This window comes from Antechinus flavipes, chromosome 1, assembly GCF_016432865.1.
Source record: "Antechinus flavipes isolate AdamAnt ecotype Samford, QLD, Australia chromosome 1, AdamAnt_v2, whole genome shotgun sequence".
Lineage (NCBI taxonomy): Eukaryota > Metazoa > Chordata > Mammalia > Dasyuromorphia > Dasyuridae > Antechinus > Antechinus flavipes.
The window spans coordinates 345,974,086-346,046,174 of NC_067398.1; the positions used below are offsets into that span (position 1 = coordinate 345,974,086).

General features: G+C 35.9%; 1 long non-coding RNA gene across 1 annotated transcript; it reads right to left on the reverse strand.

Annotated features, from left to right (window-relative positions):
- Nucleotides 1–2,783: 2,783 nt before the first annotated feature.
- On the reverse strand, nucleotides 2,784–32,417 carry LOC127543456 (uncharacterized). Its single transcript, XR_007949237.1, has 2 exons — nucleotides 32,191–32,417; nucleotides 2,784–4,883 (listed from the first exon to the last, which is right to left on the reverse strand). It is a non-coding gene; the product is annotated as an uncharacterized LOC127543456 (long non-coding RNA).
- Between the last annotated feature and the right edge of the window lie 39,672 nt (nucleotides 32,418–72,089).

Sequence of the window (72,089 nt, forward strand, 5' to 3'; positions counted from 1 at the left end):
TGCCTGGAAACATTCCCTTCATCTAAAATCTGCTGGACAAGATGACAAGCTGAGAACAGAAAATTGTGATCCTCATGGGGATATGTTAGAGAACTTTTCTTGGAATTCCCTGAAACATTCTGTTCATCTAGAATCTATTGGAGAAGATAATGTACTGAAAGTGAAAAATGGTGATCCTGGTAGGGATATGTTGGAGAAGTTTTCTTGGAGTGTCTGAAAGTATTCCCTTCATCTACTATCAGTTGGGAAAACTGATGAGTTGATAATTGACAATGATGACCCTGGTATTGACATATTAAAGAGTTTTCTTGGAGAGTCCAGAAACATTCTCTTCATCTAGAATCTGTTGAGGAACATGATGAGCTGAGAATAAAAAATAGTGATGCCAGTGGGGAGAGATTGCAGAAGTTTTCTTGGAGCCCAGCAATGTTCCTTTTGTTTGTAATCTGCTAGAAAAGAAAATGTGCTTTGGTAAAAATGAGAAGCAGAGTAGGTAGATATTGGAAAATTATTCTCAGGATGACAAGAAACTTTCTCTTTGCCTAATGTCCGTTGGGGAAGATGATGAGCTGAGAGTAGAAAATAGTTATCCTGCTTGGAACATGCTGGAGTCTTTCTCAGAGTGTTCAGAAACATTGCATTCACCTAGAATCTGTTGGAGAAGATAAGTTGACAGTAGAACATGGTGACCCTTGTCAGGAGATATCAGTTAAATTTTCCAGGATTGCTTGGAAACATTAGCCTCATCTAGAATCTACCAGAGGTCGTCATGAGTTGAAGTAGAAAATGGTGACACAGGTGTGAAGACAATGGAGAAGTTTTCTTAGAATGCCCAGAAACTTTCCTAGTTTCTAGAATCTGTCAGGGAAGATGATAAGCTAAAAAATGGAGACCATGGAGGGAGATTAATCAAGAAATCCTCTAAGAAATGATCAGAAATATTACTCTTTTCTAGACTCCACTGGAGAAAATGATGAACTGACAGTAGAAAACAGGAACTTCAGAGTGGAGATTTTCTTAAAGAGTTACTAGAAATTTTCCATTCACTTAGAAGCTGTCAGGGAATATAATGAACACAGACAGTGGACAATGTTGTTGCCAGTGGGGAAGATAATCAAATGGTTTTCTTGGGATGCTTGGAAACATTCCTTTCACCTAAAATCTACTGGGGAAGATGATCTAACAATAGAAAATGATGTCCCAAATGCTGCATAAGTTTGCTCAAAAGCTTAAACATTACCCTCATCTAAAATCTTTTCAAGAAGAGCTGAGAGCAGAAAATGGTGTCCTCAGTGGGAAGTTATTAGTATTTTCTTGGATTGCCAGGAAATGCTTCCTTCATCTCGAATCTTTTGGGGGAAATGATGATCTGACAGTAGATAATGGTGACCTTGATGTGGTCTTGGTGGAGAAGATTTCTCTGAAATATCTGTAATTATCTCCTTCATTTATTATCTCTTGGAGAAGATGAGTTGACAGTAGAAAATGTGCTATCAGGTTGGAGAAGTTTTCTTGGAGGGCCCAGAAATATTCACTTCATCCACAAAATGTTAGAAAAGATAATGAACTGACAATAGGAAATAGTGATCCTAACAGGAACATATTGGGGAAGGTTTTTCTTTTTCTTTTTTTTTTTTTTTTTTTTTTTTTTAAAGAATGCTAGGAAAGATTGTCCTCATCTAGAATCTGCTGGAGAAAACGATGAGCTGACAGTAAAAAAAAAAAAAATGGTGACCTGGGTGGGGCCATTTTTGAAAAGTTTTTTCAGAGTATTTGTAAACATTCTCTTCAACTAGAATCTCTTGGGGGAGATGACCTTAGAGTAGAAAACTGCCCTCACTGGGGACTTGTTGAAAAAGTTTGCTCAGAGCATTTGAGCCCCTCATTTATAAAACTCATTTATGGAGGAGTAACTGAGAGTAGAAAACAATTTCAGTGGGAAGATATTGGAGAAGTTTTCTCTTGAGTGCCAGGAAACTTTCCCTTTATTTAGAATCTTTTGGGAAAGATAATGAACTGACTTAAAAAATAGTGACCCTGTTGGTGTTATATTGGAGAAGTTTTCTTGGGAGTTTCTGGAAATATGTCTTATAGAAATCTGTTGGAGATGACAAACGGAGAATAGAAAATGGTGGAACATACTGAAGAAGTTTTTTCGAAATGCTCAGAAACATTCCTTTTGTATAGAATATGCTAGGAAAAATAATGAGCTAACAGTAAAAAATGGTCTAGACAGGTTGGAGAATTCTCAATGACTAGAAACATTCCACTCTTCTAGAATCTTTGGATGAGCTGACAGCAGGAACATTCCTTTTATCTAGAATCTTTTGGGGAAGTCAAAGAGCTGAAAGTAGGAAAGAATGACCATAGTGTGGAAATATTAAAGAAGTTTTCTCAGATTCCCTGGAAATTTCCCCTTCATCTGTAATCTATTGGGGCAGATGATGAACAGCCAATAGAAAACAGTGACTCTTGTATGGACAAGTTGGAGAAGTTTTTTCAGAGTGTCCAGAAACATTCCCTTCATCTAAAATGTGTGAGACAAAATGATGACTTGACAATAGAACATGGCGACCCCACTGGGACATGGTGCAGAAGTTTTCTCAGAGTGTTCACAACCATTCCTTTCATCTAGAATCTCTTGGGGAAGATGATGTGCAAGACAGGATGATCCTGGTAGGGAAATATAAAAGTTTTTTTTGGAATGCCCATAAACTTTCCCTTCACCTAGAAAATGTTGAAAAAGATAAGCTGACAGTAGAAAATAGTGACCCTGGTGAAGCTATTTTTAAGAATTTTAATGGAGTGTTATGAACAATTATTCTCATCTGGAATCTATGAGAAAAGAACATGAACTGAAGGTAAAAAAAATGACCCACAGTGGAGAAATATTTGAGAAAATTTCTCTGAGTTCCTGAAAAACATTCCTTTCACCTAGAATCTGGGGGAGGATGACGAACTGAGAGTGGGAAATGGTGATCCCAGTGGGAAAGGCTGGAGAAGTTTTCTGAGTAGTTGGAAACATTCTTTCTTCTAAAATCTTTTGGAGAAAATTATGAGTTGACAATAGAAACCAAGGACTTAGGTGTAGACCTATTAGAGAAATTTTCTGAGAGTGCTTGGAAACACTTTTGTTTTCTAGAATTTGTTGGAAAAAATTAGCTGAGAATAGAAAATAGTGACCTCAATGGGGAGATGCTGGAGATGTTTTCTTGGTGTGGCAGGAAATGTTCGCTTTATTTAGAATCTTTTGGAGAAGATGTGATGAGTTGCTAGTAGAAAATGGTGACCTTGGTGGGGATAGGATGGAGAAGATTGCTTCAAGTCTCTAGAAACATTCCCTTCATTTATAATCTCTTTGAAAAGATTACAATAAAAACTGATGATTTAAGTGGTGCCAAGATGGAGAACTTTTATTGGGGCACCAGGAAACACTGTCCTTATTTAGAATCTCTTGGAAAAAATGATGAGCTGACAGTAGAAAACAGAGACATGTTGGAGAAGTTTTCTCAGAGTGCTTGAAAACATTCCCTTATCTTTCAGAAAAGATGAAGAACTGACAATAGAAGATGGTGACATGGTGGGGCCAAGTCAAAGTTTTTCCAAAGTGCCTGTAAACATTCAATCTAAAAACTGTTGGAAAAGGTGATGAGTTGACAGCAGAAATTGGTTATCTCAGTGGAAAGAAAATGGAAATTTTTTTGTAGTGTGCACAAATTTCCCTTTATCTGTTGGAAAAAATGAGAGCTGCCATTAGAAAATCTTGACCCTAGTAGGGAGATAAAGGAGAAGATTTCTCTTGAGTCTCTAGAAACATTCCTTTCCTTGAAAATCTTTTGGGGAAGATGATGAGCTGACAAAAAAAAAATGGTAACCCCAGTGGGGAGAGATTGGAGAAGTTTTCTTGGAGACTGTGGAAACATTTGTTTTATCCATGAGCTGAGAGTAGAAAATTATATCTCCAGAGGGAACAGATTCATTTGGAGTACCAGAAACATTACCCTCATTTAGAATTTGTTAAGGAGCTGACAGTAGAAAATTCTAACTCAGCAGAGACGTGTTGGAAAATTTTTCTCTTGAGTGCCAGAAAACGTTCCCCTTTGTCTAGTCTATTGGAGATGATGATTGGACAGTAGAAAATGGCAATTCACAATGAAGAGATATAGGAGAAGACTTCTAAGTCTTTGGAAACATTCCCTTTGTCTAGAATCTTTTGGTAAAGATGATGAGCTGACAGTAGAAAATGGTGACCCCAATGAGATGATATTGAAGAAATTTTTTTCCAACTGTTCTTTCCCTTCAACTGAATTCTGCTGAAGAAGATCATGAGCTGACAGTAGAAAACAGTGTCCCCATGTTGGATATGTTGGGGGTATGTTGGAAGAGTTTTTTCTGAATGCCTAGAAACATTCCCTTCATTAGAATCTGTTGTGAGGCCCATGAGCTGACAATAGAAACGGATGCCCCACTGGAGACAAGTTTTCACAAAGTAAATGCAAACAGTACAAAATGGTAACCCCCATAGGGATATATTGGAAAAGTTTTCTCAAAGTGCTAGGAAATATTTATATTGTTCTAGAATCTGTTGGAGATGATGAATGGACAATGGAAAATGATGACCCCATTGGGAAGATATTTCTGATTTCTGAGATCTTGAAAACATTTCCTTTGTCTAAAATCTTTTGGTGAAGATGATGAGTTAACAGTAGAAAATGGTGACCCCAATGGAGTGATAATAAAGAAATTTTCTTGGTTTGCAGGAAACATTCTCTTCATCTAGAATCTTTTGGAGATGACATGCTGATAGTAGAAAATGGACTATCTAAGTGGAGAGATATTGGAGATTTCTTGGAGTGCCCGGAAACATTCCTTTCATCTAGAATCTGTTGGAGAAGAGAGTTGACATTAGAAAATGATAATCCCAAAGGGGAGATATTTGAAAAGTTTTCTCCTACTGCCTAGAAACAACAATCCCTTTCATAGCAGTTTTAGTCTGTTGAGACAAGACATGTCAATGTGATGTTTCTGCTGCCCTAAACACTAGTGAAATACCTCTGACTCTGATTAGACCAACGCAAGGTCTTCCTTGGTTTCCTCCATTATTCCGCAAGGGGTTACCTTTTATCAACTAACTCCATGAGACCAGAGACTGAGTTTATCATTTTTCTTTATGGAGAAAGACAGGTTCTTTGAAATATTGGTTATGTGCCTTCATGCTCCAGAGCTAAAACTAATGGATTATATGAAAAAAATCTTTATGATCTGAAACAAAATGAGATAAATAGAGGCAAGAAAACAAGATAGAAAATAACTACAATGATGAAAATGGAAAGAAATGCTATATACCACAATATGAAAAGACAATGAAAGGTAGCCCTGTGGTACAACGGACAGTACACCAGTCCTAGAGTTAGGAGGAATAGAGATCAAATTTGGTCTCAAAGACTTAATAGATATAAAACCTTGGGTGAGTCACAGCTCTGCCTCTCACAGCTTTCCTCCTCCCCCAAAATAACGAAGTTAATAAAAACAAATAGCAAAACTAACAAATTGTATGATAATCTCAAGAGAGCAAAGGAATGGAGTTTTCCTTAAAATGATAAGCAGTATCTAAAACCATCAGCAAGCATTATTTGTAAGATAAGAAATTAGACATATTCCCAATAAGATCAGTGCTTGTCAAACAAGAATGCCCATTATCACCACTATTATTCAATATTGTACTAGAAATGTTGACTTTAACAATAAGAAAAAGAAATTAAAAGAATTAGAATAGGCAGCGAGGAGATAAAACTAGAACTCTTTGCAGATGATATGATGATACTTAGAGAAACCTAGAGAATTCTCCAAAAATTTACCTGAAACAATTAATAGCTTTAGCAAAGTTGCAGGATATAAAATAAACTCACACAAATCATCAGCGTTTCTATTTATTATTAACAAAGCTCAGTTGCAAGAGATAGAGAACATTTAAAATAATTTTTTAGACAAAATAAAATAAAATATTTGGATATATACCTGACAAAAACTCAGGAACTCTATAAGCACAATTACAAAACACTTCTCACACAAATAAAGTCAGATCTAAACAACTGGAAAAATATCAATTGCTCATGAGTAAACCAAGCTAATATGTTAAAAATGACAATTCTACAAAATTGGTCTACCAAACTGCCAAAAAATTATTTTATACAGCTAGAAAAAATAACAAATTTCATTGGAAGAACAAAAGCTCAAGAATATCAAGGAAATTAATGAAAAAAAATTCACGCTTTTGCACAAAACCAACACAAGATTAAAAAGAAAGCACAAAGAGAAAAAAATTTGTCAGCTTTTTTGATAAAGGCCTCATTTCTAAAATATATAAAGAATAGAGTAAAATTTATAAGAATACAAGTCATTCCCCAATTGATAAATGATCAAATGATATGAATAGACAATTTTCACATGAAATTAATTAAAACCACCTATCGTCATATAAAAAAATGCTCTGAATCACTATCAATTAGAGAAATGCAAATTAAAACAACTCTGTGGTACTATCTCAAACATCTCATATTGGCTAAGATTACAGGAAAAGATAATGATAAATGTTGAAGGGGATATGGGAAAACTGGGACACTAATATATTGGTGGTAGAGTTGTGAACTGATTCAATCATTTTGGAGAGCAATGTAGAACTATGCCCACCAAAGGGCTATCAAACTGTGCATATACTTTGATCTAGCAGTGTCATTACGGGGTCTGCATCCCAAGGAAATCCTAAAAGAGGGAAAAGGACCCACATGTGGAAAAATGTGTATAATAGCTCTTTTTTTGGTGGCAAAGAATTGGAAAATTAGTAGATACCCATCAATTAGGGAATGGTTAAACCAAGTTGTAGTGTATGAGGGTAATAGAATATTATTGTTCTATAAAAAATGATGAGCAAGCTGATTGTAGAAAGACTTGTAAAGATTTGCATGAACTAATATAGTGAGCAAAACAAGCAGAACTATGAATATATTGTACACACTAATAGCAAGATTGTGTAATGATCAACTATAAAGTGCTTGGTTCTTGTCTGCGGTTCAGTGATCCAAGGCAAACTTCGAGTGGAAAATGTCATCTGCATCCCGAGAAAGAATTATGGACATTGGCTGTAAATCAACACATGTTCAATTTTTTCTTCTGCTTTTTTTCCCTTTCCAGATTTTTCCCTTTTGTTCTTATTTTTCTCCCCCAAGATAATGCATAAAGAAATGTATTTTTTTAATCAATGTACATGTGTTACCAGAAAATAAATTAGTTTAAAAAGTCAGATGTGAGAGAGAGAGAGAGAGAGAGAGAGAGAGAGAGAGAGAGAGAGATCGATCTCCAAGGCTGTTCTTAAATTACCTTGTTTAAATTCTCTTCTGGCTTACTACTTTATATTGATCATATTATATCTTTATATTGATCAACATTTTGCACTTTGGTTGTCTGGGCTTCTAGGATACATAGGACACATAGGATATAAGTTGGATCTAGAGGCAGGAAAAGCCTGAGTTCAAATCCACTTCCTAACACTTTTACTTGTCTGATTCTGGACAAGTAAGGTTCATCTACAAAATTACAAATTTATCTGTAAAATAAGGATAGTAATATTATCTACCTTTTATGGTTACAAGGATTAAATGAGATAGCTGCAAATCTTTAAAGCATTATGTTAAAATGCTAGCTGTTTTTCTTTTCTTGGCAATCATCATGCTCAAGAATTCTACCTTTCTCATCTGATTCCTTTTCTCTTTCATCAATTTCCCTTTCTCCTCTCAAATTTTCTTCCTGAAGAACAATTTAGATATTGCTTAGTTTCACTGATCAGATCATTAATGATTCATCTTTTTCAAGGGCTATCATTACTTTTCAGAAAGAACCTTTATTTTTTTTTACCAAGAAGATTTTGTTTTTCAGTCATTTTTCATTCATATCCTGTCCCCACCATTTAGCTTCTGCACTATTATCTATATCCTATAACTATACCTCATCTATAAAATTGGGGTAATAATATGTGGAATAATGAACTCTCAAGATTGTAATGAAAATGAGATAGCATACATAAAATGTTCTGCAAAACTTGAAGTATATATATGAGCTTCCACTAAACTGTCTTTTAAATTACTACCAAATCACTTATGTGATTATTCTTCTTAGTTCTTTTAGTCAAATTTAGTTATTTGCAAAGTACTTTTGCACATATAATGTCACACAACTCTATGAATAAAAAGGACAAGTATTGTTGGTACCTTTTAGCAGATGGAGAAACAAAGCAATGAAATGGTAAATAAAAGTTAGAATTAAATTATGTATCTTCTATCTCTCAGGTCAAGTGTTCTCTGAAAATAAGTGATACATGTATATATACACATACCATAGCACTTTTGGTGGTAGCAGAAAACTGGAAACAAAATAAAAAACTGATTGAAGAAGACCTAAAGAAAATGAAGTATTGCAGATATAATGAAATATTCCTTATCTGATAATATGATAGACACATTGAATACAGAAAAACATAGAAAGACATGAATAAATTGTTGCAATGTGAAGCAAGAACAGAAAAACAGAATACACAATGACAACGACAATATAAATGAAAGAGCCACCAAAAAGTTACAAAATTACAAAAAAGCTTTGTTCCAAAAGAGATATGAGACGCTGTCTGCTCTTGATATTATAAAGATGGGAAGATTCAGAGGTTTGGAACATTGAATAAATTGTCAGATTTATTTTCTTTTCTGTTGATGTTTGCTTGCATTTTTTCCTTCTCAGGTTTTTTTCTTTCTAGATCCGATTTTTCTTGTGCAACAAGACAACTTCATAAATATGTACACGTATATTGGATTTAACATGTATTCAACTATCTACCATCTAGGGGAGGCAGTGGGAGCAAAGGAGGGAAAAATTTGGTTGGAACAAAGTGGTAAGGGTCAATGTTGAAAAATTACCCCTGCATATGTTTTGTAAATAAAGAGCTTTAATTAAAAAAAAATTAAGAGAAAAGTTTTTGGCCTTAAGAATGAAAGTGTCCTTGGCATCTCACTAACCAGTTACCAGAGTAAGATGTCTTTTGGGTTTTTTAATAAAATATTCAATGTTGTCACAGATAAAGATTTTCAGTCTCAGAAGTTGAGTTTGAATGTTTTATTTCTATATCAGATCAAGAAGTATTTCTTATCTTACTCTTATTTTTTGATGTTCATATATCAATTACAATTCATGGTCAACTTCAGAAACTGAATATGAAATCCTTCAAAATGTTTGTTGTTCACTATCAGGATTTTTAAGAGAAAACCTTTAAGTTCCCTAGATTTCCTACTCTTTTTGTCCAACCTCATTTTCTGGTCATCTTTAGTTAATTTTTTTTTATTAATGAACGCTGAATAAAAGCAGATTATTTTTTATTCAGGTTAAACCCCATTTCATCCATTTGTACCCAAGTTCAAAAAGTTGATATTTGGGCACTCAGTAGTAAAGCAGAAATATATTCCACTCCCAGGGTAAGAAATTAGTTACACAGCTTCCAAAGTCATTGGGGGGACAACCGCTTTCTACTTCTTCAGATTTTTTTAATCAGACACCCTATTCCTTCCTACACACAGGTGGTATTTTACACAACAAGCTGGGATGATCGAAGCTGAAGTTGAAATTCTTGCCATTAGTGGAAAGTCACTGACAGGGCTCATGCAATTACTAATCAGGAAACACAGAAAAGCTGTTACATTACTCTAATTCCCCACTCTCTTTCATTTTGTATCAAAGTGACTTTTAGCTATAGAAATGGAATCCTTAAGCAGGAAAAAGAGCTACATTGGTGTGAGGCTTGCACAGATGGTCCACTGAAAAAGATCCAGGGACTTTGAAAGAATTTGGAGAGGTATAATGATTTGGGATAAAGAAAGGCAATGAAATTGAACTTTGGGACCTTATGACATGAAGCATTCTTGGTTGGAAAAATCACTTCTTGGCTTGGAAACAAGAGATTTCAAATTAGAGATATCAATCTTGCTTGCTATCCTGATAAAACTATATTCTGTCCATATCATTTAGTCATTTTCAGTCAGCATGAATAGAATACACTAGCCTCCAATTCTGACAGAATAATAGAGAGAACTTTACTATTAAAATGAAAAAATAGGGTCATATCATTTTGTAGACAAATTAATGAGATGCTTTGGGTGCTCTTTTTGTAAATATTACCTGAAGAAAAATGTTAAAAATAATGATCTACCCATGTGGCTGAAAACAGGAATTCTCTAAAACTGCAAAAAAGCAAAAATGTGGAAATTGCTCAACAGGGCAGATATGTTCTCCCTGAAGGGCTGAAGGCAGTGAAATCATAGTTTTAGCTAAAGAAACTGCATTTCTTATGTAAGTTATTGAAACCCTTCATAAAATTTGTAGAATACATATTCTGTCAATCTCACTCAACTTCAAATGAATATTACCTCAAAATTCAGGATGTGGGTTGGATTCCATTTTAATGAATTTTTTGGTCATTAAAATAACAGAAAAAGTCACTGTCGCTAACTTATAGGCCTTTGTTTCAATTGTTTTAATTTTTAATTCTCAAATATGTATTATTATACACCATTTTATCCATATATATTCCAAGTGAAGTCCATCTGTGCACTCTAAATTGTTTTAAGGATTTTTTTTTCTTTGGGGTTTTAGGAAATTAAGATTTCAAATTTCTGGAACCTTTCTCCTTCTGTGAAATAAAGGACATTTTCTTGTAGCCCTTTCTACCATAGTACCTTTTCAAATGCCTATTGTTTTTGCCAAAGGTATTATTATCCTGCTAAACATTGTTGTGAACTTGTTGGTTCTTTGGAAGTTCCTTCCTTGCTCATCCTCTTAAACTTATGACAGTCTGCAGGAACTCCGTGACTCTTTTGTGTACCCATTTCTTACATTAAAATTGGTTGGGAAAGGTATTTATTGATCTTCTTTGTACAAGAATCCTTTCTTGATAACACTGAAATCCTTATCTGCTTGTTTATTGTTGACATATTTATATGCTTTCAGCTCCCAAGGGTAAGGAATTAGGAGTCTCAGAAAAGATCACATACCCATTCTATCATTCCCAGCTGCTATGTGCACCTAAATCTCCTTTCCATCATTGTGCAAAAATCAGCCACCACAACCACTACCAATTTTTTTTAAATGCTTCATATTTGAAGTTTCCAAAACTCACTCCTACTGTGCACAACAGGAAGCACATTCACTGAATTGAGTTGGAGAGAGTTCTAGAAACTTCAAATATTTAATATTTTTAAAAATTAAATCATCAATCCTATTTTATATGAAAATATCATCCTCTCATTAAACATTCATCCACCTCATTCTACTTTAGGAATCTTTTTTTTTAATTAAAGTTTTTTATTTACAAAGTATATGCATGGGTAATTTTTCCAACATTGACCCTTGCATAACCTTTTGTTCCAAATTTTCCTCTCCTTCCCCCCACCTCCTCCCCTAGCTGGCTAAATACATGCTAAATATTGTTGAAATACATGTTAAATCCAATATATGAATACATATTTATATAGTTATCTTGTTGTACAAGAAAAACCAGATCAAGAAAGAAGAAAAACTGAAAAAGAAAACAAAATGCAAGCGAATAACAAGAGAGTGAGAGAATGCTATGCACAGTTCCCACAGTTCTCTCTCTGGGTTTAGATGGCTCTCTTCAGTACAACTGGAACTGATATGAATCATCTCAATATTGAAGAGAACCACGTCCATCAGAATTGATCATCTTATTGTTGCCACTATAATAAATTTCCTGCCACAAACACTTTTGCACATGTGGGTTCCTTTCCCTCTTTAAGATCTCCCTGGGATATATAAGCCCAGTAGAAACACTGCTGGGTCTAAGTGTATGCACAGTTTGATAACTTTTTGAGCATAGTTCCAAATTGCTTTCCAGAATGGTTGGATTCATTCACAACTCCACCAACAATGTATCAGTGTCCCAGTTTTTTCACATTCCCTCCAACATTCATCAACATCATCTTTTCCTGTCACCTTAGCCAACCTGACAGGTATGAAGTGGTATCTCAGAGTTGTCTTAATTTCCATTTTTTTGATGAGTAGTGATTTGGAGCACCTTTTCATGTGATTAGAAATAGTTTCAATTTCTTCATCTGAAAATTGTCTGTTTATATCCTTTAACCATTTATCAATTGGAGAATGGCTTGATTTTTTTTTTTATAAATTTGAGTCAATTATGTATATTTTGGAAATGAGGCCTTTATTAGAACTTTTGAATGTTTTCCCAGTTTATTGCTTCCCTTCTATTCTTGTCTGTATTAGTTTTGTTTGTACAGAAACTTTTTAACTTAATATAATCAAAATTATTTTGTGATCAATAATGATCTCTAGGTCTTCTTAGGTCACAAATCCCTTCATCCTCCACAGTCTGAGAGGTAAACTATCCTAGGTTCTTCCAATTTACTTATAATATCATTCTTTAGCCTAGATCATGAACCCATTTTGACCTTATCTTGGTATATGATGTTAAGTGTGGGTCTATGCCTTCTTTCTGCCATACTAGTTTTCAACTCTCCCAGCAGTTTTTGTCAAATAGTGAATTCGTTTCCCAAAAGGTGGGGCCTTTGGGTTTGTAGGACTCCTTTTTGTGAAAAGTATAATTGGCACTGTCTATATTTTTCATTATCTTCTGTTCACTATGAAAAATAGCTCTGGAAACAAATAGTAGCTAGTTGAAAACTGGATGAATAGACAGAAAACATCAATAAATACCTATAGAAAGGGGAAAAAAGGCCTTTGAGTTAATATACCTCCCTCCAATTAGTGCAAAGCTGGAGAACTAGGGGGCAGATAGGTGGTGTAACAGAGAGAAAGGGCTGGGCCTAGAGTCAGGAATACTCATGCTCCTGAATTCAAATCTTTTTTTTTTTTTTTTTTTTTGGATTTTTTTTTAATTTTTATTTTTTTTTAAATTTTTATTTAATAATTACTTTATATTGACAGAATCCATGCCAGGATAATTTTTTTTTTACAACATTATCCTTTGCACTCGTTTCTGTTCCAATTTTTTTCCCCACCCTCCCTCCACCCCCTCCCCTAGATGGCAAGCAGTCCTTTATATGTTGGATATGTTGCAGTATATCCTAGATACAATATATGTTTGCAGAACCGAACAGTTCTCTTGTTGCATAGGGAGAATTGGATTCAGAAGGTATAAATAACCCGGGAAGAAAAACAAAAATGCAGATAGTTCACATTCGTTTCCCAGTGTTCTTTCTTTGGGTGTAGCTGCTTTTGTCCGTCATTTATCAATTGAAACTCAAGTCTCTTTGTCAAAGAAATCCACTTCCATCAAAATATGTCCTCATACAATATCGTTGTCGAAGTGTATAATGATCTCCTGGTTCTGCTCATTTCACTGAGCATCAGTTCATGTAAGTCTCTCCAAGCCTCTCTGTATTCATGCTGCTGGTCATTTCTTACAGAACAATAATCTGAATTCAAATCTAACTTCAAACCATGGGCAAGTCACTTACCTGTGTGTCTCAGTTACTTCATCTCTAAAATGAGCTGGAGAAGGAAATGGCAAATCACTCTATTATCTTTGCCAAGGAAACCTCAGATAGATTCACAAAGATTCAGACAACTGAGTAACAAAAACTTTTGACTCTAGGTCCAGAGCTCTATCCATTGGAACCACCTAACAGGCAGTACTTCTTACTCCTTTACTATTCCAAGAAAATAAAACTTAAAAAACTTAAAAAGTTTCCTTATTAAAAGAAGACTACTATGTTTGCATTTGCAAAGTTATAATGTAGAAATAATGCATTTTTACTTATGCTGAGATAGGCTAATCTCCCTATAGCTGGCTTATGACAAGGAGTATATGTCCATCTCCCTTAGACAGCCACACTAAAGTAGTACTGCTAATAATAGACATTATCTCAGTAAAAATAAACAAAAAAAGTCTAGTTATTCTCAAAGGCTAATTCTTCAAGAAAGCCTTCCCTAATCTTCCCTATCAAGTAATGAATCCCTTTTCTCTAAGTTCTGTTACACTTGTACTTACTTCTATAACAGGGATTCTTAATGTTTGTTTTTTGGAGTAATTTTATGGATCATTTAGATTTATGGTAATTTGCATAATGTTTCTAACTGTATAAAATTAAATACACTGGATTATAAAACACTCGGATGATACTGAAATAGTTATGAACTTTTTCAAAAGTTCAGAGAAAATATTCTCTAAAAATGTTCATATCCCATGTTAAGCATATCTGTGCTCCAATATGTTAATCACATAGCACATTCTTTTATAATTATTGCCTACTACAAGACCACGAGATCCATAACATTATATAAATTTAATAAGTTTAATAAAATGTTTTAAAATAATCAAATTAATGAATTCAATAAAACTTTTTAAAAAATACAACAACAAAAATTCCTCAAAAGATTTACAAGTAGACTGAAGGCAATTTTGTTACTCCCATGTTAGGATTTAATAAGACACTCTATAAATAACCTCTAACAGTTCATGGTTTCACATGTAATTTTTTCTTTATATAAATCAAAATGTTTCTATTAGTTAAGTTCATAATTTACAAAAGAACTCTGATCATTTGACATATTTGATAGATCAGTTGATTCATCAGACAGGTAAGTTTAAGAAAGAAGAGCACTGAACTCAAGAATCGTGAAGCTCTCAAGTTCAACCCTACCTCAACCTTTTTGTTCGTTGTGTGCCCTTCTAAACCTCAGTTTGCAACCCTGTAAAACGGGGATAATATTAGCACTTACCTCCCACGTGACAATCGGGTGATACAGCAGAGTAAAACGCTTTGTTTCCCAAATGAGAAAAGGCTACACATACGAAAGCTTTACACACTTACAAAACAACACTAAGTGGCAAATGAACACTTGTCAAAACAATGAATTTGGGTGGGAGGGCTTTCCAGGAAAACCAGCCGGCCTATCCCAAACCTTAAACGACAGGAGGCTAGCCTCAAATCGGGAGCCAGTTTATTCCTTCCTCTCCACCCCCCAGTCGCGTATCTAGCTCTCACCTGATACGGCAGGAGGGAGGGGAGGAAGATTCCACTGCACCCGCAACCTTCCTGCTCCCCTCTTCCTTCTGCCGCTACACTCGCTCGGAGTGTATGGAATTTCACATCTATCTCCCCCGCAGCTCCCCTTGGCTGGCTAGGGCCAAGCTAGCCATCCGGGGAGCTCTTCCCCACCCTAATCCGCGGTCACCCCTTCGCAATCCCAATCTCCACAGCGAAGACCAAGCAAGGCAGTCCCCTGACTCTTCAGGACCGCCTCCTACCTGCCTGGGAACCTTGAATTAAGGCGGTTTTTTCCATCAAGATAATTTGAGTTTATTCTTTCTAAGTGACAGCTGTTCTCAAGAAAACCCGATTTTGGCAGCTGGGACTCGCAGGTGCCGGGTTTGTGTTTCACTTACGCAGCGTTAGTTAGTTTGTGTGCGTAAAGACGGGGTAACGCCGAGCACGATTACGTTTGTTTGGTCTTGCGTTTGGGGGATTGAGATTTATTGGCTCAGTATTTTGTTGTGAGCCGATTTGTAAAATGATCTTTCTAATCCTATTGTAAAAAGGGACAATTCGAAGCTCCTCTTTTTATCTTCATACCCTGGCCTATTATTTTCTTACTTCTTGAGACTCCCCCTTCCCCTAAATATTATTTAAAAACCACATCCTGCAAAATGCACCCTGAAAACTCCTTGGTCCCCTGTGATATTTACATAAAAGTGAGGTTCAGATTTTTTCCCTCCCCCATCCATTACCCTTTCCTGGCTCTCCCCCCTTCCTTTTCCCCTCTCCATTTTTACTTCCTCCCCACTTCCGCTTCCTATTTTACTTCCCTTTTCCCTTCCTTTACACCCTACACCCTCCCTCTCCTCTTTTTCTTCTCCTCACTTCTGCTTTCTCTGACCCTCTCTCTCTCCTCTGAACCCCTCCTCAGATCCTCCAAATTCCTCTTCTGAGGACCTCCCCTTTTCTGGGGATCACTTGACTGACCCCTGCTGTTTTCTCACCTGTAAATCATCCCATGGTGATTTACAGATAGCCACTCATTTCAACCTTCAAACAACCCCAGTAAACATGGAAATATTATGATCTCTTGCACTTGTTATGTCCTTTTTAGAGTTAAGGAAACAGACTTTTGTTTCTGTCCCTTCCTTCTTTAGAAGGTGATCTCCCTAGCTTAGCTGGGTAGTACCCTAGAGTCAGGAGGAAGCCGAGTTCAACTAGGGTCTCAGACATTAGTTGTGTGACCCTGGGCAAGTGACCTAATTGTATCAAAAACAAAAACTAAAAAGAAAGGTGATCATATCGGTTAACTAGACAGAAGCAGCCTCTAACCTCTGGGACTGGACCTGAAACTGAGCAGGTTAGAGACAGCAGAGTCAGGACAAGATTAATTTCTGTCAGAGTGAGAGAGAAGATACCTGCAGCCAAAACCACCCATCCAACCCAACCCCAAGAAGGAGGGCTTAAAAGCTGTAGATGCTGGGGCCACTTATAGTCGTAAAATGAGCTGACCCACAACACAATCAATTTAGGTCTTGAGACAGTTCTCATGGTTGGCATTTCTTGAGACAACACGGCCTTTCATGTGTCTCATGGGAAGTCATTATCTCAAGTACTGGGGGGTTAGGATTATTCTGGAGGGAACAGAAACAGAATTCCGTGACTGAAACAGGAGTACAATACAAGAAACAGAGATGGTGCACACCTGAAGATTGCCCCAGAAAAAGAGGGGGCTAAAACCTTCAGTGAGCACCTGGTGCTGGTCGAAGCAATACATTTGAGAGAGGGGGTCATCATACCACGAGCAAAGTATTGTTGTTATGCCAAGCTCAGGACACAGCCTGCTTGCTGGGCCTCAGCTCTGGGAAGCAGGATATTCAAAACATTTTGACAAGACTTATTCCACAACATTCTCCTCATGTCTTTTCCTTTTTTTCTGATCCTTTCAGGATGTGATATTATAGCAAGAAATGGAGGGCAGAAACAGGGAAATGATCAGTTTCCCATATAAGATCAAAGATTAGAAGTGAAAGGAAATGTAGAGGGAGATTTATCTAGTCCAAACTTTCTACTTCATCTATGGAAAAATTGAGCCCAGAGACCGAGTCACTCAAAGTCACAGTAGCAGAGCAAGAATGAGAATTTACCAGTGGTTCTCAAACTTTTGTTTTCAGTGTCTTTATCCTATTAAAAATTATTGAGGATCTCTCCAAAGAAGTTTTGTTTATCTGGATTATATTTATCGACATTTACCATATTGGAAATAAAAACTATTTTTGAATTTGTAGGCCCTCTAAAAGGGTTTCAGAGATCCCCAGGATTCTCTAGACTATACTTTGAGAACACTGATTTAGACAATCTGATTTATAATCCTCTTTCTACATCTTGACACCTAACTGCTTTTTTCTAGTGTCCTTGACTTTGTTCAATTCTCAGTGCTTCAGTTCTACCTTTTAGAAGAAGTCTTTTACAATCTTCCTTAGTATAAATTTTTTCCAATTTATGTTAATATTGTATGTGTCTGTGTGTCTATAGTGGCAAATATACAATCTGTTTATAGCGCTGTTTGCAGGTTATCTCCCCCAATAGACTAAGCTCCATGAGATCAAAAACTACAGTTTTTGCTTTTCTTCTCACCTTCAGCACTTACACAATTCCAGGCACATAGTAGGAGATTAATAAATGTTTATTGTGGAGTACCTGAGTAAAAACACCATACTAGGATTCTTTGAATCACAACTTCACATGGATAAAATAAATCTTTCTGTCTGACTACATCACATCATCATGTCTCTCGAAGACATTCCAATTTAGATCTGAATTCTTTTGATCCCTATCTTTCAGGCTTTTCCTCATCTCTCCTCTTCTCTGATATCAGTAAAAGTTCTTTCTCCATAGAATGATTTACATATATTTACTCAACTGAGCTTCATAATAACCCTAGGAAATATATGCTATTATACTCATTCTAGAGATGAGGAAATTGAGTGAGAAAGAGAGTAAGTAATATTCCTGAGGTGGCAGAAATAGTAGAATCTAAATGCAAGTTTTCCTGACTTCCAGGTTCAGTGCCCTATACATTATGCCACCTTGGTCCCTCTAATAAAACATTTGCTACTTTTCCTCTCTTCACAGCTCTGATGATTTTTTTTTCCTATTTTCTCTTCCTACAAACAATTTAATGCACTTCAGATTCCTTCTCCAGCTCATGAAAGGCCCACTTTGAAGACAAGAAATGTCCCCCTTTTCTATTTTGATCCCAAACATATTATACATGACAGATTCCTATTACAGGCTTGTTGCTTGGCTCATTTACTCTTGAAACAGCAACAACTTACAAATACCATACCTTCTTAATATCAGTTATGCATCAAGAGGATAGTACTTAACTGTAGAGAACTCCCAGGAAGCTAGAAACTTCAGTAACTGGGAGGTTCCCCCTCCCCCTAAGTGCTTTTAAGTGCTTTTAAAGCTTGAAATCATGGGAAAACAAAGTCCTGGCACAATTACTGGGGCATTGTGAACTTTAAATAAGATTGAATCCCTAGAAACTAACAACATACTTCAGAGAGTTAGATCATAGAAAACAGAAACCAGGGTTGGTTACAGAACAATGCTTTTCATAGTAATATATGGTTTTAAGATATATAAACATGATTTCTCTCAATAAACAGCTCTGTGGAATTATCAGCAACTCTGCCTCCTAATTTTCAACCTCCACTAGCCCATTTGTGTTGTGCTGGTCACAACACTTGATGGCATTTCCAGATGTTCCCCACATCATCCCTATTTGACTTTTTGGATCAAAGGTGCCGAGCACTAAGCTTTGTGCTGATGAAACATCTTATTAAACAGTAATAGGGGCAACTAGGTGATACAATGGATAGAATACTGGGCTAGCTTCAAACAATTAGCTGTATGACCCTAGGTAAGTCACGGTACTCAGTTTGCCTCAGGTTCCTCATCTGTAAAATGAGTGGGAAAAGAAATTATAAACTGCTCCACTATCTCTGCCAAGAAAACATCAAATGGGGTCATAAAGTGTTGGACCACTGACATGACTCAACATGTATAAGGCACTGTGGATACCAATTTATACAATGAAAGCACTCTTCTCCAAGAAGTGGGATATTAGAGGAAAACAGATGAGTAGATATGGAAAGCAATTGGAGGGAGAGAAAAGAACAGTAACTACAGAATCAGGGAGGGTTTTCCATGACAGAGAGTACCTCAGAGTCTTACAGATACAAAATTATACTTTAGACATGGAAATGGAAGGCCGAGTTCAAAAAACTTGTATATGGCCAGACAATGAAGAAGAATATTCTGAAATAACTGGAAAGATAGGGTGGATAGGTTTTTTTAGTGAAATGGACAAGTCCTAACCTTTCTTTTGGCCCTCCATCCTCATCTTAGCCAAAACCGTCATTTCTGAACATTTTTAAATTTTAGTGTTTGCGAGAATTACTCATAATTTAACCAAATATGGAATGACCCACTAAATAGAACCACAAAATTTAAAGCATCTGAACTTTGGTTCAAATAGTATTTTTCTGTACAAACTCACAATTGAAATTTGCTGCTTCCTTCTGTCTCTCTTTATAAAGATCCAATCTTCAGTGTTGTTTTCTTAAGTTTCTTTGCTTTTTTAATTCTATTGAGCTCATTTCCCATTCCTTCAGTAGGGCTTTCCATATTACTTGGAAGTCTTCATAGTAATCATTTTATGGGACACAATATTGCAATATATTAGTATATTGTAAAATATTCAGTCACTTCCCAATTGGATCAAATCTTTTTGTCATGATATAATCTCTGCAAACATAGAACAATGTAGCATAACTGGAAAAAAAATAAAGAGGTATAAGATGCCAACACTTTTTAGTGTTCATCATACACAGGACTCCATTTTTTCTTTCCATGCTTTTGCAATGATCACGCCTTTTGCTTAGAATGTACTCTTTCTTTATGTTTCACTCTCAATCACTGACTTCCCTTAAGGTTCAGCTCAGATGCCATTAGCCAAAGATGGCTTTCATAATCTCCTCCAGGAATTGCTGATGCCTCCCCTCAAAATTATCTTGTATCTGTTTTGTACATACTGATAAATGTACACATATAGATCTCCCTAGATCGTCAGTACTTCCAGGACAAGGACAGTTTTACTTTTGTCTTGGTATCCTCAGCACCCAGCACAGTGCCTGGCATACATTAGGCATTTAATAAATGGTTGTTGATTGATTATGCTCCTGGAATCCGTAATATCTGGTATGAAACAGATCTTCTCTTAGGAACTTGGAAGTGACCACTGTTTCAATATTTCAGTGTCAGTGATTTCTACCACAATCCCACAAGTTTGGAAGCTAGGATCAGCATGGAAAACAATGATAATGGAATGGGAATAGTGCTCACTTTAAGACATGCTTTGAGAATAGCAAACCTTGTGAGATTCTGGGCCAAATGCATTGACCACAACAGGGCTCTGGGAGATATTAGAAGCAGGAAGAAGCTGGGGTTGGATTAGAAGACTTCAGATGGAGTCCAGATTCTACTAATTGCTAGCCATGTGACGTGAGGAAGTGTTTCATTTTCTCTCTAAGCCTTAGCTTCTGCATCTGCAAAAGTCAGAGGAAAATCACTGCAGAAGATCCTTTGCATCTTTTAGGGAGTTGAAATGGGATGGCCTATAGAAAGCACTTTGTGGAATTTTTGCATAAAAATGAGCTGTTATTATTTCATTCTACCTCACCACTAAGAAGACAAGAAAGCACAATAATAGCAATAATGTCAATTTTTTCCATGGAGTGGAATATAATATTTATATAACTGGATATAATGGAGTGGACATAGCATCGGCTTGGGAGGCAGAATCCTTCTACTTTTTACCAATTTGGAGACTTCACTGCTCTGTGCCTGCTCCTGTTGGTCCCTTTAAAATGAAGTACTAGATAATTCCCAGATGTCTCTTTTAGTTCAAAATGAACTGATCCAACATCTGGCCAAGATGGCGGAGAGGAGACACACAGCTGTGTAAGCTCTGCATTTTCTCTCAGAATCCATTTCATTAAAAGCCTCTGAATTAATGCTTGACTAAAAAAAAAAACCCACAGTTACCAAGAGAAGAAATCCTTGAAATTCACCAGGAAAGGTCTGTTTTTGCTCGAGAGTGGGGAAGGTTTCAGATTGGACGCAGGCTGAGGGCAGGCAGCTGAAAGCACGGCAGGCAGCTCACAGCTGAGCAGACTGGAGGGGGTGGGGTATGATCTCAGCCATCTCTGCGGGGAGAGCTTTGCTACAGGATTGGATATTTTGCCCTGGCAGCAAGCTAGTAGACAAGCAGAAAAGCTAAAAACACCGGGGGTGAAGAATACAACCCCGAAGAGCTGGGATCTCTCAGGACCTAGCCACCCTTCCCCCACAGTGTCTCAGCCCACTCTCAGAGTCTCAGCCATTGCTGTCCTACTAGTGTCTTACTGCTACCCCCTGCAGAATGTAGAGGAAGCTCGGTAACACCACCCAGCTCCCCCAGCCCCCCCAAAAAGAGTCCATTTGGGTGTTTGTTTGTTTGCCAGTTTGTCTTCTTTGATTCTTCTCTGACAAAATGAGCAAAAAATTTAAAAGGACCTTAACCATTGATAGCTTCTATACGGATAGAGAGCAGACTTTAAACCCTGAGGAGACTAAAAACAGATTGTGTCCAGATGACTCCCCAAAGGAGGAGATCATCTGGTCCTCAATACAGATGAATTTCACAGAAGAAATTAAAAAGGCTCTCACAAGAGAGCTAGAAGAAAAATGGGGAAAGGAAAGGAAAACTTGGCAAGAGAGTCTGTAGAAGTCATCCCAGTCATTTAAAGACAGAGTGGATAAAGAAATCAAATCCTTGAAAAATAGGATTAGTGAAATGGAAACAGAAAATAGCTCTCTAAAAAATAAAATTGGCAAAATGGAAAAAATTCCATAGAACAAAACAACTCACTTAAAAACTCAATTGGACAATTAGAAAAAGATGTTTAAAAAGTGAGTGAAGAAAATATTTCATTGAAAATCAGAATTGAACAAATGGAATTGAATGACTCAAGGAGACAAGAATCAGTCAAACAAAACCAAAAAAATGAAACAATGGAAAAAATGTCAAATACCTTCTTGGGTAAAATAGACATTGAAAGAATTCATCGATCACCTACTGAAAGGGATCCTAAAATCAAAACACCGAGAAATATGGTGGCCAAATGCCAGAACTATCAGACAAAGGAAAAAATACTGCAAGCAGCTAGAAAAAATCAATTCAAATATAGAGGAGCCACAATAAGGATTACCCAGGATCTAGCAGTGTCCACATTAAAGGATCGAAGGGCCTGAAACATGATATTCTGAAAGGCTAAGGAACTTGGTATGCAATGAAAAATAACTTACCCAGCCAAAATGAGCATCTTTTTCCAGGGAAGAAGATGGACATTCAATGAAACAAGCGATTTTCACCTATTTTTGATGAAAAAAACAGAACTTAACAAAAAGCTTGATCTACAAATAAAGAACTCAAGAGAAATTTAAAAAGATAAAGAAATCTTGGGAACTATATTTCTCCTCTAAAAATATATAAAGAATACATGTATACCTTGTTCTAGAAACTAGAGGTGGAAAGGACATTGTACCAGAAAAAGGGTAAAGTGGGGGTACTATATCTCATGAAGAGGCAAAGGAAACCTATTATATCTGAGAGAAAGAATGGAAGGGATGAATATAGTAGTGTGTATCTTACTGCCATCAGAATTGGCTTAAAGAGAAAAATTTTAGATATATTCGATTTATGGTGAAACTTCTCCCACCTCATTGAAAAGTGGGAAGTGAAAAGGGAAGAACTAAGCTAAGCGGAAGGGAATACAGAAATTGTGAGGAAAAGGAGTAAGATAGGGAGAGGAATTCTAAGGTAGGGGGAAGGATACTAAAAAGAGAGGGATGTGAGAAGCAAGTGGTGCTCACAAGTTTAATACTGGGGAGGGGAGTAAGGAGGAAGGAAGGGAGAAAAACATAAACAGAGGTTAACAAGATGGCAAATAATACAGGATTGGTAATTTTAACCATAAATGTGAATGGGGCAAACTCCCCCATAAAGAGGAAGCGGTTAGCAGAATGGATTAAAAGCCAGAATCCTACAATATGTTGTTTACAGGAAACACACCTGAAGCAGGGAGATACATACAGTGTAAAGGTAAAAGGTTGGAGCACAATCTACTATGCTTCAGGTGAAGTCAAAAAAGCAGGAGTAGCCATCCTGATCTCAGATCAAGCAAAAGTAAAAATTGATAATTAAAAGAGATAAGGAAGGGCACTATATCTTGCTAAAGGGTAGCATAGATAATGAAGCAATATCAAAATTAAACATATATGCACCAAGTGGTGTAGCATCTAAATTCTTAAAAGAGAAATTAAGAGAGCTGCAAGAAGAAATAGACAGCAAAACTATAATAGTAGGAGATCTCAACCTTGCACTCTCAGAATTAGAGAAATCAAATCACAAAATAAATAAGAAAGAAGTCAAAAAGGTAAATAGAATACTAAAAAAGTTAGATATGATAGATCTCTGGAGAAAACTAAATGGAGACAGAAAGGAGTATATTTTCTTCTCAGCTGTTCATGGAACCTATACAAAAATTAATCACATATTAGGATACAAAGACCGCAAACTCAAATGCAGTAAGGCAGAAATAGTAAATGCATCCTTTTCAGACAACAATGCAATGAAAATTACATTCAATAGAAAGCCAGGGGAAAATAGACCAAAAAATAATTGGAAACTAAATAATCTCATACTAAAGAATGATTGCTTGAAACAGCAAATCATAGACATAATTAATAACTTGACCCAAGAAAATGACAACAATGAGACATCATACCAAAATGTGTGGCATGCAGCCAAAGTGGTAATAAGAGGAAATGTCATATCTCTAGAGGCCTACTTGCATAAAATAGAGAAAAAGAAGGTCAATGAATTGGGCTTGCAACTAAAAATGAGAGAAAAGGAACAAATTAATAACCCCCAGTCAAACATTAAACTTGAAATTCTAAAAATAAAAGGAGAGATCAATAAAATTGAAAGTAAAAAACCTATTGGATTAATTAACAACACTGAGTTGGTTCTATGAAGAAACCAACAAAATAGACAAACCCTTAGTAAATCTGATTTTAAAAAGGAAAGAGGAAAATCAAATTGTTAGTCTTAAAAATGAAAAGGGAGAACTTGACACTAATGAAGAATAAATTAAGAGCAATAATTAGGAGTTACTTTGCCCAACTTGATGCCAATAAATTTGATAACTTAAATGAAATGGAAGAATACCTTCAAAAATATAGCTTGCCTGCCAGATTAACAGAAGTAAATAGACTAAACAATTCCATTTTAGAAAAAGAAACAGAACAATCTATTAACCAATTCCCTAAGAAAAACCACCCAGGACCAGATGGATTTACATGTGAATTCTACCAAACAATTAACCCCAATGTTATATAAACTATTTGAAAAAATAGGGATTGAAGGAGTCCTATCAAATTCCTTTTATGACACAGATATGATACTGATACCTAAACCAGGGAGGTTGAAAACAGAGAAAGACAATTATAGACCAATCTCCTTAATGAATATCGATGCTAAAATCTTAAATAAAATATTAGCAAAAAGATTACAGAAAATCATCCCCAGGATAATATACCATGATCAAGTAGGATTTGTACCAGGAATGCAGGGCTGGTTCAATATTAGGAAAACTATCAGTATAATTGACCATATTAATGACCAAATTAACAAAAAAAGATATGATCATCTCAATAGATGCAGAAAAAGCATTTAATTAAATCCAACATCAATTCCTATTAAAAGCACTTGAGAGTATGGGAATAAATGGACTTTTCCTTAAAATAGTCAGGAGCATCTATTTAAAACTGTCAGTAATCATCATATGTAATGGTGATAAACTAGAACCATTCCCAATAAGATCAGGAGTGAAACAAGGTTGCCCACTATCACATTACTATTCAATACTGTATTAGAAATGCTAACTTCGGCAATAAGAGATGAAAAAGAAATTAAAGGAATTAAAGTAGGTAATGACGAAACCAAATTATTACTCTTTGCAGATGATATGATAGTCTACTTAAGAGAACCCCAGAGATTCTACTAAAAAGCTATTAAAAATAATTTACAACTTTAGCAAAGTCACAGGAAACAAAATAAATCCACATAAATCCTCAGCATTTTTATACATCAACAAAATCCAACAGCAAGAGATACAAAGAGAAATTCCATTCAAAATAACTGTCGATAGCATAAAATATTTGGGAATCTATATACCAAAGGAAAGTCAAGAACTATATGAGCAAAACTACAAAACACTTTCCACACAAATAAAGTCAGAGTTAAACAATTGGGAAAATATTAAGTGCTTTTGAATAAGTTGAGCGAATATAAAAAAGATGACAATACTACCTAAACTAATTTATTTAGAGCTACACCAATCAGATTCCCAAGAATATTTTAATGACATAGAAAAAAATAACAAAATTCACATGGAAGAAGAAAAGGTCAAGACTTTTAAGGGAACTAATGAAAAAAAATCAAATGAAGGTGGCTTAGCTATGCCTGATTTAAAACTATATAATAAAGCAGCAGTCACCAAAACCATTTGGTATTGGCTAAGAGATAGACTAGTTGATCAGTGGAATAGGTTAGGTTCACAGGACAAAACAGTCAATAAGTATAGCAATTTAGTGTTTGACAAACCCAAAAACCCCAGCTTTTGGGATAAAAATCCATTATTTGACAAAAATTATTGGGAAAATTGGAAATTAGTATGGCAGAAACTAGGCATTGACCCATACTTAACACCGTACACCAAGATAAGGTCAAAATGGGTTCATGACCTAGGCATAAAGAATGATTATAAATTAGAACATAGGATCATTTACCTCTCAGACCTATAGAGGAGGAAGTTTGGAATTATGCCCAAAAAATTATCAAACTGTGCATACCCTTTGATCCAGCAGTGCTACTACTGGGCTTATACCCCAAAGAGATACTAAAGAAGGGAAAGGCACATACCTGTATGTGTCAAAATGTTTGTGGCAGCCCTTTTTGTAGTGGCTAGAAGCTGGAAAATGAATGGATGACCATCAAATGGAGAATGGCTAAATAAATTGTGGTATATGAATGTTATGGAATATTATTGTTCTGTAAGAAATGACCAGGAGGATGAATACAGAGAGGCTTGGAGAGACTTACATGAACTGATGCAAAAAAAAAAAAAAATGAGCAGAACCAGGAGATCATTATACACTTCAACAACAATACTGTATGAGGATGTATTCTGATGGAAATGGAGATCTCCAACAAAGAGAAGATCTAATTCAATTCCAATGATCAATGATGGACAGAATCAGCTACACCCAGAAAAAGAACACTGGGAAATGAGTGTGGATTGTTTACATTTTTGTTTTTCTTCCCAGGTTATTTTTACCTTCTGAATCCAGTTCTTCTTGTGCAACAAGAGAACTGTATGGTTCTGCACACATATATTGTATCTAGGATATACTATAACATATTTATCATGTTTAAGACTGCCTGCCATGTAGGGGAGGAGGTGGAGGGAGGGAAGGGAAAAGTCAGAACATAAGTGAATGCAAGGGATAATGTTGTAAAAAATTATCCAGACATATATTCTATCAATAAAAAGCTATAATTTTAAAAAAAGGAGGGGCAACTGGGCTCAACTCCTTACAGAGAGACCAAAGCAGGAATCATGCCAGGCCAAGAGACCTTCCTTGGCATAGCTGCCCGCAAGGATATTCTGCCTGCTGAGAAGGCATTCTCTTTTCACTGTTAATTCCTCTTTATCTCTCTTACCTATTTCCCTAACAGGACTATACTCCTCTTCACCTTTCTGTCAGGATTTCTCTGCTAGGAACTTTCTCTCTCTCTGCCGGGATTTCTCTGCTAGACCTTTACTTCTCTGTTGGGACCTTGCCCCTAGGAAGTCAGCCTGCAAAAACTGACTACCCAGTGCCAATAAACTTTTTGGGTAAGTAAATTCATTTATGAAGGACTTGCACTGATCAGAAGGGGTTCCCACAGTTCTTGCCCAGCACCAAACCTCATCAGTACTGGTGGTGGTTGGTCTTGCATAATGATTAAGAAATTTGAGCTTATGCCGCAGCTAGAATGATAAAATGGGAATATGTTCTTTTCAGAGATTTTCAACTCTTTATACTTGGGAGATGGAAGGAAAAAGGACAATATCATTAATGTTATCCCACTAAATTTGGAAGACATTTGCCTTTTTCCAATCTTTGTATCAACTAATATTAAAAAACCATTTACACTATAATGTATACATAAAATCTTATACAACTCTGTGAGGAAAAAACAAATATTGTTCTCATCATTTTGTAGAAGGGGACATGGAGGCTCAAAGAAGTTTAAGTGTTTTGCCTAAACTCACACAACAAAACAAAACAAAAGCAATTCAAAAACAGTTCATGTGCTTGTTTTCACTCCAAATTTCTGTGAAACTATGTGACTTGAAAGAATAAAAAGAGCTGCCTGTATGATGTAAATGACAATGAAATTCCCCCCCCCCATTATATTCTGTGCCATCTTAAAGGCTTTTCTGTTTGTGAAAATCCCTTATTAAGATATCTGAGATGTAGTAACTATTCTAATCAGACAGTATGTTTTTTGAGAATGATGTGATTATTACCTGAGAGCAAAGAATTAGACAGAAAAGGAAAAAAAAAAAGAACCTGGATTTGGAAATGTGAAACTTTTCTAGAACATGGCCCCTTTCAGCCCAAAGTTGTCCCACCATAACCCTTTCCTTTTTCCAGGTTTGTATATCTTCTCAATTTTTGCTTCCATTATCTATTAACTTCCAGGAAATTCTTTCAATTTCTTTGGTGACTCCATTATCTGGTTTAATTTCTTCAACATTATCTCCACACTAGTATGATTGTGGAAGTAAATATTTATGTTGATAGCCCCTTTAATATTTTTTTTCATACAATTCTTTAGTATTCTCTCACGATTTCCTTTTCCACCCCAATCTGGCCACATCTTCACATTGCCATATCTTAGACTTCACCAGCTCTCACACTCTCAATCCTCTCAAGGTGCAAACCTGTGAAATATCACTCCTTAACTAGATATTACTTTTCTACCTTCCCTCTTCTTTCTTCCTTCACTTCTACACTTTGACCCATTCCTATTCTCTCCCAAGTCCATCCCTCTTACACCTCGCATGCTTCCATACCAAGGTCTCTCTTAATAATTTCCCACTTTCTTCTTTTACTAACACTTCCCATGATATCCCTTATTTATCCTGTTCTTCTTGTGTCCCCAACAAATAAATCCTTACCCTTGTATCACTTCCACAACCAGTTTTCCCTGCTCCCTCTCTAGAAGTGCCCAATGTCACTGCAGAAAAGTCACATCAAGCTAATTTCACCCAATAAAAATTCAAATAATATAACTCTAGTTGGGGTGTTCAACCATCTCACTCTATCCTTAACAACTTCTCTAGAAAATCATAAATATCTAAGGACTGGAAAGAGACTTAATGGGCTTTTTAGTCCAACCCACAAAGGAAGGAAATTCCCAGTATAACACACCCAGCAAGGGACCACCTAGGCTCAGCTTTAAAACCTGTAGGGAAGTGAAACCCATTACTTCCTACAGCAAGCACTTCCACCTTAAACAGCTCCACTAATTAGGAAGGATTGTTTTCTGACCTTAAACCCCAAATGATCTCTGCCTCTTTCCCCTATTGCTCCTGCTTCTATCTTCTGAGGGTCAAACAGAATTAATGTAATCCAGTCAGATACTTGACAGGAAAGGGAAAAGAAGGAAAGAAGGATCTATATAGTGCCTACTATGTACCAGCCACCATATTACTTTAAAAAACAAAACAAAACAAAAGAGTTTCATTTGGACTTCACAACAACCCTGTAAGTGTTATTATTTTCCTCATTTTATAATTGAGAAAACAGAGGCAAGCCTCTCTCAAGACTCTAACCTTGCCTCTCCATCTCTAACTTAATTCAAAGAAAATGCCTATTAGCCACCTATTGTATGTGAGGCACTTAGTAAGTGCTAGGGATGCCATAAAAAATAAACAATCTCTGCCCTCATCCCAAGGATTGAGCTACCACCTCCATATAGCTCTGTCCACATTCTATCCTTTGTTCTGAACATCACATAGATATTTCCCCAAGGACACTCAAGGATGAAACTCAATACATCCAAAAGTGAGCTTGCTGTTTCTTCCCTAAAAATGAATGCAAAGCATGAGAAGACTCAGATGAACTACTAGTGTAAGCAAAAGGTAGGAAACAACAGGAAAGAGGAACTATAATACAAATATTAAAAAACACAAAATCAAAATGGGACAGTTATATGCATTTATTACTAGAAAGATGTGCCAAACATTCCAAGAGAGTGGATTTATTTCCCTTGGTTCTTTCCTGTCCCAACCCTTCCTGATTCCCCTTAGGGAAGAAACTTATAAAGAAACACAGGCATCTTCTAGGCCCCTATTCCTGTGTAACTAAATGACGAAGTTGAGACCCAGAAAACAAATAAGAATATACACTGACCCTTTTATTGCAAAAATGGGGAATTGTGGATAAAAAATTTGCATATGCTGTCAGAAGAGATCATGGGATTAGTGTTTTTTGCTGTACCTTCTGGCTCCTCTTTTTTCATCTTTCAAGATGGATGACATTTAGGAGAGGGAAGGAAAGGTCCCTTCTTGGAAAATAATAATTTAGAAACAAAAGGTATCAAGAAAAAAATAATTTTTTAAAAAGTATGAAAAGTGCTTACTCTTTTCTGACTTCAGAATTGATGTTTGAAGTGCCATGATTCACTCATTCTGTTACATTAGAATATTGGGGTTATCACTGAGTTTCCTCAAACTCACCTCTATGTCCAATTAGTTACTGAGTGCTATCGATTCTATCTCTGCAATATCTCAAACCTCTATCTGCTCTATTTCTACTGCCTAACCCCCTATTTTTGTCAACCTGCAATTCTGATTTCCTTTACAGGCTAATTGTACACTATTTCAAAGTCCGATTCTTTTTTGTACAGAAAAATAACTGTTTGGACATGTGTATATATATATATATATTGTATTTAACTTATGCTTTAAGATATTTAACATGTATTGGTCAACCTGCCATCTGGGGGGAAGGGATGGGGGGAACGAGGGGAACATAAGTTGGAACAAAAGATTTTACAATTGTCAATGCTTAAAAATTACCCATGCATATATCTTGTAAATAAAAGGCTATTAAAAAAAGTATAAAAAAAAAGAAAACTCTGGAACCAATAAATAAAACTAAGAGTTGATTTTATGGGGGAAAAAACCACAGTAAAATCGATAAACCTCTGGTTAATTTGATTAGAAAAAGTAAAGGGGGAAAAAAAAATCACCAGAATCAAAAATGAAGAGTGAACTTACCACCAATGAAAAAGAAACTAAAGCATTAACTAGAAGCAATTTTGCCCAACTGTATGGCAGCAAATCTGACAATCTAACCAAAATAGATGAACATTTACCAAAAAAAAAAAAAAATTGTCCAGATTAACAGAAGAGTCAATAAATAATTTAAATAGTCCCATTTTAGAAATGGGAAAAAGTCCCTAAGGAAAAAAATCTGCAGGACTAAATGGATTCACAAGTGAATCCTACCAAATATTTAATGAACAGTTAATTCCAATTCTATGTAAATAAACTGTTTGGAAAAATTGGTAAAGAAGGAGTCCTGCCCAGTTCCTTCTATGACACAATTAATACTAAACTAAGAAGAGCCAAAACAGAGAAAGAAAATTACAAACCAATCTCCCCAAATTTTTAAATAAAATATTAGCAAAGAGATTAGAGATATGGTGAATACTTTTCATAATGTTTTAACTGTATAAAATTAAATACACTGGGTTATAAAAGACAACAATGATACTGAAATAGATATGAATTTTTTCAAAAGTTCAGAGAAAACACCCTTTCTGTTGTTGTTTGCATTTTGTTTTCTTTCCTATTTTTTTTTCCTTCTTGATCAGATTTTTCTTGTGTAGCAAGATAACTGTATAAATATGTATACATATATTGAATTTAACATATATTTTAACATATTTAACATGTTATTGGACTACCTGCCATCTGGGGAGAGGGTGGAGAAAGGAGGGGATAATTTGGAACAGAAGACTTTGCAAGGGTCGATGAAGAAAAATTACCCATGTATATGTTTTGTAAATAAAAAGCTTTGATTTAAAAAAAAAAGTTCAGAGAAAACAAAATTTTTTAAAATGTTCATACTCCATGTTAAAAATCCCTGCTTCAACATGTTAATCATGTCACATTCTCTTATAATTATTTGAATACACCAGCCTACTACATGAGCTCCCTAATGCTGCATAAATTTAATAAGAGTCTAATAAAATGTTTTAAAATAATCAGATTAATGAATTCAATAAAAACTTTTTTAAAATATAAAAAAAAAAAAAACCAAAAGATTCTCAAGGAGGCTAGAGAGAATTTTGTTACTACCATGCTAAGATTTAAAAGACACCTCAAATCACTCTAACAGTTAATGGTTTCACATAGAAATTGTTTTCTTTATATATCTATATGGGTCTATTTTTAAGTTGATAATTTTAAAAAGAACATTTAAAAATTCATTTGATCTACCAGTAGGGTTAAGGGAAAAGACTTCAATTAAATCCTACCTCAGGCTTTTGTTTGTTGTGGGACCTGGCAAATCACTTAATCTTTCCCAACCTCAGTTTCCAACCCGGAAAAATGGGGATAATATTAGCATCTGAGAAATGCTTTGCTTCCCAAAAGAGAAAAGGCTATACATGGGCTGAGTTTACACACTTACATAACAACACTAGGTGGCAAATGAACACTTGTCGAAAGAATTTATTTGAGTGGGAGGGCTCTCCCGCAAAACCAGCCCACCTATCCCAAACCTTAAGTGACAGGAGGCTAACCTTAAATCGGGAGCCAGAGCTGCTTTGCACCCACTATTTATTCCTTCCTCTCCACCCCACAGTCGCGTATCTAGCTCTCACCTGATACGGGAAGAGTGAGGGGAGGCAGGCTCCACTGCGCCCGCAACCTTCCTGCCCCGCTCTCCTTTCGGGCCGCTAGACCCCACTCCCAGTCTTCACATCTGCCTCCCCGCAGCTCCGCCTGCCAGGCCGGGCCCAAGTCAGCGCAGTCTTAATCTCCACGGGGAAGGCCGACAAGGCAGTCCCCTGGCTCTTCGGGACCGTTTCGAACCTTGAACCAAGGCGGTTTTTCCCCCCAAGAGAAGATGGGTTCCTTCCAAGCGGCAGCCGTTATCCGGGAAACCTGAACTTGGCAGCTGGGACTCGCAGGACCCGGCGTTAGTTTGTGTGCGGGAAGACCCGGTGACCCCAGCACCGCTCCGTTTGTTTGGTCTTGCATTTGGGGGATTGAGATTTGGTGGCGCAATATTTTGTTGTGAGCTGAAATACTCACTCATTTCGCTAGTGTAGCTGGTTCAATTCATTACAGCTCTATTGGAACTGATTTGGTTCATCTCATTGTTGAAGAGGGCCACGTCCGTCAGAATTGATCATCATATAGTATTGATAATATACTCTTATAATACTTTTATAAAACCTGTCCTAAAATGGGACAATAGGGAGCTCCTCATCTTATCTTACCACCTGAGACTCCACTTTCCCTAAATATTATTTAAAATCCACGTCCTGCAAAGTGCACTTGAAAACTCCCTAATCCCCCGAGTCACCTGTTCCGAAGAATGATTTCAGAAAAATGGGGCTCAGATATTCCCCCCTTTTCTCTTCTACCGCAGCCCTCGCTTTCTCCTCCTTCTACCTCCTCTCACTCTCTCCCTTAGCTTCCTCTGTCCCTTCTCTGGCTTTCTCTTCCCCTTCCTCATCACTTCCTCTTCCTGCCCCTTCCTTGCTTCCTCTCCCCACTTCCTTTTCCTGTCCCTTTCTAATTTTCTCTTCCCCTTCACCACTTCTGCTCCCTCCTCATTTCACTTCCCTTTCTCCTTTTTTGCTCTCCCTGTATCCCTCCCCTCTTTTGCTTCCTCCCCACTTCTACTTCTTGAACCAGCAGTTCAAAATTATGTAAGTAAGAGATTGTATAGATTGTATTTATTAATTAGACTTTGTCCATTCGTGAGTAATATTAATCTAACATAGGGTATGTTAATTTTCACTCAGGAGGAAGCATGTATCGATCACCCTTTATGTCAAGAGCATTACAGTGAGTTAGGTATGCAGGCAAAGATCTCTGTGTCTATGTCTGTACATAAAGACATATACACATGTGTGTCTATATGTATCTGTGTACATATAATGTCTATGTTTCAAAAAGAAATCAACATACACACTCCGGGTGTTTCATATACAATGCTCTTTTTCTATTCTCTTTTACATGTGAAGATATCCTTGTTTAATGATTTTTGGTCACATTTAAAATAATAAGTAGAAAAGGATTAAATTCATGGCATATCGGAATATTGGAGGGGATGTGGGAAAACAGGGACACTGATATATTGTTGGTGGAATTGTGAACACATCCAGCCATTCTGGAGAACAGTTTGGAACTATGCTCAAAAAGTTATCAAACTGTGCCTACCCTTTGATCCAGCAGTGTTTCTACTGGGCTTATACCCCAAAGAGATCTTAAAGAAGGGAAAGGGACCTGTATGTGCCAAAATGTTTGTGACAGCCCTGTTTGTAGTGGCTAGAAGCTGGAAAATGAATGGATGCCCATCAATTGGAGAATGGTTGGGTAAATTATGGTATATGAATGTAATGGAATATTATTGTTCTGTATGAAATGACCAATAGGATGATTTCAGAAAGGCCTGGAGAGACTTACATGAACTGGTGCTGAGTGAAATGAGCAGGGCCAGGAGATCATTATATACTTCAACAACAATACTATATGATGATCAATTCTGACCGACCTGGCCATCTTCAGCAATGAGATGAACCAAATCAGTTCTAATAGAGCAGTAATGAACCAAACCAGCTACACCCAGCGAAAGAACTCTGGGAGATGACTATGAACCATTATATAGAATTCCCAATCCCTATGTTTTTGTCCACCTGCATTTTTGATTTCCTTCACAGGCTAATTGTACACTATTTCAAAGTCCGACTCTTTATATAGCAAAATAACTGTTTGGACATGTATATGTATATTGTATTTAACTTATATTTTAAGATATTTAACATGTATTGGTCAACTGGCCATCTGGGGGAAGGAGTGAGGGGAAGGAGGGAAAAAGTTGGAACAAAAGGATTTACAACTGTCAATGCTGAAAAATTACCTATGCATATATTTATAAATAAAAAGCTATTTTAAAAAATTCATGGTATATGTAAAGCATTCATGTAGAGTTAGAAGGAACCTCAGAGGCTTTCTAATACAACACCTTCACTTTATACATAAAGAAAAAGAATCCCGGGAGAGCAAGGAAACAAACCCAGGGTCACGGAGGAAGAAAATGTGGGAAGCTGGATTAAAACCCTGGTTCTCTGCTCACTACCTGCTTTGTGCTAGTACAAAGCTCACTTCCAATTGGGAAAACTAGACCAAGAAGACTAAATATACTAGATATCATATAGCATAACATAAAGAAATAAATATTCTATATGCTAATAATATAAGTAAAATAGAATTCTCTATTTTTATAAAACTTGATTTTTTAAAGAAAATATTTAAAATTCTATGGTTATCAAAAGTTCATACAGTTTACTTGGCATCTCTACTATTTTGTTTTTCTGTGTCTGATCTGTTTTAGAAAGGCAAGTCCAGCAGACAGCCATGCTTACTAGTTTGATTCTACTCTATGTAGGGAGAGCTAACTGGTCCAGTAGATGGAGAAGTGAGTTTGAAGTCAAGAAGACTTGAGTTCCAAAGAATCTGGTTTTTAGGTCCCTTCTAGCTATAACATAACAATGTAATATCTATAGTTTTATCTCCCCTTCAGCCTTTCTTTCGAACAAGGTTGTAAGAGTGATGAAGGAAAAGTTCACCAAAGATATATATATATATGAGAGAAAGAGAAAGAAAGAGAGAAAGAAAACTTTGTCATTCCTACAGGGTCATGCATATTTCTTCTGTTTTTTAATTAGTATTGTTAATTTAGGGGTATTCTGATACTCCCAAACCTGCTATAGATTAATTCTCCAAAACTAGGATTAACTGTCCATTTCATTTGTTGAGAGGAATTGTAAACTCATAGGATCATGGGATTTCAAATGCTGAAAAGAACATTAAAATTCATGCAATTGTCTCATTTTATAAATAGGGAAACTGAGACCCAAGAGAGGTATAGTGATTTACTCGTATCCCAAAGTAGGTAACATACAGCAGGTGGTGAAGGATCCAAAATTCAACGCTTTCTCAAATATATCATGGCTGACCACTGTTTACTGCCAGAGCCCTTTTTTCAACCCACCATTTCCACCCTTTTATTCTCCAGACAACTGTGGATACCTCAGAGGATTAATCATCAAGGGATAAAGAATTGATTGATACCATGAAGTTCAAATTTTCTATTAGGAGGAGATCATCAGGCACTGTCTTCAGGGATCTCAATCAATTTAAGCAACAGCATGAAGTCCTTACAACAAAGCCGAAGCTCATGTAGTGAAAACCAAAAAGATTCCATTGCATTGGCCCCCCATATAAAATGATAAACAATTTATCATTAACTATGGCTTTCCTGGTTTTTCCAACCAGTCTAGTAGGCCGCCTTGGTTTGCACCCGAAAGAAATTAATTGATCTTCTAGCATAATCTCTTGCTTCTGTAACCACAGCTTCTAACATCAAAAGAAATAGGTGAGAACTGGAAGCCAAGCCTAACTGTGTACTTTATACACTTTAAACTTAAAGAGCTAAAGGCTTTGAGCCTACCTGACCTTGGCAAGCTCTGTGATGAGAACTATTGAGTGGAACCTATTGCTGCCTACTTTAAAACTAAGCTAGAAATTACTCCCAGAAGATCTCTTGGCCTTCCAACTGAAAGCCTCTCAAACATCAATGAATTGACTTCCCTTTCACATCTGGCTAAAAGTCAGAGACAAATTATATTCCAGGAGAAACAATCCTTGGTCTAGTGCTTCAGGGACTCCTGGCTCATCCTCTGATGAACATGTAATAATCCAGGATAATTAAATAAGAGATGCTTTGAATTAAGACAACTCTGAGGTACCACTATATACATGTCAGATTGTCTAAGATGACAGGAAAAGATAATGATGAATATTGGAGGGGATGCGGGAAAACTGGGACACTGATACATTGTTGGTGGAAGAACTGTGAACAGATTCAATCATTCTAGAGAGCATTTGAACTATGCTCAAAAAGTTATCAAACTGTGCATACCCTTTGGCCCAGCAGTGTTTCTATTGGGCTTAAAGGAGGGAAAGGGACCTGTATGTGCAAAAATGTTTGTGGCAGCCCTTTCTGTAATGGCAAGAAATTAGAATCTGAATGGATGCCCATCAGTTGGAGAATGGCTGAATAAATTGTGGTATATGAATGTTATGGAATATTATTGTTCTGTAAGAAACGACCTGCAGGATGATTTCAGAGAGGCTTGAAGAGACTTGGATGAACCGATGCTAAATGAAATGAGCAGGACCAGGAGATTATTGTACACGTCAACAAGAAGATTATACAATGACCAATTCTGATGGACGTGGCTCTTTTCAACAATGAGATGATTCAAACCAGTTCAGATTGTTCAGTGATAAAGACAGCCCTCTACACCCAGAGAGAGGACCAGTGGAGCTGTGTGGACCACAACATAGCAATCTCACTCTCTCTGTTGTTGTTTGCTTACATTTTGTTTTCTTTCCCAGTTTGTTTTCCTTATTGACCCGATTTTTCTTGTGCAGCAAGATAACTGTATAAATATGTGTTGGATTTAACATCTATTTTAACACATTTAACATATATTGGACTACCTGCCATCTTGGGGTGGGGGTGGGAAGGAGGAGGGGATAATTTGGAACAGAAGACTTTGCAAGGGTCAGTGTTGAAAAATTATCCATGCATATGTTTTGTAGATAAAAAGCTTAAATAATAAAAGAGAGAGAGAAAGAGATGATTTGGAAGAAGTTGGAAATGCTGTTTCCTTTCTTTTCCCTTAAAAAAAAAAAAAAAAAAAACCAAAAAACAAAAAACAGGGTCAGCTAAATGACACAGTGAACAGAGGGCCAGGCCTGGGGTCAGGAAGACCTGGGTTAAAATTCAGTCTCAGGCACTTATTAACTGTATGATCCTGGGCAAATTATTTAGTTTCCTCATCTATAAAATGAACTGGAGAAGGAAATGACAAACCATTCTAGTACCTTTACTAAAAAAAAACCCCAAGTTGGGTCACAAAGAGTAAGACATGACTGAACTACTACAACAACAACAAAAAAGTTTTATTTACTAATATCTCATTTTCTTTCTTTTAAAAATAATGGGAGTGATTGGATGAAGCTTTCTCAGCTTGAGACTTAAGTCACATACTTCTTATACCCAGAGCTGGAAGGTCAGTTCTTGAACGCTGAGTTGCAGGAAATCACGTGGTCTGTAAAGGTCAGACCCATACGAAGCAGACAACATTGTTCAAGGACGGTTACATCCTTTTAGTCTATCCAATGAAAAGGCTCAGATCTTTTGCTTTTTAAATCCTTACAAGCCAGAAGATGGTCAGGTTCACAAGCACATGGCGGGACCTGGGATGGCTCCTGAGGGTGTGTACTGGGCCTCTCTTTGCAGGGCCTAAATAAATGCTTTCTCTTTGTACCTGAAGATGTCTCTGATTAGCCAATGTGGGAAAGGGGATCTAGCACCCACGCCATGCAATAACTTCAAATAAATCTGCAGAAATGCTTATGTATTCTTAAAACTTAGTATGGTATCTAACATTTAGGGGGAAAAAATTTGACATGACTTGAATTGCGACTTTTTCATGAAAAGTTGTTCTTTAAGAGTGACTTGATTGTACATTAACACCTAACCAAGGACACTTTGGGGTAGAATATGAAAGGAAAGAGGAATTGGTGATTCCCAACTAGAAAATTCTTAAGCTTTCAGAGCAGAGATAGGATTGGTGGAAAACATTTCTAGGAGGGAGTAAGTAATGCGTTTCTAGTAGTAGTGGAAAGGTGTGAGAATTGGGGTGAGAATCGACCTGGGGAATGCTCTCTGGTCGGTGCAGGTCCAATGCAAAGAAATGCAAACCTGAAAAGTCTGAATGGCAGAAAAGAGAAGTTTTTTGGCACTGAGAAGCCAGCTTTGCTAGGAAGACAGACTTCTCGGTGAGTAAGGTCCTACCAGGGAAAATGGCAAAGGTTAACATTGAGAAGAGAATATCATCACAATGGGCTGGAGTCCTGGCAGGCAGCCTTGCCAAGAAGAGAGCTTCACTGGCAAAGCAAATTCCTGTTTTGGACTTCTGCAGAGATTTGGAATTTATAATTGTCTTTTATTAGCAATCTAAGGCTGGGGTGTCCATTCAAAATTGAATGAGATTCCTTCAATGTTGTCACTGCCCCCAGGCCTAGATTTCAATTGAATGAGACCACAAGTTTGAGCTAAGTAGGGAGTAGTTGTGGGCTAATCTTAATGAAACCACTTAGCTGTCCTGAAGAGTGGGTCTCTGTCAAAGAAGAGTTTCAGAGCTCATCCCAAAAGTCAAGGAGGACAGTTTCAGGATTCACCCTCATTACTATGATGGATTACTTAGAATAGCCTAAAGAATCAATAAAACTTAATTAAAATAATAGGTTCAGTAAAACTGCAGGTTAAGAAAATCAATCTGTAGAGCAATAATAGAATTCTGGAGATATTGATAAAAAGGAAAGTTAAATTCAAAATAATTACAAAATGCATAAAGTAATTGGGAATTTGTTCTACCAAACACCATGCAACACATTTATAGGTACTACTACAAAACACTATTTCCAGGGAGATTCCATGCTCCTGATTACTCTGTGCCAATATAATAAAGATGCTGCTGCTATTGCAGTTAGTTTATATGATTAGTATCATAACAAACATCCCAAAAAACACTTTAAAGAGCTGAACAAAATTTATTGAGAAGAACAAAAGATCCAGAATATCAAGAGAAATAAGGGAAAAAGTAGGAATGAAGAGGAAATAGCATTTTCAAATCTCAAATTATATTCTAAAGCATTAATCATCAAAACTATTTGATACTGGTTTAAAGAAGAGAAAGATGATAGATTAATGAAAGACTACACAAGAAACTGTTAGAAATAATTTCACTCAATAATTCAGGATTCAATAAAACAACAAATATAAAATACTAAGAAAGTACTTCCTATTTGACACAAAAAATTGACAAAACTAAAAAACAATCTGACAAAAATTAGATATAAACTAATAACTTACAAAATATGCCACAATAAATTCCCAATCTATACATGCTATGAATACTAAAAATCACACTGTGAAAAGATTAGATATTAACTAGATCATATAGTTATCACATATATAGCAAGAGTAAATTCCTAACCAAACAAAGGAGAGAGGTGACAATGAAATATAGTTTTGATCACATGAAACTGAAAAGTTTTTGCATGAATGAAATTATTGCTATGAGGATAACAAGATAATTAGAGTCCTGGGTGAAAAATTCTATATATCTGATGAGGGTCTAATACCTAAGATATATAGACATAACATGTATAGATGTACAAATGCATCATATAAGAACAAAAACCATTCATTCAAAGGATATGAACAGTTTTCTTTTCCTTCTTTTTTTTTTTTTTTTTTTTTTTTTTTTTGCTGAGGCAATGGGGTTAAGTGACTTGCCCAGGGTCACACAACTAGGAAGTATTAAGTGTCTTAGGTCATATTTGAACTCAGGTCCTCCTGACTTTAAGGCTGATGCTCTATTCATTGTGCCACCTAGCTGCCCCAAACAAACAATTTTCAAAAGAAATTCTAATGATCAATAACCATGTGAAATAAAGTTCCAAAAAATCGTTAAAGATGACAGAAGTGAGGAAGAGTCAGTTTTGGAGAGTTGTAGAAAGACAACCAGTGAATTGATCCTACCATTTCAGAAAGCATTTTGGAATTATATGAAGGAAATAGCTATAATGTCCACACCTTCTCACCTAGAGATTTTATTGCTGGGAATAGAATAGAACTAAATGTTACATGCTAGGTCAAAGTCACATAGCTATATTTCTGTAACTTATTCTTTCTCATTTAGGGTCTGTACAGATAGGGCCTTACAACTATGACTGCTCCTGTCTAACCTAACTCTGACTAGGATCTAGGTAGTAGTCAATATAGTTGTCAAATAGTACCTATTCCCACCCCAGTGCTAGGTGAGGGATCTCCTGCAATCTCCTTCTTCCCTGCCTTTGCTTTTTTTCTGTTCCTGAGTACTGGAATATTCTACATCATGCACACTCTTAGCCAGATCTTTATTCCCAGTATTCTCAAACTTCTGTCTGTTTCCTTGCATTGTCCTGGGGTGGAGAAATGACTTATTCTGACTTTTTCTTGGATCTCCCAACCAGAATTTAGATAGTGAATATTCTAGATCATTGTGGAGAAGGAATAGCGGGGAGCTCCACTCAATTGCTTTCTCTCATTCCACAATCTGGACTTTGTCCCCTCAATCTTAGCTAATTTCAAAGTTTATCATGAAGTTAGCTGTAAGGTAATATTTGAGATGGGGCATGGAGGGGCAACAGAAACTCATGAAGACTTTACCATAGTGAATTGTTTTCCCAGGGCAGGGGTGTGTGTGTGTGTGTGTGTGTGTGTGTGTGTGTGTGTGTGTGTGAAAGAATATACATTGATTACTGTTACGAACTCATCGATTATGAGTGCAATGAAATTCTGAGCCCTCAGGGAGGTAGCTACACTTTTTGACAGAACTCTCTTTCTAAGAGATTGCATGGTGTAATTCCTAACTTCTTAAACATTTAGCGGAATAACCAGGACAGGACAGCAAGACCAAAGCAGAAACAGTATATCAATCATTCTGAACCTGTTTCTGCCCAATGGACTAATAGTAACTGAGTATGCCAGCAGACCACTGAAACTTCAACCACATACAAACCAAAGGACTCCAATCTTCCAAGATCAGACCAGAAATGGTACCATTTGGGGAGCACTGAAAGCATGCAAGCCCTTAGACTGAGCTGTGTGTACAGCAGAAAAATGTAAAATGAGATATTCAAGCCAGATATTTGCCCCCTTAAGTACATGGAGTCCAGAACTAATGCAAAAATCAAACTCAAGAAGTAGTCTGGAATCATGAATTAAAAAAAAAAAAAAGAACCTCACCATAAAGGGCATGGTGACAGGAAAGCTCAAGACACAAATCTAGAAGAAGAGAATGACTTTTAAACCTCTACCAGTAAAGCTTCAATGAAAAAAAGCATTTTGGATACAAGTCTAATAAGAATTCCTAGGAGAATTAAAGCAACAGTTTAAAAAGAAAGTAAACAAACTAAAAAAACCCAAAATGAAGCACAGAATTAATAACTTAGAAAAATAGATCCAAAACTTTTCTGAAGATCATTAACTCCTTGAAAACGAGAAATGGCAAAATGGAAGCTAATAATTGAAGTAATAAAGCAAAGTCAAAAGTTTGAAAAAATGGGGGAAAGTTTAAAATATCTTTAGGAAAAAAACTAATTTGAAAAAGCAAATAAATCAGAAATAATTTAAGAATCAGCAGGCTACCTCAAAGCTATGAACAACAACAAAAAAGAAAGCTAGAAAAATTTCTGTTTCAGGAAACAGAAAACTATCCAGATATTTTAGAATCAAATATCAAAACAGAAACTGAAAAATTCCATTGGACATCTACTGAAGGAAACTCAAAAATGAAAATTCCCAGGGATGTTATAGGTAAAATCCAGGGCTGCCAGGTCAAAGAAAGAATACTTCAAGCAGCCAGAATAAAAGAAATGAAATTTTAAGAAATGACCACAGTCAGGCTCATGCAAGATTTATTAGCCCCTTCTATAAAAAAGCTAAAAGTTTATAATATAATATTGCAGAAAGCAAAGGATGTCAGTTTAAAAACAAGAATAGTATCCCTGACAAAACTGAGTATAATTGTATAATCCTACAGGACTAAAAATAGTCTTTTAATGAAATAGAAGACTTACTTACAAGTATTCTTGTTGGAAAAAACCGGAGCTGAATAGAAACTCTGACACACAAAACATTAAAGTCAAGAGAAGTATAAAAGTCAAACAGGAGTGAGAAATTATAAAGGATTAAAAAGTTACACTGTTTATTGGTTTACATTTTTATATAAAAAGATGGTACATGTAGCCCCTCAGAACTTTATCCTCTCCATGGGACATAAACAGGATCTACCTGGAGAGCCAGGATGTGATTCTATAATGTTATAATGATCTCAGAAAAGGAATACACTGGGAGAGGGTAAGGGAAAAAAAGGAAATTATCTCACATAAATGGGATGTACATGGAGAAGTTTATGTAATCACTATGGGTGGGAGGGGAGAATACAATGCAAGAAGCAGGATACACTTGAACTTCTCTCTCATCTGAACTATTTAAAGGAGAGATGTATATGTGTATGTATGCATAGTTATACATATATATGTGTTTATCCACATATGTGGGTATTTATGTATATATGTATATCTAATGTGTATTTATGTGTGTATGTGTGTATATATATATATATATACACACATACACACATAAATACACATCAGACTTGGGTACAGAAATGTATACTACCCTACAGGGAAATAGGGAAAGAGATTAAGGAAAATTAAGTGAGTCTATCAATAAAAGCAAGAGACTCTTAGATAAATATGTGAAGAGAATGGAGAGATATATATTTAGCAAATCATATTTGGGAGTGGGAATGGAATGAATTTACCCATAAAACAGAAGAGGATAGCAAAATGATTTATAATCTGAAACCTAACAATGTCATTTGCAAGAAATACACAAAACAGAAAGATATACACAGAGTTAAAATAAGGGGCTGGAGTATTATTATGCTTCAGGTGAAGTAAAAAAGGCAGGGCTAGCAATGATGATCTTAGACTAAGCAAAAACAAAAATAGAACAAATTAAGAGAGATAACCTGGGAAACTACATTTTATTAAAAAGTTTCATAAAGCAGAGTTATCAAACTCTACAATCTTTCAAGTGCAGCCTGAACCAGACTGAAATGTTACTGAGAAATGTTTAATAAAATAAATCAAAATACAATCCACTACATGTAATGTTCACCTGGGATTTTCTATGCAACAAAGTCTATCAGGAAGAGATAGAAAAAGAAATTCCATGTAAAATAAATACAGATAATATAAAATATTTGATATTATTTGTTAAGATACAATATGTACAATTAGAAACCACGTAATACAATTAAATACAGATCTAAATAACTGGAGCAATATTAATTGCACATGTATAGTCTGAGCCAATATTTTTTAAAATTACAATACCACCTTAATTAAAATTTATTTACTTGGTGCCCTACTAATAAAGTACTATTTTGCAAAATGTGAAAAAAAAATACATCTGAGAGGTACAGAAGGGGGCACAAGATATCAAAAGAACAAATTGAAAAAACAATGCAAAAGGAGCCTGGAAATACTTGATTTCAAACTATACACTACAAAGCTGAAATTGTTGGAATAAACTGGATAAGAAATAGAGATGTTAGTCAAAGAAAAGATGGTATACAACATACAGAAAAAATGAGTGAAATAACCTATTACTTACTTGATCAACTCAAAGATCCCAGCTATTGCAGAAGGAATTTACTACTGGACAAAAACTATTAGGAAAACTGGAAAATAATCTGGTGGGAACTTGGTATAAACCAGCATCTCACACTATATACAAAAATAAGCTCCAAAAAAGGTATGATTTATGCAAAGTATAACATTATATTAGAGGAGAATAGAACCTGTAAAATCAACAATTAGAGTAAGAATTCATGACTAAAAAAGGTTTACAAAGAGTAAAATGGACAATTTGGATTATATAAAATCCAAAAGTTTTTTCATCAACAAAAACAATGCAGCTAAAATTAGAAGAGAAAAAGAAAATTAGGAGGACTTATATCTAAGTTTCTCTGATAAAGGTCTTATTTCTAAGATATATCTAGATATATTTGTGTTTACATATATGTGTGTATAAGATATATAAGATATACCAAGCCAAATTTATATCAATAAGAATAATTCTTCATTTCATAAACAGTTGAAGGATATGTACAGACAGTTCTTAAAACTATCAATAGCCATATGAAAAAACTTTCTAAATCACTAATAATTAGAAAAATGCATATTAAAACAACTGGTTTTGAATCTTATATTCATCAAAATGACTAGAGTGGCTAGAGGGTATATTTTATTGCATTGGTGATGAAGCTGTGTTCTGCTCCAATCATTCTGGAAAGCAATTTGGAATTATGGCCATAAGCTATTAAGTTCTAAGTATCTTTGACCCATTGATACTACTGCTGGGTCTATATTTCAAAGTAATTGAATACAGAAGAAAGTAATGCATATGTTCAAAAATATTTAGAGCAGTTTGAGAGGTTTTTTTGATGCGAGTGATAAATTAGTAATTGAGTTGATACTCATCAATTGGAGAATGGCTAAATAAGTTATGGTATATGACTGTCATGGAATATTACTGTCCTATAAGAAATTATGAAAGGCATGATTTCAGAAAAATCTTGGAATGCTTATATGAACTAATACAAAGTGAAATAAGCAAAATGAGGAGAGCAATTTATACAACGACAATATTATAAACTCGTTCAATTCTGAAAGATTTAGAAACTTTGATCAATACAATGACTAACCCTAATTTCAAAGGACTTCTGATGAAACATGGCATCCATGTGCAGAAAGAGAAGAGATGAATTGAGAAATTAGCTGATACAAATGATTTAGCTATTATTTTTCTTTTCTTTTTCTTCTTTGGTGATGCCATTGGGATTAAGTAACTTGGCCAAGGTCACATAGCTAGTATTTGTGAAGTGTCTGAAGCCACTTTTGTACTTAGGTTCTCCTGATTCCATTGCACCATCTAGCTGCTCCTATGACTTAGCTATTGTCAGCAATACAATGATCCTAAGTCTGAAGGACTTATGATGAAAAATGCTCTTCATACCAAAAGAAAGAATTGATGGTATCTGAATACAGATTGAATAATTCTTTAACTTTATTTTTCTTGAGAATTTTCATTTTATTTTATTTTTTGGTCTATGTTTTCTTTCACAATATGACAATTATGGAAATGTTTTGCATGACTACACATGTATAACCTCTATCAAATTACTTCCCTGCTAGTGTGGAGGGGGAGATGAAGGGAGGAAAGGAGAAAATATGGAACTCAAATGTTAAAAATTGGTTTTTACAAGGAATGGTGGAAAAAATAAAATACTAAATAAAAAAAAATGAAATTAGTTGAACTGGTCCTAGGACAACAGAAATACTGTGTCCTACAGCCCATGCTTAGACCATTTCCATCTTGGTAGCACAGGCCAGGGCTTAAGCAAGTAAGCCTCAATTATTTCATCTACAAATTAAGTCCTATAGTATTTACCTCATGGAATTATTATAAGCTCAAATGAAATTTTGTAAAGTGTTTTGAAAATTTTACAAGTTTATGCAGGATAAAGATAAAAAGAGCAAGCACATATCAATGCAACTCATTCACCTCATTCATGTCATGATGCTCCTCAAGAGGACATGTATCCCAAAGAGATCATTAAAAAAGGGAAAAGAACCCACATGTGCAAAAATGTTTGTGGCAGCCCTTTTTGTAGTGGCAAGAAACTGGAAACTGAGTGGATGCTCATCAATGGCTGAATGAATTATGGTATATGAATGGCTGAATAAATTATGGTATATGAATGTTATAGAACATTATTGTTCTATAAGAAGCAATCAACGGTATGATTTCAGAGAGACTTGGAGAGACTTACATGAACTGATGCTGAGTGAAATAAGCAGAACCAGGAGATCATTGTGCAGAACAACAACAAGATTATGTGATGATCAATTCTGATGGATGTGGATCTTTTCAACAATGAGGTGATTGAGGTCAATTCCAACAGACTTGTGATGAAGAGAGTCAATTGTACCCAGAAAGAGGACTGAATGTGGATCATAATACAGTTATTTTCACCTTTTTTGTTGCTGTTTGCTTTTTCGTTTTCATTCTCATTTTTCTTCCTTTTTTGATCTGATTTTTCTTGTGCAGCACAATAAAAGTGGAAATATGTATAGAAAAATTGTAAATATTTAACATATATTGGATTATTTGCTGTGTCGGGGAAGGGCCAGGGGGAAGGGAGGGAGAAAAATCTGGAACACAGGGTTTTGCAAGGGTGAAAGTTGAAAACTATCTTTGCATATAGTTTGAAAATAAAAAACGTATTTTTTTAAAGTAAACTATACAGTCCTTTTTGTAGTGGCAAGAAACTGGAAATTGAATGTATGCCCATCAGTTGGAGAATGGCTGAATAAGTTATGGCATATGAATGTTATAGAATGTTATTTTTCTATAAGAAATGATCAGCAGGATGATTTCAAAAAGACCTGGAGCTACTTACATGAACTAATGTTGAGTGAAATGAGCAGAACCAGGAGATCATTGCACACAACAACAAGACTATATGATGATTAATTCTGATGGACATGACTCTTTCCAACAATGAGATGATTCAGATCAATTCCAATAATCTTGTGGTGAAGAGAACTATCTATACTGAGAGAGATGACTGTGGGAACTGAGTGTGGATCACATCATAATATTTTCATTCTTTTTGTTATTGTTTATTTGCATTTTGTTTTCTCAGGTTTTTTTTTCTTCTTGATCCATTTTTTCTTGTGCAGCAAAATAATTATAAAAATATTTTAATGTATATTTTAACATATTTAACATGTTTTGGATTACTTGCCATCTAGAAGAGGGGATGGGGGGAAAAAGAGGAAAATTTGGAACACAAGGTTTTGCAATGGTCAATGTTGAAAAATTACCCATGCATGTGTTTTGTAAATAAAAAGCTCTCATAAAAAAAAGTAAGCTATATATAATATAGATCTATATTTCATGGAAAGTCATCTTTTTACATTGTGTTTATTGAAATATCCATTTTATGTCATGTTTGTTAACTTCTGAGTAATAATAATTTAAAAAAAGAAAAATGTTTTTAAAAACAGAATAAAATACAAACAACCTCTGTGAACAGAGCTGCCCACTGGCAATCCAACTGGAACTCGTCAGTTGACCAACACAGATCTTTCTCTTTTTTTATTTCTTTTTTCCCCTTTCCTTTCTTTTCTTCCTTCTTTTCATTCTCTTCCTTCTGTCCATAGAGTATCACACCCTTACCGACAGAAGTTCTGCCCAAAGGAATATAATATTTTTTGATTCCCGAAACCTCCCAAGGTATCTTGGGGTTTAGGATTAGATTTCTTTCTTTAGAATTATGTCTTAAACTCAAATCACTGTAGTTCTCATTGATTGATCAATAATAGGTTCTAGGCCAACCCCCAATTGGTCACTGTTTGGGCCCTGATTGATTCAGAGTGAATGGAAATAGAAATTGTTTCTGTATTAGTCAGAAAACTTGAGGGTCTCCCCGTCCCAGGTTGGATTTTTTTTTTCTGACTAGGGAAAAGAGACCATACTTTGCCTCAATTCATATCTGGCCTTAATCACTGAATGTGTGGTGCTTCAATTAAACTGAGACCTGTTAAAGACCTTAATTTCAAAAGGTCAAGGTCTCCCACTTCATCCAGGTCCATCTCTAGTCATTCTAATCCATATCTTGCCCCTGGATCTAAGTGGCACTGAAAGAAAAAGTAAAGCTGGTGACTTTGCACAGCTCACCCTCATTTAAATCCAACTTATTTGCATGTCATGGTATTACCTGCCTGATGTCATGGTCTTCTTCAAGAACAAAACAAAAATAACAACAATTTCATTTACAAATGAAAACCTGTATTGCCTACCTCACAAAGTTATTATGATGCTTCAGTGAAATTCTGAAAGTGCTTTGGAAGTTATACAAGCATATGAAGGCTAAATATGAAGAGAGTAAACACAAATCAATGCAAAGAAGTTTGGAAAGAAGGATGTGAATATGTAGATCTGAAAAGTATCAACACTGAGATAATAATCAAACCCAGGTAAAGAGATAAGGTCAGAGGCAGGAGGGAAAAAAAAGGAGAAGAAATAGAATAATTGAAGGACTCAGAAAGAACTCTAAAAACATGAGCATGAACTGTTGGGGGAAATGACCTCGATTATAAAACCAGCAAAGACGACTGAGAAAGAAAAGATTAGACAGATAAGAGGATATCCTAAAGAGAACTGTATCACACATAAAAAACCCACAGAGAAGAGAGTATTTAACAGAGGATGGTATTCAAAAGTTTCGGAGGAAACAGATCAAGAAAGATAAAGACTGGCAATACAATGATTTAGGACAATTCCAAAAGACTCATCATGGAAAATGCTATTCAGATGCAGAAAAAGAATTATGGATTCTGAATGCAAATAGCACTATTTTTACTTTTAGGAGGTTTTTTTCTTTCTTGTGTTTTTCCCCTTTCCGATTCTTCTTTCACAACATGACTAATGTAGAAATATGTTTAATATGATTATATCTATATAGCCTATATCAGATTACTTACCATCTTGAGGAAATGAGAGGGGAAGGGGGGAGAAAAGAAAATGGAAATCAAAATCTTATTTCAAAAATGCTGAAAACTAAATAAAAATCTAACTACAAAAAGTCAAAAGCCTAGATTCAAAATAACTGTTTACCAACTTATTTAAACTTTTTTAGAAATAAGTGTTTTTCTGATTTTTCAAAGTCCTAACTGTAGCAGGGTGACCATGGATGCTGAAACTTAAAGAACTTTTCTTTCATCAACAGGTAGAAACAACCGAAATAAATACCTAGTTAGACTGAACAATTAGTTAAAATAGAAAACTATCTAACAGAATGCTTCTTCACCCCATCATAGCTCTCAAGTTAACCCCCTCCCCCAGATGAACTCATTAGCTTGCTGTATATATTTTGCTTCTCCTTGAGGGAATCCCCAGAAACAAATCCCTGGCGTCTCTATTCCAGACCTCTGGAGGTCTCTATCATCAGGTCTCTGATTTAAGGTATCCTCCCTCTCCAAATTATAGGAATGTGATGAGATTTATTATCTCACCGGCATATGCAACCTAGAAGAAGAACCTTCTAACAATGCAAGTCTGTACATTCTCTACAACTTACGGTTGCATAAAAGCTTAAAGAGTCACTTATTATATTGCCGTTCCCTGAACTCAACTTAAAAGATTTAAAAGGTCATATACTGCAGTTTGAGTCCTACCGCTTGTCCCCTGTACCACAATAACTAAGGGTCCACCTGTGCAAAAATGTGTGTAGCAGCCTTTTTGTAGTGATAAGAAACTGGAAACTGAATGAATGCCCATTAGTTGGACAATGGTTGAATAGGTTATAGTATATGAATGTCATGGAATATTATTGTTCTGTAAGAAATGATCAGGAAGATGATTTCAGAGAGACCTGGAGAGACTTATATGAACTAATGCTAAGTGAAGTAATTTGAACCAAGAGAACATTGTACACAACAAGATTATGTGATGATCAATTCTGATGGACATAGCTCTTTTCAATAATGAGGTGATTCAGACCAATTCTAATAGATTTGTGAAGAGAGAACCATCTGCATCCAGAAAGAGAATTGTCGGGACTGAGTGTGGATCACAACACAGTATTTTCACTTTTTTTGTTGTATGTTTTTGTTTTCTCTCTCATTTTCTTTCCTTTTTGATCTGATTTTTCTTGTGTAACATGATAAATGTGAAAATATGTATAGAAGAATTGTACATGTTTAACATATTTTGGATTACTTGCTTCTAAGGCAGGGGGTAGGGGAAAGGGAGGGAAAATTTTAGAACACAAGGTTTTACAAAGGTGGGTGTGAAAACTATATATTTGGGGGGGAAGCTAAAAAATGAAAAATAATAATGAAATAAAAATAAAATAAAATGCTCCCTCTTCTGAATTCAAAATTAATGTTTGAAGCACAACGATTCAATCTCTTATGTTTATATTATTGGGATTATCACTGAATTCTCTCTCTTTTACCTTTTACTTCAAATTAGTTACAAAGTGCTATTGATTCAGTATCTGCAATATCTCAAACTTCTAACTCCTTTATTCTTATTATCCCATTGCTACCTTCCTGCACAACTGCAATAAACTTCTTAAAGGTCTTACTGCTTTGGATCTTTCCCCTCTCCAACAGGTTTTTCATTATAAAATAATATATATATTTTTAATCTGGAAAATCAGCTTCCCACTCAAAAGTCCTCAGCAGCTCCTGATCGCTTTCTGAATAAGGCAATCCCTGGCAGACTTCTCCACTAGATGGCACTAAGCGATTTGACAATCCTCCTTTCCTTCCACAAGATCTATGGACCTGCTCCCAGAGTATTATTCTCGGCTCCCAGGTATTTTTTTTTTTTTTTTTTCTTTTCTTCCTCTGTTCCAAGAATGTTTAAAGTCTGCAGTCCATTCCTTTATTGACTGTTGCACTCTTACATATTATTTAAAACTCAATCCAAACTCCACCTGTTCCAGAAAGTCTTCTCTATCCTATACCATATGACTAGCATTCTCCATGCTGTATCCATTAGGCAAATTCCCATCAGAGACACTTAAAGCTATTTAAGTTTTGAACTGATTCAAAGTGAGGCAAAAAGAATCAAGAACAGTATAAATTGGAAACAATTAGCAATATAAATGGAAAGAACAGCAAAAACAAATTGAAACTGAATAAGACTAGCAGTATCTTGAATTAACTTGCCTCTAAGAAAAAAACGTTTTTTCCTCCCTTATTTGTAGAGAGATAAAAGAGTACCAGTGTGGAACACTATGTATACGGGGTTTGTCAGGACTACTTATTTTTCCTCTTTTAAAATTTTTTATGATTTGTCATAAAAGATGGCTCTGGAAAGAGGAGCTGGTTTGAGAACTGGATAAGGAAAAAGACAACAATATGAATATTCAGAAAGGAAAAACAAAATGGACTTGGGTTAATACACCCACCACTTTTAGGGCATGGCTAGGGAAGTAAGGGACAGATAAATGGTACAGTGGATACAGGGCTGGGGCTGGATTTAGGAATATTCATATTCCTGAGTTCAAATCTGACCTTTCTATCTGTGTAACTCTGGGCAAGTCACTTAACCCTGTTTGCCTCAGTTTCCTCATCTATAAAATGAGCCAGAGAAGGAAATAGTAAACTACTCCAATATCTTTGCCAAGAAAATACCAAATGAAGTCCCAAAGAGTCAGATGTGACTCAACAATAACAATTCAACAACAACAACAATAAATCCAAACTAGGAGTGTGGAATTTCACATATACTTTAAGCTAAGATTTATAAATCCATTCGTTTTGATGAACCACTTGGTCAACTCTTAAGAGAGACTTCAAAAAACCTGAGAAGAGCTGTTTAAACAGCTGCCGATTGAATAAAACTGAAACGAGAACACTTTATACAATGATTTATTGTTAGAAAGGAAAATAATCCTTTTTAAATTTTTTAATTTATTTTTATATAGCTTTTTATTTACAAGAGATATGCATGAGTAATTTTTCAGCATTGACAATTGCAAAATCTTTTGTTCCAACTTTTCACTTCCTTCCCCCCATCCCTTCCCCCAGCTGGCAGGTTGACCAATATATGCTAAATATGTTAAAGTATAAGTTAAATACTATATATATAATATATATATCTATATATGTATATATATCTATATCTATATCTATCCATCTATATCTATCTATATCTATCTATCTATATATATATATATATATATATATATATATATATATATTATATATATATATATATGTCCAAACAGTTATTTTGCTGTATAAAAAGAATTGGATTTTGAAATAATGTGTGAAGGAAATCAAAAATGCAGGCAGACAAAAATACAGGGATTGGGAATTCTATGTAGTGGTTCATAGTCATCTCCCAGAGTTCTTTTGCTGGGTGTAGCTGGTTCAGTTCATTACTGCTCTATTGGAACTGATTTGGTTCATTCTCATTGCTGAAGAGGGCCCCGTCCATCAGAATTGATCATCATATAGTGTTGTTGTTGAAGTATATAATGATCTCCTGGTTCTGCTCATTTCACTCAGCATCAGTTCATGTTAAGTCTCTCCAGGCTTTTCTGAAATCATCCTGCTGGTCATTTCTTACAGAACAATAATATTCCATAATATTCATATACCACAATTTATTCAGCCATTCTCCAATTGATGGGCATCCACTCTGTTTCCAGTTTCTGGCCACTACAAACAGGGCTGCCACAAACATTCTTGCACATACAGGTCCCTTTCTCTCCTTTAAGATCTCTTTGGGATATAAGCCCAGTGGAAACACTGCTGGGTCAAAGGGTATGCACAGTTTGATAACTTTTTGAGCATAGTTCCAAATTGCTCTCCAGAATGGCTGGATATATTTACAATTCCACCAACAATGTATCAGTGTCCCATTTTAAGGAAAACAATTCTTAAAGACATAGGACTTATATCAATCAAAACTCCCACAGACAGGTAAATAATGAAGCATGATTCCTGCCTCCCAGAAGAGCTGATGGACCAGAAGACCTACATTTTTCAGTCAGTTCAATATTGGACATCTGTTCTGATTTAGTATACTTATCTGTAACAATGAAGACATTTTATTTACTGAAAAAGAATTGGAGAGAGAGTGGGGATAATAGTGATTAATACGCAAACAGAAAAGAGAGAGGGAAGGATCAATGAAACATTTGAAACAATATACAGAGCATAAGGGAATTCAGAAGGAGGTATGGAAAAGCAGGGAAGTATTGGAATTGATACAATATACAGAGCAGAAGGGAGTTCAGAAGGAGGTATGGAAAAGCAGGGAAGTGTTGGAATTGATACTTTTTTCAAAAGGAGATTCATAATGCCACATGCTGTTTTTCTGTTCTGTGTATAAGGAAATGTTCACATTCATAAAGATCATAAAAATTTGGAAAGGAATTTTGAAAAAAAGTTGAATTCTGAGCAATGAAAAAAGTAGGGTAAGTCTTAGAAAGAAGGAAATAAACCTCCTCCCTTAGTGCAGAACTATCAACTTTACACATAGCATAAACATTGTTAGACCAGATTTCTAAATTACATAGTTTTGTTTAATTATTTTTCTTGATTACAATATAAAGATGGAAGGGAATGTAAATGGATTGTGATGTGAAGACAAACAAGCATCAATTAAAGATACTTCAAAAAGAAAAAAAGAGTCAAACTATAGATACTGATTTAACTAAGGATGGCCTTATTGTCTGACCTACCTTTTATGTTAATAATCTTTCTCCTAGGAGTAAAAATGGTCTTAAAATAACTCCACCCTAGAGACTCAGCTGTTTCAAAGTTGAGCTAAACAAGTGAAACTAGATGCTTTAATCATAATGACCAAACTTGAGTCCCCAAGAAGAAAAATGTACTTTTTTCCCCTCAGTTTTCTAATATAAAAAAACAGAGATAATGATAGTACCTATCTTTGAGAGTTATTGGGATTCACAAAAAGAAAGAAAGAAAAAAAAGGAAACTAACAAGCAAATTGGAAAATCTTTTGAGGAAAGAAATCAGCTTCTATTAAGAGAAGCCAAGGTGGGGTCTGGAGTCCACCCAGTATGGTGTGAAACCTCCGAGTCAAAGAATTCAGGGTTATTTCACAATTCCTTTAGATCAAAGTTTCATTGAGGAAGGAAGGAAAGAGATATGAGTTGGCTGAGATGGCCCTGGCCTTGAGACTACATTGTCTGCTTCAATAGAGAGCAAAGAAATGATGTATTGAAAATATTCAAAAAAAAAAAAGAAAATATTCAAAATCTAAGAAGAAAAATAGACTGCTTCCTTGGAAGATGACCTGAAAATACCGTTTTTCTCACAGTTCTCCCTTTCTGTGTCTTATACCAATTCTTCCTTGCTCTAAATGAAAGTAAAATATGTGCAGCTTCCTCTCTTGTGGTATATAGTTGTGGCAATGAGCAAGCTATGCTAACTGACTGTAAGCAGGGCTCTGTCTGCAAAGGATACAACTCTGTGGCACCTGTTAGGAAACATGCCTGGGCTTGCCATGCTCCGAGACCAGCTCTTTGCTGCTTTCCATGGAGTCACCCACATTTGCTGTATTGGCTTTGGGATTTTTGAATAGAAAGGTCTTGCTTTTCTAGGAAGTTAGACAGACAGACAGACAGACAGACACAGACACACACACACACACACACACACACACACACACACACACACACCCTTACCCTTAAATGAAGAAAGGGAGATAAACATCAAAAAGCCATCGATCTATGACCTGACAAATCAGCAAAAGGAAAAAAAAACACTATTTGTTCCTTAATTACATCCCTTCTTGAAATCTCAAGTTCCTCATCTGTCAGAGAAGGGAATAAGGGCAGATGACCTCAGTATCATCCAGTTCTACCATCCTTGAATTCTAAGAAATGTCTGCTCTCACCAAATTTACCATCCCAAGAATCCTCTGCTACCATTACTTTCTATCTTACAGAAAAGGGTGAAAAATCTACTTTAAACAAAACAAAACAAAAAAAAAAAAGACTGAAATAGTTTATTTTTATTTATTGGGTGAATTAACTGGTCTAAAAACTTCAATCTTGTCACCATATCCATGTGACCTATGACTAAAATATCAAAGATAGAAACCAGAACTCCTTGAACTCCTGTGCAATCCCTTTTGTTGAGTGCTGTCATAGGGCTTTTACGAAAGGAAAAGGAAAATGATTATTCCTTTTAGATTAGTCCAGACTCACATCTATTTTTTGGCATTGGCTCTGAATATGTCTGATGGGCTGGGGTAAGGAGTGAGTAACTGAAAATTGGAATTTAACAATTCATTATTCATTTATTCAATAAACACTTATTAAGTGACATGGGAAAACAATGTGCTAGGAGGTGAGGGATGTATCAAGCTTTAATAATATAGTCCCTGCCCAAGACAACCACAGGAAAAAAAAGAGCAAATTATTTCATAAGTGAAGCAGAGAGTTGTAAAACAGAGAGCCACTAGAGGACCAACAGTTCAAGGTCATTAGTAAGAGGCAGAGAAGCTTTCATGGAGGAGGTGATATATTAATTCATACAAAATTTCATAGCTAGAAGGGATTGTAGAGATCAGTCTAGCTCAGCACCTATAAGGAAATGTGTCTAAAATTACAGTCAGTAAAACACAGTTATTATATCTCCAAAACTCTTTTTTAAAAATTTAAACTGGACCTGTGATTACACCAATGCAGGGAACTCCAAGGAGCAAAATTTTTTGCCAATAGAAATCAGCACCTGTTCTACAACTTAGTCTTAGAAAGTAGCCTGAATCTGGGGAAAAGATGACTCATTTGCTGAGGATTACACAACCAGTGCTTTCAGTATCACATTGTCTGCCCATTGGGTGTTCAAAAATGAGAAGGAATCTATCACTCAAAGTAGGATTTCTGGCACAGTGAACAGCACGAGCAAAGGCACAGAGATGGGAGAATGCCCTTTGTATTAAGAAATTCTGAGTAATCCAGTGGGCTGACACACAGATCACATGGAAAAGAATAAAAAGTCTTGTAGATAGGGTGATTAAATTATGGAAAGCCTTGAATCCCAAACAACAAAGTTTGAACTTTAATCAATAGGTGATAGGGATCCACAGAATACTTCTGAGCAGAGAAGGGGCATGGCACACCTATTTTGGAGGGGCAGCATGGTACAATAGACAAGGCCCTGGACTTATGTATAGGGAAGGTTGTATTCAAATCTGGTCTCTGACACATAGTAGTTCTATGATCCTAATTAAGTCACTCCAGTTCTTTGAGCCTCAGTTTCCTCATCTGTAAAAAGAAGGGATTAAATATGAGGGTCTCAAATTCTCTTTCAATTCTAAATAAATGATCTACATAATAATTCCTTCCTAATTAAAACTGACAAATAAGGAGGGGAGATTCTCTTTTTTTTTTTTAACAAGAAAAATTTTAATACAGTTAGAAGAGTTTATAATTATCTAAAGAATGTGGCCAATGACTGGAATCCTTGCAAAGCCATCAAAAAATATATATTTTTATGAACGTACTTCATAGACAAGTTGAGACCTGGCTAGTGAACCGAAATCAGTCACTATCTCTAAGTTTGTAGGTTACTAGACGAATCAAACATACAGTATTTGTTTATTGGCATTCCATTTGCAGGTATCTCTGCTATTCTGAATCAGAGCTACATCTACTAGGAAGCACTGTATATACTTAATTCAATCTGTTCCATAGGAGTTGAAGAATTAGTCAAAACTCAAAGTCACACTTCTGCTTATTTTATTAAACTACAAGCAAACCAAAAACTACCCAGGACACAAATACAGTGATTAGTATACAGCCCATGACTATGCTCAAACTCCTTAAAGGTAGCTCTGACTTGAATATTTCTGTAAGAGAAGGACTGGTAGCTGATGAGAAGGAAGTATCCTTCAAAGCTTGACTCCAGATGTTTGGGGCAGACTGAATCACCAAGGCACTTAGCATGGATAGCAGTATACAACTTGCTTTATATGCCCCTTCTGGAGCTGAGAAACTTTGTGCCCAAGCAGAAAGGCCTTCTTCCTGATTCCCAGACCCTCCCCATGAACCCTAGAGTCACTGTGCTATGACTTCAGAGAGTTGAATTCATGATAGAAATTTGATGTTTTCCAACCTACATTCAAATAATGCTTTGCATTCTTTATCTCCACAGAATCGTTTAATTAAATGAGATCCTTGTGTCAGAACAGAAGGGTCTGGGAGGTGTTTCTTTTTGCTCATGGCTCATAGCCTGGCACCTACAAAACTTAGAGGGTTTACTACAGAAACAGTATAATTCAATCAACAGAAAGAACTCTCCCTGACCCACTGATGCTCTCTTGCTCTCTCTATCCCTGTTTCTCCCTATTATCCTAGTTTTGTCCTTCCCATTGCTACAGCTTCTAGTTCCTTGGCCCATAGTCTCTTAGGCTCCCTACACTTTAACCATTCTTTATCTCATTTCTTTCTTACCCAGCCTTAATCACAGAATGGGCAGTTACTTCAAGTCAAACCTCTTAACGACCTTAGCTTAAAAAGCCAGGGTCTCCCAGTGCATCCAGGGTCTTCTCCTGTCATCCTGATCTATATCTGACCACTGGATCCAGATGGCTCTGGAGGGAAAGTGAGGCAGGGGATCTTGCCTAGTCCTCCCTCATTTAAATCCAATTCATCTGCCTGCCTAGGCATCACCTTCCATAGGTCATTTTCCAGAATAAAGGACAAACAATAAGGGCTGATCAGTTTTAACCTTCTCTTTCTCCTCTCTCCTTTCTTCCTTCTCTCATTTCCCCTGTCCTTTTCCACCATCCTCTTTCTTATCACAATCCTGTCCATATTATAGCTGAGCTATAAATTTCTCCCCATTTCAACAGAAGATCTAGTAGATTAAAAATTCCTTAGATACAAAAGTCTTGGGAGGGGGGGAGGCTGGAGAAGAACAATGAAGAAAGGGAGAAGTTGGGAGGAAAGAAACAGACATTTATATATTTCCTACTATCTTTTAGGAAAAGTGAGAAGCACTTTATAAATCTTATCTTATTTTTTTATTCACTAAATCCTAGAAAGTAGGTGTTATTATTATCCCTATTTTATAGGTGGGAAAATTAAGACAAACGGACTTTTAAGTGACTTGCCCATGGTCACACAGCTGATAAGTGTCTGAGATTTTAAAGATATTAAGTCATTAGAGTTGATAGAAACAATGCTTATGTTGTTGGTTCACACATTAGAACTCACACCTTTAAGAGAGTTTACACATTAGCTCACACATTAGAGTTCACAAGTCCTTGGATTTAAACTTAGATTTTCTGATGGACTAGGTGGTACAGTGGTTAGAATGCCAAGTCTAGGCAAGTCACTTAATTCTGTTGGCTTCAGTTTCTTCATCTGTAAAATAAGCTGGAGAAGGAAATCTAAAACCACTCCAGTATCTTTGCCAAGAAAATCCCAAATGTGGTCAAGAAGAGTCAGATACAACTGAGTAACAACTTCTGACTGCATGTCCAGAACTCTTATCCATTGAGCTATCTAAATGGTGATGCTTTTTATTCTTTCTTGTAGTGTTCTCTTCTTTTCTAAAATAAAATGATTCTCTGGGAACAAGTTTCTTGGGGAGGTTTTCTGGAGGCAGCCTTAGTTTCAGTTCAGAGTAATAATCACCTCAAATGCAGCCAGGAGTTAAAAATCCAGTCCTTTATTGTCTCTTTAAAAACAGCCCGGTTAGCTTTCTTAGAGGCCTCTCTTCTTCCTTGGTTCCAAGAGTTCTTGCAGCTTGTTTTTTAGCTCTTCCAGATTCTGCCTCTAGTTCAACTCCGACTCCTGGCTTCTCAATCTCTTCCAATGACTGATTCCACTGACTCATCTCCTTTTATGCTCTTTTAGAGGTGTAAACTCAAAGGTTAAGTCCTCCTCCGAGAGTGGGATTATGGGAGGTAACTTGTGAATCTCCCAGACTTGTGAACTCTAATGTGTGAGCTAATGTGTAAACTCTCTTAAAAGTGTGAGCTCTAATGTGTGAACCAATAACATAAGCATTGTTTCTATCAACTCTAATGACTTAACACCTTGTAAGGATTCTAACATTTTCCTACTCCTAGAGAGCAAACATGTTTGATTTATTAAAAGGATACTACTATGTTTGTAGTCATAATACAGAATACAGAAACAATGCATTTGTACTCAAGCTCTAATTGGCTGGCCTTGCCAGCTGGTCTCCTAAAAGTAGGATATGTCCTGCTTCAGACAATCAAACTCAAGTAGTATAAACACACATACCAAAAATATTCTAGTCATCTTTAATTGCCAGGAAGCCTTACCTGATCTCCTTCATGGAAATGATGTATCCTTCTCTAAATCCCTGTAACATTTTGTACTTACTTCTGTGACAGAGTTTCCGACAGGTTTTGTTTTTTCTTTTTTTATGGAGCCTTTAGCTTCTGTGAATTCTTGGATTCCTTAGAATAATGATTGTAATGAACTGATGCTGAGTGAAATGAACAGAACCAGGAGATCATTATACACTTCAACAACAATACTGTATGAGGATGTATTCTGATGGAAGTGGATCTCTTCGGCAAAGAGAAGATCTAATTCATTTCCAATTGATCAATGATGGACAGAATCAGCTATACCCAGAGAAGGAACACTGGGAAATGAATGTGGACTACTTGCATTTTTGTTTTTCTTCCCAGGTTATTTTTACTTTCTGAATTCAATTCTTCTTGTGCAACAAGAGAACTGTTCAGTTCTGCACACATATATTGTATCTAGGATATACTATAACATATTTAACATGTATGAGACTGCCTGCCATCTAGAAGAGGGAGGGGAAAAGTTGGAACAGAAGTGAGTGCAAGGGATAATGTTGTAAAAAATTACCCAGATATATGTTCTGTCAATAAAAAGTTATATTTTTAAAAAAATGTTTTTAAATGTATAAAATTAACTACATATTATTATTATAAGATATTAGGTATACTGAAATATTTACCTTTTTTGTAAGATCAAACCGCCCCCCCAAAAAAGTAAGTGCACAGATCCCATGCTACATTATGTTAATCACATGATACATTCTTTTAGAGTTACTTGAATACACCAGCTTCCTACAAGATTATGAGATCCTTAATATTATTCAAATTTATATGCCCCACTGGGATATAAAATGTCTTAAAATAAAGTGCTTTAAATATTATTAATACATTCAATAAAAAATAGATAATTTTTTTAATTCAGAAAAGAAAACAAATGGATCACAAGGAGATTCCAGGCAATTTTGTTAACTATCATATTAAGATTTAATAGACACTTTAAATCATCTTTAACAGGTCAGTTTCACATGTAATCTTTTTTTTTCTTTATATATAAAAATGTTTCTATTAGTAATTAAATTGATAATTTACAAAAGAACATTTAAAAATTCATTTGATCTATCAAACAGATAGGGTTAAGGAAGAAGAACTCAGGATCATGAAAACCTTAGTTCAATCCTACCTCAGGCTTTTGTTTGCTGTGTGCCTTTCTCAACCTCAGTTTTCAACTTTGTAAAATGGGGATAATATTAGCACCTGCCTCCAGATGATTGTGGCAGTCAAGTGAGAAATGCTTTGCTTCCCAAAAGAGAAAAGGCTATACGTGGGCTGGCTTTACACACTTACATAACAACACTAAGTGGCAAATGAACACTTGTCGAAAGAATGAATTTGAGTGGGAGGGCTCTCCCGCAAAACCAGCCCACCTATCCCAAACCTTAAGTGACAGGAGGCTAGCCTTAAATCGGGAGCCAGAGCTGCTCTGCACCCACTGTTTATTCCTTCCTCTTCACCCCCCAGTCGCGTATCTAGCTCTCACCTGATACGGGAAGAGTGAGGGGAGGCAGGCTCCACTGTGCCCGCAACCTTCCTGCCCCGCTCTCCTTTCGGGCCGCTAGACCCCACTCCCAGTCTTCACATCTGCCTCCCCGCAGCTCCGCCTGCCAGGCCGGGTCCAAGCCAGCGCAGTCTTAATCTCCACGGGCAAGGCCGACAAGGCAGTCCCCTGGCTCTTCGGGACCGTTTCGAACCTTGAACCAAGGCGGTTTTTCCCCCCAAGAGAAGATGGGTTCCTTCCAAGCGGCAGCCGTTATCCGGGAAACCTGAACTTGGCAGCTGGGACTCGCAGGATCCCGGCATTAGTTTGTGTGCGGGAAGACCCGGTGACCCCGAGCACGGCTCCGTTTGTTTGGTCTTGCATTTGCGGGATTGAGATTTGGTGGCGCAGTATTTTGTTGTGAGCTGATTTGTAAAATACTCTTATAAAACCTGTCCTAATTTGAGGAATTCTGAATTGTCCCTTCTTATCTCGGTATCCTGGCCTACTTTCGGACTTCCGAGACTCCACTTCTTCTAAATATTATTTAAAAGCCACATCCTGCAAAGTATACAAACCTCCTTGATCCCCTAAGTCACCTGCCATGAAGCCGGATATGGAAAAGTGAGGTTCAGATACTCTTTCCTTTCCTCTTACACCTCTGCCCTCACTTTCTCCTCCTTGCGCCTCCTCTGCGCTTTCTGGGCTTTCTCTCCCCCTTCCCTACTTCCACTTCCCCTTTCACTTCCTCTTCTCCTTCCTTTGCCCTCTCTCCCTTCTCTTATTTCTCCCCACTTCCTCTTCCCCCTACTTCTGCTTCTCTTTCCTGGCTTTCTTTCTTCTGTCTCCTCTCCTTTCACTTCCCTTTCTCCTTCCTTTGCCCCTTCCTTTTTCTTTCTTCCCCACCCCTCTTTTTCTTCCTTCCCACTTCTGATTCCCCTACTTCCGCTTCCTCTGTCCCTCCCTCTCCTAATCCCTTCCTTAGATCTGCCAAATCACTCTTCTGAATCTTTTTACCTAGGTAACCTTGAGGAAGTTACTTGGCTGCCCTGGGCCTCTGTTTTCTCATCTCTATTAAACAACTCATGGTAACTTAATAGATATCCACTCATTTCAGCCTCCTAATAACTCCGGGAAATATGGAAAAGTTATGATTTCCTGCTCTTGTTATTCCCTTTTTAATATTGAGAAAATAGAACCAATGACTCTATCTCCCTTCTTTAGAAGGTGATCCCCCTAGGTTAACTGAGTAGTGGCCCCGAACTGACTTCGGGGGCTGTGAAACACTAGCTGTGTGATCCTGAGCAACTACATTAACACAAGTGTATCAAGAAACAAATAAATAGATCCAGGAGAGAGAATTTAAATATTATTGATCTACCTAAAAGTTATGATTTAAAAAAAAACCCTGGGCATCATATTTAAAGAAATTATCAAGGAAAACTGTCCTGATATTCTAGAACCCAGAGGATAAAATAGAAATTGAAAGAATCCACTGATCACCTGAAAGAGATCCAACATAAAAATTCCCAGCAATATTATAGTCAAATTCCAAAACTCCCAGATGAAGGAGAAAATATTGCAAGCATCCAGAAAGAAACAATCCAAGTATAGAGGAGCCAGTCAGGATAACACAAGATTTAGCAGATTCTACTAAAAAAAAACCTGGCGGATTTGGAATATAGTATTCCTGAAAGTACTGAAACTAGGACTGCAACCAAAAATCCCCTACCCAACAAAACTGAGTACAATCCTTCAGGGGGGAAGTACACATAAAATGAAAGGGATTTTCAAGCATTGGTGATGAAAAGACAAGAGCTGAATGGAAAATTAGATTTTCAAATGTAGGCCTCTGCAGAAGCAAGAGGAGGTAATCCTGAAAGTGCTATCATAAGGGACTTGAAGTTTATCTGTTTATATTCCTACATAAGGGAATGATACTTGTAAGTCATTAAAACTTTCTCATTATTATGGCAATTTGAAGAAGTATGTGTGTGTGTGTGTGTGTGTGTGTGTGTGTGTGTGTGTGTGTATAGAGACAGAGGGCACAGGTATGAGTTAAATATGAAAGGAGAGTCAGGATATAAGCAGAAAATTAATTTCTGTCAGAGTGAGAGAGAAGATACCTGCAGCCAAAACCACCCATCCAACCCAACTTCCAAGAAGGAGGGTTTAAAGCTGTAGATGCTGGGGCCACTTATACTTGTAAAAGGAGCTGACCCACCACACAATCTCCCCTACCATCTAAACCGGTTCATCTTTGTTATCCTTGTACCCTTTCCATGGTCTGGTTTTCGTTAACTATTGAATGGTCCTGGAGTTGTTCCCACATAGAATGTAATCTAACGGGACAAGCCTGAGTCAGGCCTTCCCATTTCTCGTGTTCTGACAAGATTCTGAAATGTCTACCCCGATCATTTTTCAGAGTGTAGGCAAGTCAGGGGAATGAAGCAGCTAAGGAGAGTCTAAACAGCCTTTGTGAGTTCACAAGATTAATAAATTAGCATTCAGGATTAAGCAAAAACAGAAATATCAGGTCGTGAGGGATTTGGCTATTACTTCTGGCTTCTATGTGAGGATAAATACATCATTATGAATTCATAGATGCTACAATTTAGATTCTCTTACAAATTGTAAGACCTTGAAAAAGTCATGGTCCTTCTGAGCCTTCAGTTTTCTCATCTGCAAAATGGAAGTAATATCTGTATTACCTACTTCTTGAGTTTGTTATGAGTTAAGTGCTTTGTAAACTGTAAAGATGAACTATTTGGCCAGAAACTGGAAACTGAGTGGATGTCCATCAATTGGAGAATGGCTGAATAAATTGTGGTATATGAATATTATTATTCTGTAAGAAATGACCAACAGGAGGATTTCAGAGAAGCCTAGAGACACCTACATGAACTGACGCTGAGTGAAACGAGCAGGATCAGGAGATCATTATATACTTCAACAATCAATATATGATGATCAATTCTGATGGATGTGGCCCTCTTCAACAATGAGATGAACCAAATCAGTTCCAATAGAGCAGTAATGAACTGAACCAGCTACACCCAGCGAAAGAACTCTGGGAGATGACTATGAACCACTACATAGGATTCCCAATCCCTCTATTTTTGTCTGCCTGCAGTTTTGATTTCCTTCACAGGCTAATTATACAATATTTCAGAGTCCGATTCTTTTTGTACAGCAAAATAAATGTTTGGTCATGTATACTTATTTTGTATTTAATTTATACTTTAATATATTTAACATGTATTAGTCATCCTGCCATCTAGGGGAGGGAGTGGAAGGAAGGAGGGGGAAAATTGGAACAAAAGGTTTGGCAATTGTCAATGCTGTAAAATTACCCATGCATATAACTTGTAAATAAAAGATATTTTTAAAAATGAACTATTGTTATTATTTAACATTGGACTGGATTTTCAACATAATCTAAACAAACTCATTCAGACTGTGCAAAGTCACTGAAACAAGTCACTGAAAGGGTCACACAATCAAAAACTGACAAAACCAGATTTTTAACTCTGTTTTACATCAGGCAAGTGTTATGTTTGTGCCTGTTTCTCTAAATACAAAACTCTTAGTAATTAAACAATTTGTCATACTTTTTATTTTTAAAATTATTTTATTTCATTAAAATTTCCCAATTACATACTCAAATTTTTAACACATTTTTTTTTAAGTTTTGAGCTCCAAATTCTCTCCCTTTTGCCCCTCTCTGCTCCTTGAAAGGGATTTGAAATAAATTATGCATTTGAAATCATGCAAAATATTTCCATGTTAGCCATATTGCAAAAGAAAAAGCAAACTAAAACATAAAAATAAGAAGAGCTTTAAAGTATTCTTCAATCTACAGTCAGAGTTCATCAATTTTCCCTCTGGAAGTGAATAGCATTTTTCATTATGGGGCCTTTGGAATTATCTTAAATCATTGCATTGCTGAGAATAACTAAGTCATCAATATAATATTATGTTATTATGTACAAGGTTCTCCTGATTCTGCTCATTTCACATAACATGAATTTATATATCTTCCCAGGTTTTTCTGAAGTCATCTTATTCATCATTTCTTTTCACACAATAATATTCCATGATAATCATATACCACAATTTGTTCAGCCATTCTCCAATTGATGGACATCCCCTAAGATTACTAATTCTTAAAATGTGCATTTTATCAATTTTGGAAAACATACACTGCTACAGATATTCAAGCAACTTTTTTTCAACTGTTTTGCCCAGACTGAGTCTCCTAGACTCCATTCTATGTACCTCAATGCTTCAGTGCTCTTATCACTATGGATATTTTATATTGGAAGCCATTACATCTAGCACAATGCCTGGAGTTTTATCACCCAATTAATTCTTAGAGTACTCTCTCATCTTCCTTCCTTTCCTCCTTCCTACCTTCATTCCTTCTTTCCTTCCTCCTTCTCACTTAATTCTTAGGGTACTCTCATCTATCTTTCTTCCTTCCTTCCTTTCTTTTTTCTTCTGTCCTTCTCTCCTTCCTTATTTCCTCCTTCCTTTCCTTCCTTGCCTCTCCTTTCATTCCTTTCTTTCCTTCTTGCTTCCTTCCTTCCTTCTTCCCACTTAATTCTCACAGTATTCTCATCTATCTTCCTTCGTTCTGTTCCTCCATCCCTCTCTTTCTACCTTCCTTCCAGAAGTAACAGCCATTACTAATACCTAGTAATAGCTAGGGATCTTTCACCTGCTCCATTTTCCAACCTGTTCATCCCTTCCTAGGAAACCTGTACCTCTTTCTGGGACTCCCAATACCAATAGCAAACTTTGACACTGGGTTGTCTTAGTCCACCACAGCTCAGAACTCAAGAACTATAGAGATCTACCTCAGGCTCACTGAGCCTGGATTACAAGTATTCATTATCATACTCAGCTGCAATTCTCTCTCTTTTTTTTTGCTTTCATTAATTCTGAACTTAAACACCCTAAAATTTCCATACATGCAACAGAATACAAAAAAAAAATTCTAAGTGAAACTGTGAATCTTCATTTCATCATGCTTGTTTTTTCAAATATGTATTAAATTATGTACAATACTTTCACAATTGTCTTGCTTGTTTCCTTCTGAATTGTGCTCTATTCTGTTCTAAGTATTTGAGGGAATGTTTTATAATATCTACATTAGTAAAATTCAGAATTGTTGCAGTCATTTATTTTCTCTTTAAAAACTGCTTTATGAGGCAGCTAGGTGGAGCAGTCTATAGAGTACCAGCCCTGAAGCCAGGAGGACCTGAGTTCAAATCTGCTCTCAGACCCTTAACACTTCCTATCTGTGTAACCTTGAGCAAATCACTTTACCCCAATTGTCTCAGCAAAAAAAAAAAAAGAAAAGAAAAAAAGAAAAAAAAGAAGTGCTTTATTCTATTAATGTCACATCTTTACATGTAAGTTAACAATTTTTCATCCCATCATAATTTCCCAAAATTGCTTTTTTGAATTTTTTTTCAATTAAGAAAAATAAATTTTTTTCTCTCTCTACCCTACTCACACTGAAAAGCAAAACCAAACCCTTGTAATAAATATAAATAGTTAAGTCAAACAAATTCCCTCTTTGGCTGGGTAGGCTTAGGTGGGCCTAAGTCTACTACCTATCTATTAGAATGTTGTATGTTTCTTCATGAATCATCTTAATTGATAGGTTATTGGGTTGTTCATCATTCTTTTTTTTTTCTTTTTTTAAAATTAAAACTTTTTTATTTTCAAAACATATGCATGGATAATTTTCAACATTCATTTCACAAAATCTTGTGTACTGAATTTTTTCCCTCCTTCCCTCCCCTAGATGGCAAATAATCCAATATATGTTAAACATGTGCAATTCTTCTATACACATTTCCATAATTATCATGCTGCACATGAAAAAACAGATCGAAAGGAAAAAATAAGAAAACAAAATGCAAGCAAACAACAAAAAGAGTGAAAATATTATGTTATGATCCACACTCAGTTCCCACAGTCCTCTCTGTAGGTGTAGATGACACTCTTTATCACAAGACCACGTATAATTTTGCTATTGCCAATGATCTCCTGGTTCTGGTTGATCAGCATTCTTAAGTCTTTCCAAGTTGTTTATCTTTACAATGCTATTATAATATAAATTGCTCTCCTGGATCTGCTCAGCTTCCTCTGCATCAGTTCATATGACCCAGAACTATCTGAAATCATAAAGCCTAATAATATTCTATTACATTTGTATACCATGAATAGCTCAATTTTATATTCTATTTTTTTTTTCTTTTTCCCGCTGTTTTAACCTGCACTTCAGGATCAGGAAGTTTGTTTTGTTTGTTTTCTTCATTTGTTTGGGGTTCACCCCCACTTAATAGTATTTTATTTTTTCCAATTACATGTAAAGATACTTTTCAATATTCATTTTTATAAGATTTTGAATTTCAAAATTATTCTTCCTCTCTCCCCGACCTATCCAAAAAAGCAAGCAATCCAATATGTTACATATGTACAAACATGTTAAACATATTTCCATATTGTCATAGTTTGGGGAAAAAATCAGAACATAAGGGAAAAACCACAAGAAAAAAAAACCAACAGCAACAAAAAGGAAAATATTATGTGTTAATCTGCATTCAGTCTCCATAGTTCTTTATGAGTACAGATGGCATTTTTCTTTACAAGTCTATTGGAATTGTCTCAAATTACTGTATTGCTGCGGAAGAGCTAAATCTGTCAAATGTTCATCTGCATAATGTTCCTCTTAGTGTGTATCATGTTCTGGTTCTGCTCATTTAATTCAGTATAAGTTTGTATGTTTTTCCAAGTTTTTTTGAAATCTTTCTGCTCATCATTTCTTATAGAACAATAATTTGTTTTAGTTGTGACTATTCCCATCCCTCAATTACCCTTCACTTTATACTCCAACCTCAAATATTTCTCTGTTCAGTTTTTTGCTTGTTTTTATTTGAAAAAAAAATTCTAAACTTAAATAATGAAAAAATAACTTTTTGATATATCCAGTAACACAAAAAGAGGATTGTACATGAAACAGAAACAATGACTCCATTTCAATCTGTTTGGTTTTTTTTAAGTATATAATAATTTCTACCTATTATTTTTAAAACTGCCCAGCTGACCTAGAAAAAATAACAACAAAGTTCATATGGAAAAACAAAAGGTCAAGAATTTCAAGGGAATTAATGAAAAAAAAATCAAATGAAGGTGGCCTAGCTGTACCAGATCTAAAATTATATTATAGAGCAGTAGTTACTAAAACCATCTGGTATTGACTAAGAAATAGACTAGTTGATCAGTGGAATAGATTAGGTTCACAGGACAAAATAGTCAATAACTTTAATATCCTAATGTTTGAGAAACCCAAAGACCCTAACTTTTGGGATAAGAACTCACTCTTTGACAAAAATTGCTTGGAAAGCTGGAAATTAGTATGGCAGAAACTAGGCATTGACCCACACTTGACACCATACACCAAGATAAGGTCAAAATGGGTTCATGATCTAGGCATAAAGAATGAGATTATAAACAAACTAGAGGAACACAGGATAGTTTACCTCTCAAGACTTGTGGAAGAGAAAGGAATTTATGACCAAAGAAGAACTAGAAATCATTATTGATCACAAAATAGAAAATTTTGATTATATCAAATTGAAAAGTTTTTGTAGAAACAAAACTAATGCAGACAAGATTAGAAGAGAAGCAATAAACTGGGAAGACATTTTTACAGTCAAAGGTTCTGATAAAGGCCTCATTTCCAAAATATATAGAGAATGACTCTAATTTATAAGAAATCAAGCCATTCTCCAATTGATAAATGGCCAAAGGATATGAACAATTCTTAGATGAAGAAATTGAAACTATTTCTAGCCATATGAAAAGATGCTCCAAGTCATTATTAATCAGAGAAATGCAAATTAAGACAACTCTGAGATACCACTACACACCTGTCAGATTGGCTAGAATGACAGGGAAAGATAATGTGGAATGTTGGAGGGGATGTGGGAAAACAGGGACACTGATACATTGTTGGTGGAATTGTGAACACATCTAGCCATTCTGGAGAGCAATTTGGAAATATGCTCAAAAAGTTATCAAACTGTGCATATTCTTTGATCCAGCAATATTAAAGAAGGGATATGTGCAAGAATGTTTGTGGCAGCCCTCTTTGTAGTTAGTGGTCAGAAACTGGAAACTGAGTAGATGCCCATCAATTGAAGAATGGCTGGGTAAATTGTGGCATATGAATGTTATGAAATATTATTGTTCTATAAGAAATGACCAGCAGGATGATTTCAGAAAGGCCTGGAGAGACTTACCTGAACTGATACTGTGTGAAATGAGCAAGGCCAGGAGATCATTATATACTTCAACAACAATACTATATGGTGATCAATTCTAATGGACATGGCCCTCTTCAACAATGAGATGAACCAAATCAGTTCCAATAGAGCAGTAATGAACTGAACCAGCTACACCCAGAGAAAAAACTCTGGGAGATGACTATGAACCACTACATAGAATTCCCAATCCCTCTATTTTTGTCTGCCTGCATTTTTAATTTCCTTCACAGGCTAATTGTACACTATTTCAAAGTCACTCTTTTTTTATACAACAAAATAACTGTTTGGACATGTATACATATATTGTATTTAACTTATACTTTAACATATTTTACATGTATTGGTCAACCTGCTATCTGGGGGAAGGGGTGAGGGAAAGGAGGGAAAAAGTTGCAACAAAAGGATTTGCAACTGTCAATGCTGAAAAATTACCCATGCATATATCTTGTAAATAAAGCTATTAAAAAAAAAAAGAAATTGTCTCTTTCTAATTTGGGACACAAGACTTGTCTTTTCTTTATTTTTCTTTTTGAAAAAAAAATTTATTAAGCTATTATTTTGATCTAGGTGCTTTGATAAGTGTTAAAGATACAAATATTTAAAAGATATAAACACTGCAATTATATATTTTATAAAGCTTTTAATTTTCAAATCATGCATAGTTTTCAACATTTACTCTTGCAAAACCTTGGAACACAAGATTTTTCAAGGGCAAATGTTGAAAACTATCTTCACATGTATTATGAAAAATAAAAAGCTATTATAAAAAATGAAATATACTGGTTATACATATGAAGTCATGCAAAACATTTTCACATTAGCTATGTATAAAAAATTTTAAGCAAGAAAAATTTTTAATGAGGAAAATATTTTTTTAAAAGGATATTGTCTTTTTCTTCCAGCGCATTTGTCATGGGGGACTTTTCCATGGACAGAGTACATCAGTGTACATAACTCATGAAAATTCCTCATGTGGAAGAAGTTGGAGAGCCTGCTTCCAGGAGAGTCACAATGATGTCTAATAGAAGTGATTTGGAGACCCTTTAGAACATTTGTAGTATGGTTCTGTATGCTAAACATGTGGTGAATAGTAACCTCTTGGATTGGTTACAACCACAGTAGTAGTACTGGAGACACTTTTTTTTTTTTTAATTAAAGCTTTTTCATTTCAAAACATATACATGGATAATTTTTCAACATTGATATTTGAAAAATCTTGTGTTCCAATTTTCCCCTCCTTTCCCCCATTCCCTCCCCTAGATGGCAAATAATCCAATATATGTTAAATATGGTAAAATATATATGTGTGTGTGTGTGTATATATATATATGTTAAATCTAATATATAAATACACATTTACACAATTATCTTGCTGCACAGGAAAAATCAACTCAAAAAGAAAATGAAGTGCAAACAAACAACAATTAAAAAGGTGATAATACTATGCTGTGATCCACTCAGTTCCCACAGTCCTCTCTCTGGGTGTAGATGGCTCTCTTCATCACAAGATCATTGGAACTAGCCTGAATTATCTCATTGTTAAATAGAGCCACATCCATCAGAATTGATCCTTGTATAATCTTCTTGTTGCCATGTACAATGATCTCCTGGTTCTGCTCATTTCACTCAACATCAGTTCATGTAGGTCTCTCCAAGCCTCTCTGTATTCATCCCGTTGGTCATTTCTTATAGAACAATAATCTTCCCTAACTTTCATAAATTTCATAAACTTACATAATGGCCATAATTTTTTCAGCCATTCTCCAATGATGGATACCCACTCAGATTCCCGTTTCTTGCCACCACAAAAAGGGCGGCCACAAACATTTTTGCACATGTGGGTCCTTTTCCCTTTTTATGATCTCTGGGATACAGGCCCAGTAGAGACACTGCTGTATCAAAAGATATGCACAGTGTGGTAGCCCTTTGGGTATAGTTCCAAATCATTCTCAAGTGGAGACACTTTTGAAAAACCTTAGATTTTCTGAGCCATTCAACTGTCTCTTTTTTTTCTTTTTCCTTTCTCCAGGTACATATAAAACAACATTTTGGGGAAGTTATGTATGTACATTAATTTTTCATATTTCCACATAAATCATGTTGGGAAAGAAAAATCAAAATGAAAGGAAAAAAAACCATGAGAAAAAAAAAGAAAACACAGCATATGTTGATTTACATTCAGTCTCCATAGTTCTCTCTCTGGATGCAGATGGTGTTTTCCATCCAGAATTTATTGGGATTGCCTGGATCACTGAATCATAGTTGATCATTGCATGATCTTTCTATGTACAATGCTTTCCTTGTTCCACCTGTTTCACTCAGCATCAGTTCATGTAAATCCTTCCAGGCCTTTCTAAAATCAGCTTGTTTATCATTTTTTATAGAACAGTAATATTCCATTACTTTCATATACTATAACTTATTCAGCCATTCCCCAACTGATGGGCATCTTTTCAACTTTCCAATTCTTTGCCACCACCTTTTGTCAATTGTATCTCTTGAGCAAAAATGTAGTTAGGGGAAAGTTCCTGCAGCTTCTCTCAAACTTTGGTCAATTTGTGAAGCTGTGAAAATATAGCTTGGTCCTCTTTGCTTCACAGTTTGATTTTTTTTTTTCCTTTTTAGGCAAAGGAGATTAATTTGGAGATTCTGACTTTGTGAGTTCCAAAAAAGTCAGAAATGAGCTTCTGGGAATCCCATCCTAGTGTCACAATTACCCAAATTCCAAGACTGCAAGGGTCTAGGAGCTGGTATAATTTTCCATCAACCCAGCAATGATTCCCCAGGAAATAAAGAGTAACTTTCATAGTTGAGACAATGATTCATCTGAAAAAGATGCTGAATATGATGTAGACATAAACTTTGTGAGACCAATGCAATGTCAAAACTGTGATGAGTCTGGACTCACTCTTCCCACCTATGTGAGTTGAGAGAATCAATATCCAAAAGTGGGGAACGGGGTAAAGGAGGATGGGAGGATGGGAGGATGAACAAAAATTGGCTTTCCTATGACAGTTTCCTTAGCCATCCAGTACTGATTAAATTTTTTGCTCATTC